The sequence below is a fragment of the Triticum aestivum genome, chromosome 4D, assembly GCF_018294505.1.
Source record: "Triticum aestivum cultivar Chinese Spring chromosome 4D, IWGSC CS RefSeq v2.1, whole genome shotgun sequence".
NCBI classification, from domain to species: Eukaryota; Viridiplantae; Streptophyta; class Magnoliopsida; order Poales; family Poaceae; genus Triticum; species Triticum aestivum.
Window position 1 is genome coordinate 299,570,503 of NC_057805.1, and position 72,089 is coordinate 299,642,591.

General features: G+C 44.4%; 1 protein-coding gene across 1 annotated transcript; it reads right to left on the minus strand.

Moving 5' to 3' along the window:
- Positions 1-29,444: 29,444 nt before the first annotated feature.
- On the minus strand, positions 29,445-36,104 carry LOC123097546 (vacuolar-sorting receptor 1). The gene is made up of 12 exons (XM_044519312.1): positions 35,497-36,104; positions 33,598-34,284; positions 33,368-33,456; positions 33,188-33,257; positions 33,027-33,110; positions 32,860-32,936; positions 32,678-32,759; positions 32,408-32,490; positions 32,251-32,317; positions 30,775-30,906; positions 30,009-30,115; positions 29,445-29,889 (listed from the first exon to the last, which is right to left on the minus strand). Exons 1-12 carry the CDS (start codon positions 35,783-35,785, stop codon positions 29,782-29,784), a joined length of 1,875 nt encoding a protein of 624 aa, XP_044375247.1. The 5' UTR covers positions 35,786-36,104; the 3' UTR covers positions 29,445-29,781.
- Between the last annotated feature and the right edge of the window lie 35,985 nt (positions 36,105-72,089).

The window sequence follows — 72,089 nt, forward strand, 5'->3', positions numbered from 1 at the left end:
CATGACCAAAATTTTGGTAAGGTGCACTTTGGCCACAATCCAAACACACCCCAACACCCGGCACGTTGAGGACGCACGGGGCGCCGGGACGCATCCGCGGAGTGGTGTAGCGCGGCCAACTGCATCCTCAGGACCTGAGACCATGCCGGGTCGTCTTGCTTTTTCAATGACATGCGTCGACCGCATGTGAGCAAAGGGCATCTCCAACGTTGCCACGACCGCAGCTGACTACCCTGGCACACCAAAAACCCTCGTCCCTCGCGCCGTCGCGCGGTGCGTTCCCAGCCGGCGCCAGCTGCCCGCATTCATGCCGTCCGTCCGTATGCCGTCGTTAAGAGGCTCGGTGCCCGAGGAACCAACTCCGGCGACTTAATGACGCACCAGGACGCTTGGCCTCACCGGAATGCGCTACTTAAAGCGGCAACGCCCAGCTAACCTCCACACCATAGCGTATCGTCCTCCTACCTGGCACCACATCCGCCATGACCGCAAGCGCGAACGCTCTGCGGGAGAGCTTGTCTTCGGGGATGGAGCTCGAGGTCACCGCCCTCGCTCAAGTCGCCGCACAAGCGGTGGCCACGCTGGCGGCCGACGACGGGAGCACCGTCAGCCACGCGTCCTACTTGCCGCCGTCCAACGTCCGGCACCGCCGAGGTCGGGGACTCCTCCGAGGATGAGTAGGGCATGGGAGGCGGCAGGGCATGGTGTGCCAACTGGCCGGTCCGTCTCCCGTGTTCTACTTTTCCTCGCCGGAGACCGCACCTTCACTTCACGGGTCTTGAACCCCGTCCTCGTACATGGAGATCGCAGATGGAGGACGTCGGTCGCCGCCGTAGAATAGGTTTAGGGTCGGGTTTCTTTTATTTTTCTGTCCTATAAAAGTTCGAAATGTAATGAAAATCTGCCGTGTTTGCATTAATCTCGGCCGGTGTATATGAACTTTCACAATAATATAGTATATTGTAGGAGTACTAGCAAGATGCCCGTGCGTTGCACGGAAGATCAAGATCTTGTGGGAGAAAAGGATGAACGAGGGAAGGCCTTATCTGCAAATGCACATTCACGCATTTCACATTTTTCTACATCTACGGGAACCTACGAAAGGGTTAACGTAAATTGCCTCTCTCTCTCCTCCCCTGATTTTCATGGTGGTGGGCCCCTCCCTCCCCCAATCTACAATCAACAGCTCACACGTTTCACATTATGTTAATTACGTAACTGGGACTACGTAGGTGTAGCATTACTCGTCCTAAAAAACCCAACTAAGCCAACCTCCCAGCATATCGCGCGGGAAAAGACCCGGCCGCGCCGTTTTAGTCGGGATTACCGGATTACTAGTAGTAGTATCGATGGATTGGGCGAAGCAACAAGTTTTTGTTAGGGGGCGAAGCACCTAGTTTAAAAGGAAAAAAGCGGTACACTCACAGCACCCCTGTCGCAGTCACATTGCACCCCACACATGTTCGGTCCTGCACACGGCTCACACAAATGAAACGCGCTTCGGCTTGCCTCTTCACTGACACGTGGGACTGCACTTGGAGAAACCGACCATGCGCCAAACTCCCCCTGCCCACCGCGCGAAAATCCTACCCCCCACCCAAGAATTCCCCCCAAATCCTAGATTCCACCGCCCTTCGGCTAACTAGCCAATAATATTCCCCAAACCCCCGTCCCCCCTGTCCCCCTCCACTCCATTCGCTCCGCCAAAGCCGCCCTCCCCGCCACGCTGATACGTCAGCGCCGCGGTTCGTCGAGGGGACGCACGGCGATCCTCTCGCTCCCACAGTACGCTCTCGTAGACTGCCGTCCTCTAGCCGCGCCGCCACCGCTGGCGACGTTCTTGTGGAGGCGCACGGCGGTCAGCGCCGCCACCGCTGGCGACGTTCGTGTGGAGACGCACGGCGGTCAGCTTCTCCCACGGTACGCGCATTCTAGACTGAGGCCCCGTGCATGTCGGTGTAGCGCTGAATGTTAGCTGATAGACGCTGTTAATCTCACTGTTTGCCGAAGTAGTTTACAGTCAATATGCTCTGCTTAAGAAGCTTCCTTGCCCTGTTCTGCACTCAATCTGCTTAGCTGAGATGGCATGCCAAGGCCGATTAGTTGCTAAAATATCCTGCCATATATTTATTGTGACGTAGATTGCCATGGTCTAGTAGCCAATCTGTTAGGTGAAATAGCTCTACACCGTTTTATACTCGATCTTTGTTGCTGCGATGGCCTTCGATAGTTCGATGGCTGTGTGCTCGGCCTCATTGACTGCTGAAACAGCCTGCCATAATTTAGCACTCAAATCTGTTTGCTGAATTAGCTTTACATATATTTCGTTACTTAGATCTGCTCGTCCAAATATCTTGCCATAGCTTTAGACATCGACCTAGGTATTTTCTTCTGGACTTCATAAAAAAGCATATATGTTTTTCCTGTAATATCTAGTAGAAGAACTAATTTGTATGTCTAACAGATGGACAGGACTTGGATAACTTCTGCTCGAAGATTCTCCGCTGCATATGTCGAGGGGGTTGAAAACTTCATGAACTTTATCAGAGCTGAGTACGGTGGTCCGAAATCAGATGTGCTCTGCCCGTGTAGCAGTTGTATGAATTCAGTTACAAGACCCCAGTCAACTGTGCAAAATCATCTACACTTGTATGGGATGTCGGTCACATATACTAGGTGGGTTCATCATGGTGAAGCTGTGAACGTCAATGTTATTGACTACGTGGAAGCAGCAGATCACCATCTTGATCTGCCTGATGCTCAGGTGGAAGAGGAGGAGGAGGAGGTGGTGGCGGAGCCAGTGAGTTTGACCAACATTGAAACAATGCTACGAAATGCTCGTGCATTCCGTGAACTTTCACCTGCAGAAGAAAAACGGTGGGCCCGCATGTTGGAACAATGCAACGTGGCTGTCACCCCAGGAAATAAGCTGTCAGTATTCTCAGCTATGGTCACCTTTCTTCAGGTGAAGACATCTGAGCGGATGACCAACAAATCATTCGATGCGATGTTGGCTGCTTTCCGCAAAGCTTTCCCAGATGCGTCTGAGCTGCCACACACCTACAGTAAAATGAAGAATTTCCTTCGTGCAGTTGGAATTGGATATGATATGATCCATGTTTGTAAGAATAATTGTGTTCTGTTCCGGAAGGATTATGCCAACTTAAGTGAATGCCCGAAATGCAAATCATCAAGATGGAAAGATGGCGATGCTGTGAAGAGGATTCCTCATAATGTTCTGAGACATTTTCCAATTACACCAAGATTGCAGAGGTTGTTTCATGATGCTGAAACAAGAGAGGATGTACTGTGGCATTCTAGGAACCAGGATTTCAGAGATCAGAATGTAATGAGCCATCCATCACATGGTAGTGAGTGGAAAAGCTTCAATCAGAAGCACGAAAAGTTTGCTGCTGACCCGAGAAACATTAGACTTGGCTTAGCTTCAGATGGATTTAACCCATTTGGCCACCAGAGCGCCACATATAGCATGTGGCCAGTGCTTGTTATCCCTTACAACATGCCTCCAAATGTCTGCACCAAAGAATCAAACTACATGATGGCCTTGCTCATCCCAGGTCCAAAAAGTCCTGGAAAGGATTTTGATTTGTTCATGGAGCCTCTTGTGGAGGAACTTCAACAGCTATGGAGGGGTGTTCTCACTCGAGACCTATATAGCAGCCCACCAGCTGATTTCTTTCTGCGTGCTGTTATAATTTGGTGCATCCATGATTATCCGGCTTTGGGCACTATGTCAGGGCGAACGACACATGGTTACAATGCATGTGTTCGCTGTGACAGGAATCCGCTGTCATACGCAATACTTAGCAAGATCTGTTACATTGGACACCGCCGTTTCCTTGCCAAGGACAAGCCGCATCCTAGAAAATACCGAAGACATGTGTTCAATGCAAAGCATGAAAACCGTGATGCGCCAAAGAGGCTCACCGCCGATGAGTTGCAAGTGGAATTAGAGAAGGTCAGGCATATTACACCAGGAAACCATCCTGATAATGGTAGCGGGAAAAGGAAGCGTGGCAGGGCAGAAGAGAGATTATTGTTTACCCGCAGGTCCACTTTGTGGGACTTGGAGTATTGGAAAGATTTGGATCTGCGGCATAATCTTGATGTGATGCACATCGAGAAAAATATATGTGACAGCATTATCGGCACACTTCTTAATATTGAAGGCAAGACGAAAGATACCTTAAAATCTAGGATTGATTTGACACACCTGGGTATCAGAAAGGATTTGCAGGTGCAAGATGAAGGTAAACCACGGGATATGGCACCAGCTGTGTACGTCTTGGACAAGGTAAAAAGAAAAGAATTCTGCAAGGTCCTGTCACGTGTGAGATTCCCACATGGATTTGCTTCCAACCCTGAAAGGAGAGTCAGTGCAGATGGAGACAAGGTACAAGGGTTGAAAACTCATGACTGCCACGTCCTACTTCAAAGGGTTTTACCTGTTATCCTTAGAGGATTGGGCCGCCCTGACTTATACAGAGCAGTTGCAGAGTTGGGACAATTCTTCAGGGAACTCTGCAGTAGAAATATCAGGATAGATGCTTTGGAGCGTCTTAGAGACAAGATACCAACTATCCTATGCGACCTTGAGAAGATATATCCTCCAGCCTTCTTTGATGTGATGGTGCATTTGGCTGTTCATCTACCTGATGAGGCACTACTTAGAGGTCCAGTACAGTATGGCTGGATGTACCCTATTGAAAGGCGGCTAGGCACTTTCAAGGGCTATGTTAGGAACAGAGCTAGACCCGAGGGTTCCATTGCAGAGGCCTACATTGCTACAGAAGCGTTGACATTCTGCTCAAAATACATTGAAACAGCTGATCAGCTTAGCAAAGACGTGGATGAAGACAATCCCGGGCTCAATGTTTTCGATTATTCTGTTCGAGTTACAGGGAAGAGTCGACAAGAGGACAAACCTAAAGATTTGGACAAAATGGTTTGGTATGTGTTGAATAACTGTCCTGAGATACTACCTTATATCAAGTAAGTGCTAAGTACTGCAGCTTATACATCGTAATCTACTAAACTTGCAGCACATTCTTATATATTTAGATGTTTGACGCGATCACTATGTTGTGCAGCATCTACAAAAAGGAGTTACTGCCGCAAAATCCAAGAAACATTGACAAACTGGTTATGGCAGGATTTGCGAAATGGTTCAAGAGCCATGTAAGCTTTTGAATTGCACTGTCAGTTTTTTTAATATATTGAGTACATAAGATGATCAGCTTGTCTATTTTCTAACCATAGGTTAAGAAGATGCGGGAGGATGGGCAGGCAGTTGATGATGCCCTTTACTCACTAGCAATGGGTCCTGATACTCGGGTAAGACATTATGAATCTTGCGTTGTTGGAGATGTGCGCTACAACACCCTTGCACGAGACGAAGGCAGGAAGACACAAAACAGTGCCATCATGAGCACGGATACGTATGACAAAGAGACAACTGAAATGTATGCTAACATAACAGACATTGTTCAGTTGCAGTATATCTCCAGTTTCGAGGATCATCGGTGTGTGGTTCTGTTGTGTTGTCGTTGGTATAACCTGTTTTCCAGGATCGCAAAACCCAGAGCTGATGATTATTTCAAATCCATCAATGTCAAGGCGGCGTACCAGACCAACGAGCCTTTTATTTTGGCAAATCAAGCAACACAGATATTTTTCTTGGAAGACACATTTGCACGTAGCGATGACTGGAGAGTAGTGCAAAGGTTTGAGCAGAGGAATTCGTTTAATGAAGTTGCACAACAAGATGATGCTTACACTGCTCCTGATGTACAAGATAACACAGATGTTCCTAATATCTTTGAGAACCATCACGTCAATGACGCCGGCGAAAAGATTGCCTGTCGTGCTGTGGACATACAAGAGTTGATCAAGAAGAAGCCAACGTTCGAGGACGTTGAGGACGAAGAAGAAGATGACACCGTGGGGAATTACGATTCAGACTGATACACATGGCGAAGATGTTGACGCTGCTGCTGCGGATGATGATTACATTGCTTTTGTCGTATTTGCCTGTCAGAAGACGTTTTTTATCTACTATGTGAAATTGTGTTTGCTATGACAACTGAAACCTGATGAACATGTTGTTTAGTATTTTCCTGTGAGAACATCACTTGTTATGTATGCTGATTTGTGTTTGGTGATTGTATGACGACTAAAACATGATGACATTGTTGTTTAGTTGTACTCATATTTGGCTGTGAAACTTGAATTTGATGACATAGTTTGCTGTTGGACTGCAATTTGCTCGACGTCTTCGAATGAGAACAAAGCTGACCCGACAGGTCCTCTGCTAATTTATTTATTTATTACCAAAAGGGCCTCTGCTATTTATTTATTTATGAGCAAAAGGGGATACCCCCTGATTTCCGTTAATAGAAATCATTAGATGTTCACAACACTACGCCCAGCCTGCTACACAGGTTTCATTCATTACTAGTTTCAGCAAAGTGCTCATGTCATAGCCACTGAATACATCACGAGTGCTACATACACTGCAAATAAAGAGACAATCATCCTACAGAGCACATCGATTTTGCCCATTATCTTCACAAGCTCTTTCATCTCCTCATTGCTGTCAAGGCCGTTCAGCAGCTGTTGCTTGGCCATGATCAGAGGAACTGCATCTTTAACCTTCTGCTCTGCATCTTCCTCTTCTGCCGTTCCTTCAGTTACTTGTCCAACACCCCAACCTGCTGGTATTGGGATTCCTCGGCTAACCAAATAATCAGCGTAGTTGCACTCCCCCACATCAGCAACTTCCCAGAAATACAAATCACACGAATCTTCCCTTTTCTGCACGAATCAAATTGGAAGATCATCAACCAAACTATTAAAAAAATCAGCAACTGAAAGCAGCAGAACAACACTTAAACATATTATTACCCCATGATTCGGGCATTTGTAGAAGACTCGGCCAGGGTTGAGGATTGTGGTTGAGACGCGACGGATGACTCTGCGTGATTTGCAGCAGTGGCACCACACCAACGGCAGCGGGTTGCGATGAGCAACCGGCTGCGGTGCGCGTGCCGGCGGGGGTGTGATGAGACCCACAGGCGATGGTACGGGTGGCGACTTGGCGCATATTTGGTTGTTGCCTGCTGAAGAGCAGGTGGACGAGCAGCCAGCGGACATGGTTGCTGCGGCCAGAGCTTCTGATGCTAGGCAGAGTAAGTAGAGAAGAGGAGAAGCGAACGTTGGATATGTCAGTTTCATTACTTGCAGAGTAGCATAGCACCATATATAGTCATAGTCTAGGTTTGGATTCGAACCAGCTACAGGAGCACGTCTCTCTTTTTTCTAAAACTCAGCAACGTCTCTTTACTGGTACACTAGCTTGTTCTGTACGCCTTCTCAAGTCTTTGATTCCTCCACCTGACATCTGGGACCCACCGGAAGGGCCTCTGTATTTCGCGAAAAAAACGTGCCCCCCGCTGACAGGTCGGACCCACCAGCTATCTTCGCACGCAAGGAAGTGCCTCCTTATTACGCACAAAAAAATGAATACTCCCCCTGCCAGCTGGAACCCAGCATCGTGGGAGGCTGACTTGTGGGCCTACCAAGTTGACGGGGACGGAGGGCTTTGTCAACTTAGTCAATATGAACGATTCTAGCTCCAGTTACCGTACGATGTTCATCCAACGGCAGTAGTGCTTCTTCAACCTCTGGTCTTCTTGCTCCAGCCGCCCAAACCAGCGCCGGTCGTGCCGCGTGCTCCTGCCTCCCGTGGCCGGCTGTGATGCCGCGGAGGCCTCACCGCCCCCTACTACTCCCACCGCTCGCCAGGCCATCCCTCTACTCACCCACACCCCCTGTTATTCTGCGGCGACGGCAGCCTCACACCGCAGCCGAACCAGTGAACCCTCGTACTCCTCTCCGCGTGGGCATCCACTGCCGCGTCTTCCCCGGCTCCGCGTCGTCCCCTTCCTAGGCCTCGCCGTCGTCCACCGCCTTGGTGCTCTCGGCGCGGCGTGGTCAATGTGGTCAACGACCGACTTCTATCGGAAGAGTACTGTACGTGGAGAGGCTGACAGCTGGGTCCACGGCCACAGCCCAGTTTTTTTGTGATTTGCCAAGTAAGTCGCTTTGTCAGGCCTGTTGGGCTGCAAATCTTTCAAGACGAGGAGAGCTTCATTCGGCTGGCCGAGAAAATGGCCTATCAGTAATGAGAAATGGGTTGTACATTTTTAAAACACATCAAACCGGCAATTAGTTTCAAATTTCTTTTTTTCATTTCGAGATTTTAAATTGCATTGATTTTTATGCGTGGACAATTTGTTGGATTTTATATTGATATACATTTATTTTTAAAATCAGTTTGAATGTGGCTCAAGATTTCGGAATTAAAAACAGTTCGGACCGCACCGAAATATGCAAAATTTCGTATAATTTTTTAACCGTGGCCACAATATGGGCTGTAATGCTAACAAAAAGAATATGGGCTCCAAAAAAACCTTAAGAATTAGCAAATGGGCTGTAAATTATTAGAAATAATGGCAGATGGGTTGTATGATGTTTTCCACAGATTTGAGGCTTTCCTAAAAAAAGGTTGACGCACAAGCAGTGACTGTTGGATGTCCATCCAACGGCCGTCGTGCTTCTTCAATCTCTGCTCTTCCTGCTCCAGCCGCTCAAACAAGCGCCGGCGGGACTGCCTGCTCTCTCCTCCCCGCGGCCGGCTGTGCTGCCGCGCAGGCCTCACCGCCCCACCGTACTCCCATCGCTGGCCTAGCCATCCCTCTACTCACCCACACCTGCTGTTATTCTCCGGCGACGGCAGACGAACCAGTAAACCCTCGTACAGTCGTACTCCCCTCCGCGTGGGAAACAACTGCCGAGTCTTCCCTGCCTCCGTGTCATTCCCTTCCTAGGCCTCGCCGTCGTCCACCGCCCTGGTGCTCTCGGCACGGCCTGGTCAACGTGGTTAACGACTGACATGCATCTGAAGTGGACTGTACGTGGAGAGGCTGACAGCTGGGTCCACGGCCGCACGCAAGGAAATGCCTCCTTATTACGCGCAAAATAGTGATTCCTCCACCTGACATCTGGGACCCATCGAAAGGGCCTTTGTATTTCGTGAAAAAAACGTTACCGCCGCTGACAGCTTGGACCCACCAGCTATATCTTCGCACGCAAGGAAGTGCCTCCTTATTACGCACAAAAAAATGAATACTCCCCCTGCTAGCTGGGACCCAGTATAGTGGCAGGCTGACTTGTGGGCCTACAAAGTTGACGGGGACGGAGGGCTTTGTCAACTTAGTCAATATGCACGATTCTAGCTCCAGTGACCGTACGATGTCCATCCAACAGCTGTAGTGCTTCTTCAACCTCTGGTCTTCTTGCTCCAGCCGCCCAAACCAGCGCCGGTCGTGCCTCGTGCTCCTGCCTCCCATGGCCGGCTGTGATGCGGCGGAGGCCTCACCGCCCCCTACTACTCCCACCACTGGCCAAGCCATCCCTCTACTCACCCACACCCCCTGTTATTCTGCGGCGACGGCAGCCTCACACCACAGTGAACCAGTGAACCCTCGTACTCCTCTACGCGTGGGCATCCACTGCCGCGTCTTCCCCGGCTCCGCTTCGTCCCCTTCCTAGGCCTCGCCGTCGTCCACCGCCCTGGTGCTCTCGGCGCGGCGTGGTCAACATGGTCAAGGAACGGCTTCCATCGGACGTGGACTGTACGTGGAGAGGTTGATAGCTGGGTCCACGGCGGTAGCAAGGAAGTGCCTCCTTATTACGCGCAAAATAATTATTCCTCCACCTGACAGCGGGGACCCACCGGATGGGCCACCGTATTTCGCGAAAAAATGTTTCCCCCTGACTGCTAGGATCCACCAGCTACATCTTCGCACGCAAGGAAGTGCGTCCAGGCAAAAAAAACGATTCGCCCCCTGACTGCTGGGATCCACAAGCTACATCTTCGCAGGCAAGGAAGTGCCTGACAGTCGGGACCCACCTGGTCGAAGCGTACGTAGCATTGTCATTCTGGTCGCGAACGTGTACGTACATACTGGTCGATGTAGAGGCGCGCACGTGTCTTAGTAGAGGCGCGCACGTAGCATGTACACGTACGTACAAAGGCCAATGTGCAAGAAAGAAAATACGGCCACGTACGTACATACGGGCAGGTTCTCGAACGCCTACTCGCGCATACGTACGGCCAGGGCTGGTGTACATGGCTGGGTCGGAACGGAGAAACAGCGTCGTCGTCGTGTTCATGGGGAGCCAATCGGCTGGGTCAGAACGGAATGCGTCGTCGTGTTCATCTGGAGGGCATGGACGGAACAGCCGATGGAAACGAGGCCTGGCGTAACGCAGAACGGAGGAAACGGCTTGTGTTCGACCGGCCACATTCGAAACGGGATCCTGTTCATCGGGAGGGGTCTGGTGTACCGCAAAACGGAGGAAACGGACCTTCTTCAGTCGAAATGGGGGTCCTGTTGATCGGGAGGGGTGTGGCGTACCGCAAAACGGAGGAAACGGACTTGTGTTGGAGTGCTACGGTCGAAACGGGGGTCGTATTCATCGGGAGGGGTGTGGCGTACCGCAAAACGGGACTCCACGGGATATTGTTCATCTCCATCGTTGACCCCCTCCAGCCTCCACGGGCTACTGTTCATCCACCGTCGACCTCCTCCAGCCTCCACCTGCGACTGTTCATCCACGGGCTCCTGTTCATCCAGCCTCCACCGCGCGCTACTCCACCGGCTACTGTTCAACCAGCCCTCTCCACGGGCTCCTGTTCAACCACCCCTCCATGGGCTACTGTTCATCCAGCCCTCCACTGTCTACTGTTCATCCTGCCCTCCACGGGATGGTCCTGTTCATCCTGCCCTCCTTGGGGTCCTGTTCATCCAGCCCCAACCGGCTCGATCGATCGGGGTCCCGTTCATCCAGAGGCAACACCACGGGGTCCTGTTCATCCACCCCCACCGGGAACTGTTCATCCAAACCCCCCAGCAACGCTCACTGTTCATCTAGAGGCAGCATCGATCGGCTTCAGTTAGCAGCAGTAGCGAAGGAATCGCTCGATCGGGTTCAGTTAACAGCCATCGATCGATCACTCGGGTTCAGTAACGTGTAGCCTGCAGTGCAATCGCTCGGGTTCAGTTAGAGCCCAATGCCTCGCTCGGGTTCAGTTAGATCCCAACGCCTCGCACCCCACGCGCGTGCGTGTACGAGAGAAACGCGCATCACTCGGCCCCGACCACCCACCCTAACCGGGAACACCTCGATATTTTCCTCGCCCTCGCTTCTACCATGGTTTTTCCGTCATGGACGGCCCAAAGAATGTCATGCAGCTGCGTCTCCGGCCCACCCAGGACGAAAAGCCCATTTTCTGTCATGATTTTTTGTCATAGAAGTAGGACCCCACCACATCTATGATGATACCGGGTTTTGTCACAATTATCGTCATAGAAGTGTCATAAGTATGACAGAAAAAAATTCATTCGGCCCAAAATGTCATGGGTGTGTCTTTTTTTTGTAGTGCTAGGCCCCTCCGGTGTGTATATAAACCGGAGGGTTTGGTCCGTAGAGGCTATTAGAATTGACGTAGGCTAGACAGCTAGGGTTTAGCCATTACGACCTCGAGGTAGATCAACTCTTGTAACCCCTATACTCATCAAAGACAATCAAGCAGGAAGTAGGGTTCTACCTCCATTAAGAGGGCCCGAACCTGGGTAAATATCGTGTCCCCTTTGTCTCCTGTTACCTTTGATCCTCAGACGCACAGTTTGGGACCCCTACCCGAGATCGGCCAGTTTTGACACCGACAATCATGTCTTGGTAATTACCCCCTGGTTTGTTTCGGTTGTCTGGACTGCGTATATAATTAAAGTCCCCAATAAGTAATCAATGTTCATTATGAGGTATATTTAGGTTAAATAACCAATCGGTATAGTGTGTCCTCGACTCACCGTGGCAGGGGGCATATATATTCACTAAAGTCCAAGATTGTGCTAACTCGGTCGATTTAAATCGAATGACTAGAGCAAAGTCTTCTTCAATGAGAATTTCACTAGAGAAAATGACACTATTCCAAATAGTGGCAATGAAGTCATTTCAAGCATTGATTTTGTTTGTCTCCTGCAGGCAAATGATAGCACATCCACTAGACAAGATTGCATTAGAAAGCGCCAAAAGTTTCAGATCAACATTTAAGCCACGCATGTTCCAACATAATACGTTCAAATTTAACAAAAGTACCATGGAGAAAAGCAAATAGATATAGTAAATTGTAGTCTAAAGGGACGCTGAGAGGCTAGCATCAGGTGGCGCGAGCAGAGCTTCTTCAGAGACTTATTCATGAGGGGCAGCACACTGCCGCACCGCGATCTGCTGAAGTAATGGGATCGGGGTCGGCCCTGGGACAGTATCAGCCGCTGCACAGGTTTCAGTGTTCACCGTTGAAAAGCAGGCAGAAGGAGTTATTGCAGGCTTCACCTTGGAGGTTTTTGGTTTGGTATTAGAGAGGGGGGTACCTTGAAACCATCGTACTTATTGGTACTGGCACTTCTACAAACACTAACCGTTGTATCTGGGGCCTTTTCCTTGCCCCTTTTCCTTCCTGCAGTGTTAGAAGTGTGCCCGACAATCATCAGAGCAGAGGCGTGAGTAGCATATTCAGAAGAAACCTCAACAGAAGCACTCTCCATGGGAATGTCAGGAGAACCCCAAGTAAATGTTCAAGGAGACCCAAGCGTTTAAGCTCGGGGATGCCCCGGAAGGCATCCCATCTTTCTTCCTCATCACTTATCAGTATGTCTTAGTTTTTGTTTTGTTCACATGATATGCATAAATTCTTGGAGTGTCTTTTGTGTTTGTTTTCCTTTTTCTTTGATGCACCATGTTGGTATGAGATAGTCCTTGGTTGATTTGTAGAATGCTCTTTGCACTTCACTTATATCTTTTGAGTACAACTTTATAGAATGATTGATGTGCTTCACTTATATCTTTGAAGTTTGAATGCTCGTTTCCCTACATTGGAACATCGTTATTTGTAGAATGCTCTTTTGCTTCAATTATATTTGTTAGAGCTTGGCCGAGTCTTTTGTAGAAATTATTAAACTCTCATGCTTCACTTATATTTGTTTACAGAGTTAACAGGAATTGGCCATTCACAGGGTTAGTAATAAAATCCTTAATAAAACTTGTAGACCACTGAATATGATAAGTTTGATTCCCTGCAATAGTTTTGTGGTATTAAGATGGTAATATGTGGGTGTGCTATTTGATAATCTTGGTTTAGTAAAAATATCGATATTAAAGTTTGTGATTCTCGAAGCATGCACGTATAGCCTCTAGTTTTGCGATGAAGTTGGAGCATAATTTATAATTGATTCAAATCCTTTGTGTTGTTCGGATTGGGGGCGCAATGGTTAACTCCTCCCAACCTCCGCCTTAGGGGTATGCAAGTAGTACTTTGCTTCGAGGGCTTGATACGTCTCTGACGTATCTACTTTTCCAAACACTTTTGCTCTTCTTTTCGACTCTAATTTGCATGATTTGAATGAAACTAACCCGGACTGACGTTGTTTTCAGCAGAACTATCATGGTGTTGTTTTTGTACAGAAATAAAAGTTCTCAGAATTGGAAAAAACTTTCTCAAGATTTTTTATAGCATATATAAAAAATACTGGAGCGAAGATCCACATGAGGGGAGCCACCAGTGTCCCACAAGCCACATGGGCGCGGCCACCCCCTGGGCGCACCCATATAGCTTGTGGGGCCTACGTGGCTCCGCTGATCCTAATCTCAAGCCTATAAATTCCTATTTCCCGAGAAAAAAATAAAATAAGAAATTTCATCACGCTTTACATACGGAGCCGTCGCCACCTCCCGTTCTTCATCGGGAGGCCAGGTCTGGAGTCCATTCGGGGCTTCGAAGAGGGGGATTCGTCGCCATCATCATCACCAACCCTTCTTAATCACCAATTTCATGATGCTCACCATCGGGAGTGAGTAATTCCTTCGTAGGCTTGCTGGACGATGATGGGGTTGGATGAGACTTATCACGTAATTGAGTCAATTTGTTAGGGCTTGATCCCTAGTATCCACTATGTTCTGTGATTGTTGTTGCTATGACTTTGCTATGCTTAATGCTTGTCACTAGGGCCCGAGCGCCATGATTTCAAATCTGAACCCTTTATATTTTCATGAATATATTTGAGTTCTTGATCCTATCTTGCAAGTTATACGCACCTATTACGTGTTATGATTCGCACACCCCAAGGTGACAATAATGGTGATTCTTTCCGGTGATTACCGTAGTTTGAGGAGTTCATGTATTCACTATGTGTTAATGCTTAGTTCCAGTTCTCTATTAAAAGGAGGCCTTAATATCCCTTAGTTTCCTTATGGACCCCGCTGCCATGGGAGGGTAGGACAAAAGATGCCATGCAAGTTCTTATCATAAGCATGTATGACTACATACGAAATACATGCCTACATTACATTGATGAATTGGATCTAGTTCTGTGTCACTCGAGGTTGTGACTGTTACATGATGAATGTCATCCAACATAATTATCCATCACTGATCCAATGCCTAAGCTTTTCATATATTCTTTGCTAAGTTACTACTGTTGTTGCTGCTGTCACAATCAATACAAAACTGCTACTGCTACTGTTACTGTTACCGTTACTATTGCTATTGTTACCGCTGCTATCAAACTATCATATTACTATTCTATTGATCACTTTGCTGCAAATATTTAGTTCTCCGGGTGTGGTTGAATTGACAACTCAACTGCTAATACTTGCAAATATTCTTTGGCTCCCCTTGTGTCGAATCAATAAATTTAGATTGAATATCTACCCTCGAAAACTGTTGCGATCCCCTATACTTGTGGGTTATCAGGCCTTTGAAAATTTCTCAATATATATGAGTTCTTCATGACTAATGTGAGTTTGTGGACTTAAGCACTCCCACGTATCCTAATTTCGCTAGCCTCCACGTACTGTGAATTGCCCGTTCTCACCTCGAGACTTGGTGCAAACTTCACCGGTGTATTCAAATCCTGTGATATGATACGCTCTATCACACATAAGCCTCATTATACCCTTCCTCAAAACAGCCACCATACCTACCTATCATGGCATTTCCATAGCCGTTCCGAGATATACTGCCATGCAACTTCCATTGTTACCATTCACATGACTTGTGTGTTCATTGTCATATCGCTTTGCATGATCATATAGAGCTAACATGATATCTGGATCTCTGGGAATACAAGAAATGGTGAAGGGCTAGAAAACAGGAATGCGAAATAGAGAGAGAGATCCAATCACGGAGGTGCTCCTGCCCTCCGGGAGCCATGGCAGCCAAGGACCAGAGGGGAAACCCTCCTCCCATCTAGGGGGTGGCCAAGGAAGAAGAAGGAGGGGGAATCTCCCCCCCTCTCCCCCGGTGGCGTCAGAGTGCCGCCGGGGGAACCATCGTGGCGACGGTCTACACCAACAACTTCGCCGCTGTCATCACTAACTCTCTCCCTCTCCTTAGAGCGGTGTAACCTCTCTTTTCCCGCTATAATCTCTACTTGTACATGGTGCTTTATGCCACATATTATTATCCAATGATGTGTTGCCATCCAATGATGTTTGAGTAGATTGTTTTTGTCCTATGGGTTAATTATGGAACGGTGTGATTGATATGAGTTGTATATTAATATGGTGCCTTCTGTGCCGCGCACACGTGTGGGAATTCTCGTTGTAGGGTGTTGCAATACGTTCATGATTCGCTTATAGTGGGTCACGAGAGTGACAGAAGCTTAAACCCAAGTAAAAGGGTTGCTACGTATGCGAGTAAACAGGAGAGGAGAGGGCCTGCGAGCGGCGCAGCGAAGCAGACCCCGGCACGGGTCTTCAGCGGCAGAAGGCGAGCTGGGCGTCGAGGCGCTGGAGACGAACCCGAAGAGAAGGAGGGGGATCAAGCAGGAGGCGTGGATGTGCGTGTGGCGGCGTGAGGGAACGAGAAGGAGGGGATCGATAGGGATTGGGGGTAGGGTTAGATAGGCGCTAGAGTTGGGCCTGGTTGAGCTAATGGGCCGGTCTGGTTGGTCAGGCCCAAGAGGTCGGCGGCGCAGGCTCTCTTCTCTCTCTCTAATTCTCTAGCAGAAAAGAAATAGAGAGAGGAAAAGAAAGAGAGGGTTAGGGAAAGATTTTGCGCATGGGGATTATTTTCCTGGACTCATAAAAATGCGCTTGATCCAGGAAAAATAGAAGTGGCATGAATGCAAGATCTAAATTCAACCTCATTTGAATTTAATTCAAATGGTTTGAACTAGGACAAGGTTTAGGAGTGGCCAAAAATATTGAGACTTTAGGAGGTGCCTCAATAAAAGAGATAAGAATTGTTGGCAAAGTTGAGGCCAGGAATTGAGATAGAAAATGCATGGAACTTAAACTGTAGGTGTGTTATGGTGATTCCAAAGTTAATGGAATATTTTAATATAGCTCCCTAATAATATTGGGAGACTTTTATATGTTGTAAAGAGAAATCACCATGTGCATTTCCCTCAATTTAAATGGATCCGAGATCCATTGTAACACCCACGATGCGGCTATATCTCCCACGTGTCGAGGCACGACTTAGAGGCATAACCGCATTGTAGGTATTGTCGCAAGAAGGGTCATCTTCACACAATCTCATGTAATGAACAAGAATGGGATAAAGAGAGTTGGCTTACAAACGCCACTTCACACAATACATAAATTAATTCATACATCATCCAAAATCCACACATAGACCGACTACGGTCAAATCCAAATGAAAAGAAGATAACCCCAAATGCTAGATCCCCGATCGTCCCAACTGGGCTCCACTACTGATCATCAGGAAACGAAACATAGTAACGACCACGGTCCTCGTCGAACTCCCACTTGAGCTCGGTTGCGTCGCCTGCACTGGTATCGTCGGCACCTGCAACTGTTTGGTAGAATCTGTGAGTCACGAGGACTCAGCAATCTCACACCCGCGAGATCAAGACTATTTAAGCTTATAGGAAAGGATGGGGTAATGAGGTGGAGCTGCAGCAAGCACTAAGCACATATGGTGGCTAACTTACGCAAATAAGAGCGAGAAGAGGAGCAACGCAATGGTCGCGAAGCTAGAAATGATCAAGAAGTGATCCTGAAACTACTTACGTTCATACATAACCCAAGCCGTGTTCACTTCCCGGACTCCGCCGAAAAGAGACCATCACGGCTACACACACGGTTGATGTATTTTAATTAAGTCAAGTGTCAAGTTCTCTACAACCGGACATTAACAAATTCTCATCTGCCTCATAACCGCGGGCACGGCTTTCGAAAGATAATACCCTGCAGGGGTGTCCCAACTTAGCCCATTATAAGCTCTCACGGTCAACGAAGGATATTCCTTCTCCCGGGAAGACCCGATCAGTCTTGGAATCCCGGTTTACAAGACATTTCGACAATGGTAAAACAAGACCAGCAAAGCCGCCGGATGTGCCGACAAATCCCGATAGGAGCTGCACATATCTCGTTCTCAGGGCACACCGGATTGTCCAAACTTCCGGTAGGCGAGCCCAGAGTTGCCCCTGGTGGCCACCGGCGGTTGACAGGTTGGACCAACACTCAGAGGAGCACTGGCCCGGGGGTTTAAAATAAAGATGACCCTCGGGAGCGCGACTCCCAAGGGAAAAAGGCTTAGGTAGGCAAATGGTAAAACCAAGGTTGGGCCTTGCTGGAGGAGTTTTATTCAAAGCGAACTGTCAAGGGGGTCCCATAAATCACCCAACCGCGTAAGGGACGCAAAATCAAGGAACATAACACCGGTATGACGGAAACTAGGGCGGCAAGAGTGGAACAAAACACCAGGCATAAGGCCGAGCCTTCCACCCTTTACCAAGTATATAGATGCATTAATTAAACAAGAGATATTGTGATATGCCAAAATATCCATGTTCCAACATGGAACCAACTTCAACTTTGCCTGCAACTAGCAACGCTATAAGAAGGGTTGAGGAAAAGCGGTAACTTAGCCAAACAACAGTTTGCTAGGAAAGGATGGTTAGAGACTTGACATGGCAATATGGGAGGCATGATAAACAAGTGGGAGGTAGCGCAAGCATAGCGATAGAGCGAGCAACTAGCAAGCAAAGATAGAAGTGATTTCGAGGGTATGGTCATCTTGCCTGAGTTCCCGCAAGGAAGAAGAACGAGTCCATGAAGACAAACAGACGTAGTCGAACGAACCCTCGCAACTCCGGAACGAAACCGAAGTTAACGAGAGAAGCAAACCGGAAAGAAGCAAACAACATGATAAACACACAATCATAAACATGGCATGATGCACAGCCAAGTATGATGCATGTCCGGTTTAAATGAGGCATGGCATGGGAAAATGCAACAAACAATACTACAAATTAAGTGGAGCTCAATATGCAACGAGTTGCATATTGACAAAACACCACATCAATTATTTAGTTCTCTCCTGTTTATGTACCCAACAATATTAACTGTGGTTAAGCAGGGCAAGAGGTGAAGCATAATAAAACTATCTATTTAGGCAAGTTTAAATGAGGCCGAAAATGACAAATAGCAATTCCGGAAAATCCCCATATGTCATTTAGCAATTTAAAGCAAACAACAATTTTAAACATTTTAAATGTTATTGTCATGATGCGGATGACATATGCAAGTTTTAAGGAATTTTATGGAAATGTTGACATGAGCATGATACGAGGCATTTGTCGCCATGGTGGAAGGAAAAGGGTGCCACTGCGGTGAAACGGAAATGGTGCTACGGCAACATCCCGGTTCCGGTAGCTCATGGAGATACCGGTGCAAAAGGAAGCGTGGCGTGAGCGTGTCATGCAAGATGGTGGGGTGATCCCGGCAACCGGGTTCCCAAGGGTCGATGGCATGGCAACGGGAACATGCAAGAAACACGTCAGGCAAGTTGCAAACGCGAGCATTTCATGCAACATATGCATTCATCCACAGGCGGTCTTCTCGGCGGTATACCTTCAAAGCATGCATATTCGGAACGGAATGACTCCGTGCGATGTAGAGGAAGTAGACGTTCTCGGAACGGTCGTAGTGGAAGTAGTGGTACACGTTTCGGAGAGGGACTTGATGAACCCAACATCTACGGTAGTGGTGCACGGTCGTCGTGGTACTTGGCATCACATCGTGTGGTCGTACACATTTCGTAGATGTTCATGTCGCCAGTGTCGTGGTACTTGGGGCCTTGCTGGACTTGCTGGTCTCGGTTCTTGCGACAGTAGTGGTTCACGTCGCGTTGTGGAAGTAGTGGTTCACGGCGGAGAGGAACTTGGCGTTTCTGCTACCCGGGTCTTTGGCGACGGTAGATGTGCATGTTCCAACATCAAACTTGGAGGGACACCGACGTCGTGGTACTTGGTGAATCCCGGAGACGGTACTTGATGATCCAGGTATGGGTCTTGGCAGTCTTGACGAATCCAAGTGACATGAGGCACACGTCCACGGTAGTCTTCGGACTTGGGCTCCGGGTAGATGACTTGAGGGTCTCAGTCAGGAGCACTTGTGGCAAAGAAGTGCCCGCGAACGAGACGATGCAGCACGAACAGGAGGCGGATGCCACGCTTAGGCGAGCAGCGGGGCTCCCTGGTCGGAGTCGGTAGGGATGGCACGAGGCGGTGATGAAGAGGAGGTCGCAGGGAGAGCTGCTGGAGGTGGATGCAGAAGGTCGCCGGGCGGCGGAGGTACGGCGGCGCGCCGGTAGCAGGAGGCGAAGGCGGAGATGGTCCGGTTGGGCGACGCGGATGGATCTGAAGGCGGAGACGGCACGCGAGGAGGAGGTCGGGGATGGGTCGTCGAGGCTGGAACCAGGGTGGAGGCGCACAGGAGGAGGCTCGAGGCGCGCTGGAGGTGGTGGTGCTCGCGGGTGCAAGGCGGCCGGTGCTCGGGCTCCGGCGAACTCCGACCGAAACGGAGGGGACGAGCGGCGCGGGGCTCCTGCTGGGCGCGGAGGACGACGGATGCAGGCGCAGGTGCTCGAGGAGCTCCTCTCCTCGAGCGCTCGGGCGACGGGGACTTGGCGAGGAGGAGGCGCGGGAACACCGGTTCCATCCGGGAACGAGGCAGGGCGAGCTGGGCGGCCTGGACTCGCCGGCCGGAGGGGCGACGGGGCATGGCTTCAGGTGCCATGGGAGGCAAGGCGTGGGGCGTGTGTGGAGTGGCGGTGCTGGAGGAATCGAGAGGGAGAGGGGATCGATAGGTGCACGCTACGTTAAAACAGGGAGCTGGCTGGGCTTTGGGCCGGCCTGGGCATAGGTTGTAGCTGGGCTGGGCTCTCTCTCTCCCCCTCTAAAGAAAAATAAAACAAAACAGAGATAAAAAAGAAAAGAAAGAGAGGTTAGGGGAAGAAGTTGGACACGCGGATAATTTTCCCGGACTCACAAAAATGTGCTTGTTCCGAGAAAATAGAAAAGGCCATGATTGAAAGATTTAAATTCAAACTCCTTTGATTTAAATTCAAATGATTTGAATAGGAAGTGAGGGTTGGGAAGGTCCAAAAATGTTCGGATTTTTGGTGGAGCTCCGGAATATGATGAAAGAATATATGGCAAGGTTGGAGACCAAGAATTAAGATAACAAAGGCATTGGGATAATTTGCAAGTGTGTTATGGTGATTTCCAAATTAAAGAAATATTTAATATAGCTCCCTAATATTGGGAGGATATGTTATAAAGAGAAGTCACCCTTCCCTCGATTTAAATAGATCAACCATCTATGCAATTTATTAGTTGAGTTGAGATGCAAACATTAATGACATGATGGCATGATGACATGATGCAATGCAAAAATAAAAGAGTAAGCACAAAAGAAACACACGGTGATCATGAAAATATGGAAGTCTTCTGAAGCGTCGGTCTCGGGGCGTCACATCCATGCAATTTATTTGGTTGAGTTTTAAAACAGGTTGCAAGATGACATGATGCAAAGATGAATGCAACGAACAAAACAAATCACACGACGAATCTCGGAATCCATGGAAGGCATCTGTAGCGCCGGTCTTGGGGCGTCACAGGGAAACCCTCCTCCCATCTAGGGGGTGGCCAAGGAAGAAGAAGGAGGGGGAATCTCCCCCCTCTCCCCCGGTGGCGTCGGAGTGCCGCCGGGGGAACCATTGTGGCGACGGTCTACACCAACAACTTCGCCGCTGTCATCACTAACTCTCTCCCTCTCCTTAGAGCGGTGCAACCTCTCTTTTCCCGCTATAATCTCTACTTGTACATGGTGCTTTATGCCACATGTTATTATCCAATGATGTGTTGCCATCCAATGATGTTTAAGTAGATTTCTTTTGTCCTATGGGTTAATTGTGGAATGGTGTGATTGATATGAGTTGTATATTAATATGGTTCCTTCCATGCCGCGCACACGTGTGGGAATTCCCGTTGTAGGGTGTTGCAATGCGTTCATGATTCGCTTATAGTGGGTCACGAGAGTGACAGAAGCTTAAACCCAAGTAAAAGGGTTGCTGCGTATGCGAGTAAACGGGACTTTTTACTTAATGCTATGGTTGCGTTTACCTTAATGAAGTTTAGTAGTTGCAGATGCTTGCTAGAGTTCCAATCATAAGTTCATATGATCAAAGTACGGAAAGTATGTTAGCATATGCCTCTCTCTCATTGCATATGATAAGTATCTATCGTGTTATATTCAATTACCTAGGGACAATCTTTCTCATTGTTCTACAAAAGCTCTCTACTAAACCAATTGTCTTTATTATTCATGCAAAGTACTTCTAGTTTTATTCTTGCAAAGTAGTTTTATTTCTTGTTTCCAGGTAAAGCAAACATTGGTGTGTACAGAGTTGTATCGGTGGTCGACAGAACTTGAAGAGAACATAATCCTACCATTAGCTCCTCGTTGGGTTCGACACTCTTACTTATCAAAAAAGGCTACAAACGACCCCCTATACTTGTGGGCTATCAAAACGTTCTGAGCTTGGAGCACAAAGCATCGAAAGATGAACAAAGGGGGGACCTTCTGGCAACAAGTGCATGAATCGTTTCACGCACGAAAGCACATTGCGTCCTACGACATGTACATCATTTAAGAACAAAATATGGGGTCGTTATCCTATCGCGGGTACGCTATCCACACCAGCGTCACCAAGTTTTGTAATTTCGTCAGCTCGAGGCAAGGTGACCATTGCACGCGGCAGAGAACGAGATTGTAAGTTTTGCTTCCTCTTGCTCAACTTGTTGATTCGTTCACTAAATGTTGGTCTACAGATTATGTAGCCCGCACGCGCTGTCGTGATGTACCGCAAGGCAGAGGGACGGGCATTTACGTACACACGTCGTTGGATGAAGCTGAAGGGGGGTATGCGTGGGAGGGCATGACCCGTTGATGAAAAACTTGTTGGTTATCCGATTAATCTAGTCGAATTTGAGAGATTATTGTACTAGACTTAATCTGCATTCTATGTATGGATGATTTGTGCTATTTTCTATCCGAGCTATGATGAATGTCGGCCGGTTTGCATGAATATCATACGATTAGTTCAAATGTGGGTTTAAATATACACGGACAGCGCTGGATGGCGGCCTCCGCATCCTTGTGTGCGGACTGGCCCCCCTATCCATGGATAGATGCGGGAGAAAATTTACGGGTTGCCGTTGAAGATACCCTTATGATATTATAGTTGAAAGTTGCGTTCTATGTCAATATCTATTGTTATGTTGTTTTTTTCTTGAGAATGCGAATGAAATATTGTCGAAATTTTGAATTTTTGATATTCCATTTTTCATTTCATGCTTTCAAACCGAACACTAGAACGGAACCAACCCATTCTATTTTTTTGCTCCTACTAAACACAGAAATGAAATCGACCAGTTCCTCCAAAACGAAACCATTCCATTCTATGACAGTTGGCTCCTCAACCAAACACATTCTTAAGGTTCCATTCCGAGCAGGTGTACATGTAAATCAACGTTTAAAACAGACTTGGCTGCTGCCATGGAGTCATTCTCAAAAATTAAAAGAAAAAAGAAGCATGACCGTAAGCACATGCTCTGTGTGTCTCGTCCGTGCTGCCCTGCGTTACAGACCACAGAGGCATCAGGCAGCACGGAGTACGTACGTACGTACATGTGTTCCCGCAGTCCCCCGGCCACGGGCGCGCGCGTAGGTCAGGCGCGCCGCTCAAAACTGGAGGCGCTCGGAAGTCGGAAGCGGGAAAGAGAAGAGGAGACGCGAGCGAAGCCAAGCCAAGCCAAGTAGCCAAGGGAGTGAGACGAGGCGGCAGGCAGGCAGGGCGGCGCGAGACGCGGGGAAGGGAGGAGGGTATTGGTGCTGGCTGCTGCGGCCGTTTGTCCCCGTCCGCACTTAATGGCACCTGGGGCATGACAGGAGGCGGCAGCGGGGGAGTCTTGATTGCCACCATCAATACGCATTCATTTGCGCTGCCGCATCACGCTCGGCCACAACAGTTTGCGCGCAGTGGCTGGCTCTGCCGGCATCGACCAAGGAAGGACCAGACGCGATCGCGATCGCGATCGAGGATCGAGAGAGAGCTCCATGCGGCCATGCCCATGGCTGCATTCATGCGCGGGACCCTATCTCCACCTGCCACGATGGTAGGAGTAGAATGCAGTGCAGGCAGGGAAAGGTGTTTGACTGTTCTAGGATGCTGTTGTTGGGGCCACCGGCCTGTGCCTGTGAGGCTATGAAAACTCGCCAGGAACCGCCACCGATTCCAGATGGATCCATCGCCAAAAACCTCACCATATCGTGACTAGACGCTTGCATTACAGACTATACAGTATAGTACTAGCGTGCACATGGACGTATTCGGGTCGACACAGGCCCATCCCATCCTTCTTTCCACGAGAGCCTGCAGCGACCAAACTGCGTCACGGGGCAAATTTAACAATTTTGACCTCCGGACAAAATCATTACACAGAATGAACTGGGTGCGAAACTATTTAACTCCCCTGACCCTTTTGTGTAGCGCCCGTTACGCCGGCGCCACACCCTACTGTGCAGTGCCTAGCGCGACGGTGTTGCACTCCTGTCCACCGTGGCAACCCCTGGGCCCGCATCCAGCAGTGCAGCGCCTCCGAGCTAGGCGCCACACATGTAAAGTGCAGCGCCTAGCCCCTAGGCGCCACACATGTAATGTGCAGCGCCTAGCGCGTAGGTGCTGCACTGTGACTTATTCAGCCACTTGGCTGGCCCCCCTCCCCCACCCACCCCCCCCACCACCACACCACACACTCTCCCACTCTCTCCCCCTCTCAAATCCTCTCCCAAATCTTGCAAATTTGAAGAATTTGTCTGTGGATTTCGAAGTCAAACCCTCCCTCAAGGTAATATTCTCCGATCCCCTTGTTTTGATCCAAGTAAAGTTCTCACATTGCTCATTTGTTGCTAGTTTGGGGAAACCCTAGTTTTGTTTGGATCTAGAGATTTGCATGAAGATGTGAGATGTTTGTTTGCCAATTTCTATGATTAGGCTTTGTTAGTATGCTAGGGTTATTCTTATGGGTGTTCTTATGTTGGTGCTAGGGTTAGATTTAGGGCTAGGGTTATGGTTAGGGTTAGGGTTGTTGTTTGATATATATATTAGGGTTTGTATTCCGTGTTAATCCTTGGATTAGTACTCATGGAAGCAATGTTACCTTGTGTTCTTTGAATGCTTATAGGGATGGGAAGAACATGTGTGTTTGTTCATCATGGGACAAAGACGCCTTTTTGAAAGGCAATATAGAACCGGACCTGGATGAGCTTGACATGGTGTTTGATAGTAGTCCTAGCTATGCGGAGCTCTTGCAACAAGTTAGGAAAGATTTGAATTGGATGGACCCTAGTGATATCATTGAGTTGGAGGGAAGGCATAATGTTGGTTTTGGAATGCACATCCGTTGGAAGACAATGCGTGTCAACTCGGAGCAACGTTGGGTTGCATACAAGGAGACGGTGGCCGAATCACTAGACAAGGCTCTTGAGTTATTTGCAACGAAGAAGGTTGATTCAAGTTTGCATTTGGACTTGAACCGGAACCCCTCCCCTTTGGTTGCTAGTAGCCCCCACCCTTGAAGCGAGATGAAATTGTTGAACCTCTTTTGACCCAAGAAGTGAGGCCAACATTGAGCCCGTTTACAAACAATCAAGATGAAGCTTTGCAAGAGGACAATGATGAGTATGCGGACGATAACAATGAAGTTGATCTCCATGACAACAATGTGGGTGATCTCAACAAATATCATTTGCAAGAGACAATGGACCATTCCATCCCTTTTTCCCGTGCATATGCATCGGACTCGGATGATGATGGTCCCGATGAACAAGTTGATGCGGAGGGGTTCACGGTGAAGGAGGCCGAAGATTTCGAGAAGGTATTTGGTCGGGATCATCGGACTACGTTGTTCAAGGATGTTAGTCTCGCGGATGAAGCCGTGGTAGATGGTGGCCAATGTGTACCTCTTGGGGTTAGGCCAATGTCGGTTCACCTGCTCAGGCGTGATCGCATCCAGCTCGCTCTTGTACAACTTGTACATGACCGAGGGATCATCAGTCGTCTCATTTAACACATCCCACTTGTGAGCCCAAGTGGGGAGCCGTAGTGGGTCGTCTTTGTCGTCCCAATCCTCGTACTTCACGGTCTTTGGTCGTCCAACCGGCAAACACTCCCAGCTCCATACGGAAAGTGCGAGCAGACAACCACCAATACCTCCAGTGTGCCTACAACAGGCTTCGTCCAACTGGACATAAAAGAGAATATGGTCAAATTTGCCGCAAGAGCGCATTGATAATGTATCAATGAAGTGAAAAGAAAACAACTTCATACCTGTCGATACAAGTAAGCCAGTGTCGCCGAACCCCAACTCCATTTACTATCGAAGACGGTCAACGCCTTCAGCCACATCCATGGAGCATTCTTGCCTGTGCCATCAGCAAACATAGTCCTGGATATCACGTACCACATGTAGACACGAGCATATGTCTTCACTGTGTCCTCATTAGCATCCTCAGGGCAAGTACTGAAGTTCGATGATATCCACGTGAAAGTAGCGTCGGCTGCGACTCTTTCCTTCTTCTTGTCTTCTACTTCTGGTTCCCGAGGCTCCGGAGGAACCATACCGATAAGGGCATGCATCTGCGCGCGCCACCCATCAGAATCGGTGTTCATACATAAAGGATTCCCATCGATAGGAAGACCGGTGATCATAGCAATATCCTGGAGCGTCACGGTCATCTCCCCGGTCCAAAGATGGAAAGTGTGTGTCTCCGGCCTCCAATGATCAATAAGCGCGGTGAGTGCTGTAGCATTGTTGGGTGGCGTCGACCGGCTGACCAACTGAATGAAAGGGAGAAGTCCTGCCTCCCTTACATACGGTGTGTACCGCTCATCATAGCGCATCCATCCAAGGGTGACCCCGTGAGACCGAAGCTTCAGAGGTGCAAGCTCCTACAAACAAACAAATCATAACATTACATATGGGGCATTTGTGTTTGAAAAAAATATGAAATTCATAACACCGGCCACTTTCAGTATTACCCGCTGCTCCACCGACATAGCGTACGACCGGTGTTGTTTGTCACAGTGATCATCGAGAAGCCAAACCATCCTAACAATTTCAACAAAGCATTCTTGTCAACACGATTATCTTTTCAATTCAAAAAAACTAAAGTAGGCCTACTAGATGCAACCATATCAATCTATGTATCCAACCATATCAAATCAAACAAAACTAATAAACTAGGGTTCCACAAATAACTAGGCCTAGTTCATACAAATAACTTCATACAAATAACTTTTCCATAAACTAGGCCTACTTCATACAAATAAATTTTTCATAAACTAAACTAGGGTTTCACAAATCAAACAAACAAGGGTTGTAATACATGCAAAGTTCTAATACATGCAAGATTCAAATCTAACCAAATCAAACAAGGATTCCCCAAATCTTCAAAATATCATATTTTCTATGGATAGAAAGAAGGGGATCGGAGGAGAGTACCTTTAGGAGGATTGGTGAAGAAATGCACGGACCAAATCGTCGGATCTGAAGGATTTGGGAGAGGGGATTGAGAGGGGGAGTGGAGAGGGCCGCCGCCCTGTTCTGTTCTGTAACTGGCAAGGGGGTGGGTGGGGGAGGAGAGGGCTGGCGCGGCTGGATCTAAGTCACAGTGCAGCGCCCGAAGGCTAGGCGCTGCACTTTATATGTGTGGCGCCTAGCTCGGAGGCGCTGCACTGCTGGGTGCAGGTCCAGGGGCTGCCACGATGGACAGGAGTGCAACGCCGCTGCGCTAGGCGCTGCACGGTAGGGTGTGGCGCCGGCGTGGCGGGCGCTACACAAAAGGGTCAGGGGAGTGAAATAGTTTCGCACCCAGTTCATTTTGTGAAATGATTTTGTTTCGAGGTTAAAATTGTCAAATTTGCCGCATTATGGTGGAGTTAGCTTAGCTGGGTTCTAGAGCCAGCCACGCTGAGCCCTTACTCATTAAGCACCACTCCCAAAAATGACCAGAAAGGATTGATTGTCTGGGAACTTCACTCGGCCGTGAACAATCATAGCAGGTGTGAGATTCTCTCTCTCTCCCCCCAAAGCAAAGCGCATCGAAAGAGCACAAGAAAAATCCATCGAGCAGCTCCCCCTCCCTCAAAAGAACGAAACTACCAAAGAAATAGTTGCACACCGCACGCTGTCATGCTGCCTACTCTTTCCTATGATGATGATAAGCCTGCGCACGCGCACTCTTTGTTGTCTCCCACTCCCCCGCCCCTTTGGACCAAACTCTACGTTTTGCTCAAACCTCCCATGCTACAATGGCTCTTCATCCTTTTCATGGCTCCTCTTTCTCCTCTGAAACCCCTGTCCTTTTTGGATTTTATTGACTTAAAATAAAGCATTAAGAAAATACAAATACAATAAGCAAACAACCTGCCTCTGCATATCTATGATGCACACAATCAATATAAGGTGCACGCACAAAATAAACACGATGACAAATATCAAGTCATACAGACCAAAATTACATCAAAGTGAGAAAAGGAAAACCTCCGAAGCGATCAAACAAATCAACAAACTATAAAAACAATCATATCCGCATCAATCATCTCTTGACACCATAAAGACAACAAAGTCCTTAAACAACAATGCCTTCAGTAAGGAATGGCGTTCAAGTGTCGTCGTCACCGGATTCAACAACCAAATGCCAGAATCTAGGTTTTCACCCTGGAGAATGAGTCCAGAGCACATCTGCGCAATGCCTTCAACAAGTAAACGGCACAAAAATATCGTCATGACAGTTGTAACCTCAGATCAGTCCTAGCGTTTTCACCCGGGAGCTCAAGACCGGGTGCTCGAGAAGCACCACCAAATCAAAGTCAATTATGTGTTGTCGCCATCATTTTTTGCGATCCCAGTAACTACGTGCACTGGACTAGAAATCCAATGTCCTCGTTACGCAACTATACCCTCTACGTCAAGCCATCCTCTGTTGATTGCATCTCATTGATGAAGACAAACTGGTCGAAGTGAGATTGTCAAAACCTACAAGGAGCCTTTCGATGCATTCCACAATATCCCCGGGACAAGCCGCCGGCAGCAACCACGAGATCTAATGAGACAAATCCTCGCGAAAAACTTTCTTAGGCCTTCACAATCCGCGGCTAAGGAGCCAACCGTAGGACGTATGCCGCCGATCGATCCGTCACATGGCTTCCACAGCCTAACTGCCGCAGTAGCAGCCCAAGGCCACGGACTGGCGAGGCACCAACGTGTAGAAGGATCCACACAAATCGCGTCCATCGTGTCGGATCGAATCAGGGGCAAGCCGTTTGGACATGCCGACCTGTGGCGAGGCCATGAAAGGGCACAACCCTCCATAAGAAGGAGCTACACGAGCCGGCCATACCGAAGTGCCATTGAAGAGCAGCACTTGCACTAGCAGATCACGAACCACATGCCAGAATGAGAGAGGAGGCTTAGGAGAGGGGATGGCGCAAGCGTAGTGAGGTGGCTCGCCGCCGCTGGCCAACCGGCCATGGAGGCCACCTCCAGCAAGGAGGATCGAGAAAGGAGGGAGTCGAGGTTGTTGGCAGCTAGGGTGCCTTCGGAGTCAATACTCTTTCTAGAAGAACCTAAATTTTATTTCCTGGCCTCTGCATCAACTAGAAATGCACACAATCATTTATTACGAGTACCAAAATAATCATGATCCTCTAAAAAAAATTTAATGAGTACCGAGATATTACCTCGACACCCCACACACCAAGATCAGCCATCCCTATCGAGAGGAGCAAGGAAACGTTCCACGATTGCCTAAGCTTGCAGCCCATGTAACGCGAGGTTTTATGCTGCGATTTGACCACTTCAAAAAGCAAACAGCGATTGCTCTACTCACTCACAGATAAACAAAAAAAAGGAAAGAACTGTATACCACCTCTAGGCTCCAGATTTATTCAGATATAACGGGGGCAAGTAGTCTGAACACCAAGTATTTACAGGATGTTGACACGTAGAACGTTCGTAGTATGCAATGAGTCTAGAGCCGACAAAGGGAGTAGGGTAACCGTGACAATATCCGCCTATGCTGTTCATCGTGTCTCACAAAATGAAGGTGCACAACAGTGTAACTCCTAGAATCATACATCAAATCTCCTCGCGTACAAACCGTATCTTTGCTTCGCGCTGTAAAGCCGACGCCACCGATGAGAATACATACGCTGCACGCTTCTGTGTTGCTCAGCAAAAGCAGTGCCATCTGGTCTCAGATATCACCAGCATGCGCGACATGCTGTTGCTGGTTTGCGCCTTCTTGGCTGTCCAAAGGCATGTACTGAGCCATGATGGCGCGGATCTCCGAATCCATGTAACTCTGGCAGCACACACAAATAGGTATTATTATCAACAACCGACTGGTTCAAGTCCAACCAAAGACCACTTGAAAATAAATAAATGTCAAGCGTTACGAGAGGATGAGTAGAGATGTTTTACCCGTAGCCTGTATTTGTACACTGCATATGCTCCGACCCCGGCAAATACAAGTCCGAAGAAAATAACCCACATGAAGCTCCAGCCGACTGAGGAGGCAGCTTGTTTGCCTGCAACGAGTTTATCAACAGCATTAGACTAGCACTAGAGTACAAAAATATAAACAAGCGATCAAATTAAACTGTGACACAATTTTAGTTGCTGACAACATTAGGTTAACAGAACATCTGTATAACTAGGGTATCCATAAAACTGTTTTTTTATGCACATGTATCATTTGTGTTCAGGCAGCATAATGGAGAGCAAGATCTATGTGGTGCGGATTACGGTAAACACATCCTGCAGCTTGCTGCTTCACTTGTCAATACTTTAAACTGTGACTGTACCAACTTTTGTGAATAGAAACTACCCTTACAGTACACAGCAATATAAAGCCCTTGCTGGAGTACATTGATAAGGCTAAACAAAGAACGTGCAATAATTCACCACATACAAACATCAAGGAAAATCATTGTGGCGGTAGCCATCGTTTATTCAGCAACTAACACAATCCCTGATCTTCACAAACTTACTGGTGACTTGGAAACAACTAGTTCCTCATTTAATCTGAAGTATAATATCAAGCATCTCAAATAACAGGAAAGTATAAGTTCAACCATCTCAAACAGAAGAAGCTATTTTGCTCAACTGAACAGGTCAGTTTGCCTCTTATCACGTGAAGGAGAAATAACAAGACAGTTAAGGAGAAATCTCAGGTTAGGCTACTCACTGATGCACGTGTCTTGCTCTCTCATGTATAACATGTTGTTACCACCACAGCTGCATTCATAGCTTCCCCATGTATTCTCGCAACTGCAGCCATTGCACTGACAGGCAGATTTCGCTTTGCATTCATCAATATCTGCACATAGGGTGGATCAAAGGAAGTTTAGAAAAAATAATTCCAGACTTTGGAATCATTACTCTGCTCGTAAGGTGATATCAATAAAACAACCCCAATGACTGAATAATTTCTCAACTAAAAGCAATTTATTAGTTTTCTCTAGAATATGTTGAGAGTTATGCAGACATTCATGGTATCGGGGTGATACCGATATGAGAATACACCATTTTCAGAAAAAGACAATATGTGGTTATGCTTAGCTAGAGTATTAAAAAAACATTATATGCCATAGCTAAGTTGCATTGTATGGCCCCCAGTCACCTCGCATCTGGCTTGTCTGTTCGATTGCCCCCCTTAGTGTAAATTCCTGGCACCGCCATTGCCCGTAGGAGATAAGAAGAGTTGGTGCTAGCGTGTTGGAACACTGAGCAGGAGGAGCTTACAACCGCCTACTAGTCGCCGGCACCACCACCTAGGCGTCAGGGGGCGAAACCGCTAGTCATAGTGGGGGGTGACTTAGACTAGTGTCATGCATATGATACTAGTCTATGTTACTACCTTCATAGTGCAAAGTGTCATAGAAATAGTATCATATATGGTTGCATTTATTATTAGCTTGTAGACTCAACTTTTCTTGGGAAGCGCTATGTGATGGTAACATATAAGTTACTCCAAGCACCTCTCTCCTCATTAACTAGCTGCCACATAAGCAAACTTGTCTTGGGGTGTGTTATATTACTAGCTAAGTTACTCCCACTATGACTAGCCTGAGGCGAAAGGGAGTGAGGTGGCTTGGGGTCAGGACAGAGGAAGGGGCGGGGGAGTCAGGAAAGTGATGCACTAGACAAGATTACAGGAGATGATGGTTAAATTAACCTTGTGAGTTATGGACTATTATTGGTCTGAGTTGTATCCACCACGTATCTAACATGCATCAGCACGTATCCAAGTTAATTTATTTTTATTTTTAAATCGATACCAGGACACAGCATTATAGTATCAAAATCCAGTAAATATCAGTATTGATATGGCATTCAATACGGATTTGCCAGGCTTTTCAAGTGTTGGTGTTCGATAAGAAATAGGGTATGTTTGGATGGTGACCAAACACCATGATACCATTTTTTTGGTCATAGCCAAAAAATTTGCTCTTGTTTGGATGATTACTAGTAATATTTTGGCATGCCATGCCCTCTTAGCCAATTCTAGTTCACTTTTCTTGCCAACATTGGCCAAAACATGTGCAACCAAAACCTTGACCAAAATATTGGTTAGCCAAATTTTGCTAGGGTTAGCTTGGGCTCAAACCAAATTTTGTGTTCAAGTCTTGCAAAAATAAGTTTCTGAATAATGATAAAGTACCTTCACAGCTTTTTACACCATCGCCCTTGAAACCTTGTGGACATTTGCAACCTTCAGATTCTTCATGCTGCAGATTTTCTGAATTTAGTTTTCGCACTTCTAAAGAATCGCAACTAAAACTATTAAGCCTCATAATAACGTCTAGTCATCCACTTACCGAGCAGGCAGATATTGTCTTCCCATTCTTAGTTTCTTTCCAGCATCCTCCATTGTTGATCTCACACCTACCAACACCGGAAGCTGATAATAGGAAATGTTAATACCAAGCTTACAAAGAATTGACGTAACTCTAATAATAGGATGGTGTGCAAAAGTGAACCAATACACTTTATGGCAACCACATTGTTCCAGTAGTAATTAATACGAAAACACCCATTACAGAAATCATTTTAGCAAATTCAATCACATAACTAAATTCTCATGGTACCTTCACAGTTGGTATATCCATCCCCCACGAATTTTACACCTTTGACAATAGGGCACTCACAAACACGCCCGCGGAAGGTATCCTACATTTTGATATCCAGCGAATTAGAGTTATCCTACAAGACAAGAATAAATGAAGGAGAGAAGATGAAATATCAGAGGTATCCTGAGCTCAAACTGTACCTTGCATGCAGTGACGTTATTAGCCTTGTCGACCCAGCAACCTCCGTGGTTCTCCAAACACTCATTTGTTTGAACATCTATAGTGAACAGAAAAGAAGAAAATAGCACTCCATGGTAAGGCGAGATCTAGGAAGAAAATCTACACTTAAACGAAAAGGTGAACATACCTTCACTCAAACAAATAGCGGGCTCAGTTGTCTCCTCAAATCCTGAACAGATTGCTTTTAGCACAGCACCTTTGTCCAACTTACCTGAAAACAGAACTATACTGTAACACAGACAATATCGGGGGAGGGGGGTAACTAGTGGTGGAAAACTGGTAGACAACCTCGGTATTGCCTGTTATTGACGACAAGGGTTGGCAGTATCGTGACATCTCCTCGTTTACCATGACCAATCTATATATCACAGAAACATATAGCTGAATATACCATAATTTGATGAAAAATGTGCATGAATAAGGCACTATTTGACAGAAAAAGGTCATTCTTTCTCAATAAGGTCATACTTGGGCATCTTGTTCCGCCTTTAGAATTGGGTTTTCCTCATCAGCTTCAGGATCTCCAACACACTTGTTTATCTTGTCCAAGTCCAAACCTGCAAGGAGCAAATTTAACAGCAATTATTAACTAAGCAGTTTTTTTTAGAAAAGCTAACTCTGCAGGATTAGCAAAATATTATAAAGAATAATAAAATGAAAATTTCTGAGATATGAACATCAATGCCAATTAGACCTACCAAGTGACTTAATAACATGACTTGCACATTCATGTGTGTATTTCTTCTCCTTCATTGGGCATCTAATGGCAAAGTCATGTACATAATCCCACCACAACCATGGCTTGCCAGTGTCATTGGCAACCTTGAATACACAGACTTGATGTAAATTCTGGACCACGACATCCTTCCCATCATATCCTTTGCTGAAATCCTGCTCTGGGTCCGGTGCACAATATCTCCCATGATTTATGCACTGGGATTTGCATTGCTTGCTCACGGTAAAAGCTTCCGGGCAATACCATGTAATATAATGAGGAGTGAACTGTGTGTAACCCTTCTGCTCAAGAACTTGTGCGGTTCCTCTGAAGCTCTTCACAAAATCCATTTGCATATCACATTTAGGACCGCATTCATCATTACTGTTTGTCCAGAATTCATACTCTACACGCTCATCAGGATGGGGAAGGGATTCCCTCCAATCCAGGAGGACACTAACCATGTCACCATTTTCAGCAGATTTCTTAAGGTCCTCGCCCAATTTCTTTGTTATCAGCACTGATGGAATAGTGATATTTTCTAAGTGCTTCGTGCCAGTATCTTCTGGGTTGTCCATTGTGATCAAAGGCTCGTCCTTGCTATCCACAACGAGAATTGCTGCAGCTCCAGCAAGTTGTGCATTCCATGCCTTTGTTGTGAAAAAGCATTCTGTTCATCACAGAGGAAAGTAAACCAAGAAATTAGAATAATCACTTAAGACTAGGGGAAAATACCAAAGAGAATTAAGCAGTAAGATGCTAAAGTAATTACATGTTTTAACACCACGAGCAATAACATGTATAACTTATTCAAGCATGGGTACAATAGAGCTGTTTTGCCCTGAATCATTTCTATCTTACATGTCAGATGGGGTTCCATGTAAAAAAAAAAGGATTGTGAAACAACACCGTGTACTATTTCATCGCGTCAACTTCCTATTCCAAGTATTATTCCCGAACCATCTAAATGTGCATCATTTTGTATTAGAAGAACACCGAGAAGACTCCAAGCTTACAAGACTCGAAACCAGGACCAAAACCGGAACATAATTAAGCACCGGCGCACATTTTTAGGCATATTCAGGAAAAATAGAAAAAACACGTGCTAAGCCAACCAAAACAAAAGAATAGAAAGGCAAAAAACAGGTGGCGTTAGCACTCCTATCCTGCTGGTGGCTTCCTACTCCAACTTTAACATCAAATTTTATCTTTACTAAAGCTAGAAATTTGACCTGAAACTTCTTTTGCTATTAAAGTTCAGGATCATATTACTTACTAGTTACAAAATTATAAGACGTGTTTCATAAACACGTTTATGCCTGCTCATTCTGGCTCTGCTACCGTAGTCTATTTGTATCTATGTATCATGCTAGATGAAGCAGTAAATGGTTAAAAGAGATGATGATGTTACTAGAGCAGTCAGCAGGACTTGTGTTCTTTTCCTGGGTTGCAACAACTGAACATCAACTGAGTTATTGATATTACCAGTGTCATCAGTTCGAAGTACATCACAATAACCCAAACGAAGTGACTGCTACCCCAAATGTAGCTGAAAAGGAAACCAATCCCCCATGCACGCATGTTGCTACCGCAAAGGCTGTATATACAGATAGAAGAAAAATCTTACTGTATCCAAGGGAAGAGAAGCGTACTGGAAGCTAATGATTGATGCTAGTACAAACTTCCTAATAAATGAGACCAATCGAAGATTGCCCTAATTAATCCCCTTATAACTGAACAAGCTTCCTTTTGAAACTACAGTAATAAATAAATGACCAAACTAAAGCCAGTAGTATTAATCGCCATGAGCAGCATAATAGATAATATAAATAAATAAATGAAGCACAGCAAAGGGAAGCAAGATCCGAAAGAAAAGAATCACCTCCGCGGTCGATGAGGACGAAGTTAGGGCGGGCTCCCGACTTGTGGCCCTTGAAGGAGACGTCGAACTCCTTGCAGGCCTGCCTGTTGTCCTTGGGGTAGACGACCCAGCCTTGCAGGGTGCCCCCGTACTGCGGCAGGCCGAAGTTGCCGATGGCGCACTCGTACTTGCCCTTGAGGCTCTCCGGCGAGGTCACCTGCACGCTGTTCTTCTCCACCACGAACCTCCCCGCCACGGCGTCCGCCATGGCCAGCAGCAGCAGCACAGCCCACCACGCAGGACCCATCATCCTGTGTGTCCCCCGACCGTGCGATCCGGGGAAAGCCTCAGCGAAGAGCAAGAAAAGAATCGAGCCTTTGGACGGAAGCGACGGAGATTCCCAGGAGGCGCAGATCTGCCGAGCGAGCTACTGGGAGAGGCCGAGAAAAGAAATCGGGGCGGGCGGCGAGATCTAGCGCAGCGAAGGCTTTACTGCGGATGGATGGATGGGGGGAGGGAGGGAGGGATGGAGGAGGGGTTGGACTTGCTTGGGAGAAGCGCGCGTCCACGGCGGGCTGCGTGTATGGAGTCGTCTCGTCGTCGGGTTGTTGGTTGTTCCGTCCAAGCTAAACCCAACTCTTGTTAGCTAAACCAGCACTAGTACTGGTAGAAATCCGTTGCTGTCACTGTCAAGAGAGCGGGGCGGGTCGGTTGCCCTGCCCTGCCCTACCCTCGTGACGAAGGCTCGTGCCGTGCGGCGTGGACAACGTGACCCGCTCCTGCTCCTGCTCTGCCCGGAGAGCCGCGTGGGCTGCTTTCATTTATTCTATTCTATCGATTTATCTGCTGCCTTTGAGCTTCGCGCTCTGTCAACGACTCGTGGTTTCCCAGGCGTGGGGAGCATCGGAAACGAGTGGCGACCAACGCGTAGCTCCAACAGTGTAGTAGTATCTCCCTTCTCATCAGTCGGTTGTGAGAGATAAATAATGAATGGATCACGATGATATGGCCATATGGGCATCCTGGTTGTCAGCGTCGGACCCGGGTGGTGAATCTAAAAAAGAGCGCCATACGGTAACTCCTGAAATCGCCAAAGTGCAGAAAATGCCAAAATTAATAAGAGGTCAATTGACGCAGAGACCGGCCGTAATTTAAAAGTTAAGCTAACTATTTAAAATGTACTCCCTCCGTCCGGAAATACTCGCCGGAGGAATGGATGTATCTAGATGTATTTTAGTTTTAGATACATTCAACTTTATGCATTTCTCCGACAAGTATTTCCGAACGGAGGAAGTAAAATAAAAGTTAAGTGCACTACTTAAAGTATATTTCTTGTGAATGGTCTGCAATGGATTATGTTCGTCACAGTCATGCATATTCACCAATGACGGACAACGATGTTCGTTTCTCGTGTTCTTTTTTGCCAGTCAGGGCTCAGGTGGACACGGTCCGGGCCGATCCGGTCCCTGACCGAGCCGCGCTTTGGACCGGACCGGACCGAAGTGCCCAGCGGGCCTGTTTTCCTGAACCGGACCGACGAGGAGAAAGCTCGGTCAGGACCGAGGGACCGAGCGATGGCGGGGCGGGGCGGGGCGTGAGCTGTGCGTGTGCCCCGCGCCTGCATGCATGCCCCGCGCGCGTGCCCAGCGTGCGTGTGTCCGTGTCGTGCCCTGTCCCTGAAGAGCAACTCCTCCGGCTGCTTTCTGTAGACGAAGATGCAGTTCATCTATGGTAGCGTCTCTACCTACATCAATCTCGTCCCGGAGAACTCCGCCGCCGGCCGGCACCGTCACCATCAGCACATACTACGTGCCTACATCGTCGCTTCCAATTTCATATTACTGATGAGCTTGTATTGCAATCATGGTGACTGTATGTGCATCAATTGATTGCAAATTCAGACATCGGTTGTGGGGACGGCCATGACGAGATCGACTCGGGGTTCCTGGGGAACAAGATGGGGCACACCAACGTGTGCGTGTTCACCGACGTGTTTGTCAGCACCCGAGGTGGGCTTGGAACGAACACACGCGAATGAGAGACATCGGTGTTTTACTCTGCACACACTCCAGAGCTTTTCTGTTCTACAGTATTTCTTTGCTATTTATTCAGACTTACAGAACAGGAAACATGGCTTCGTGGCCCCTGACTTTCGCCGTCATGATTCACAGCATTCGTGCCATCCAACGAGCAGACCGACGAGGTACGAGACTCGCTCAAGCAGTTAGACCCGCGAGCTAAACTAGCTAACAGAAAGAAAGCGTTCGACCCTAACCTGACGAAAAACCAAAGTGCTAACTGAACTAACTGAAAACAAACGGGACAGGGGCTTGGGATTTATTCAACTGTCTTCGCCGACATCGCAGGCAAGATGGAGATGCAGTTCGTGCCCTGCGTGCACGGGCGGCACCGCTTCATCGCGTCAGCAAGGCTGGCAGACGGCGGCCAAGGTCGGGCAAGAGAGGATATGTGCATCGTGTAGGCGGCGTTCTAGACCAATTCATTGCGCAGGTCGGAAGATGGCGATGCGGCGGTGCTCCGAGACGCGGTGGTTCACTCGGGGGTTGCCGGTGGCCGCGACGACGAGGAACGGCAGCCCCGGTGACTGCGTTTTGTCGGTCCTGCTCGGGGGCTCGGTCAAAATCCGGACCGGACCGAGAGTTTGTCGGGCCTAATTCCTGAGCTCGGCCCGACCGAATTTTTTACCGGTCCAAGACCGTACGGTCCGGTCCATAACGGGCCGCGAGCCGGGCCAAAAGCCCGCTCGTCACGTCCAGGCTGAGTCAGGGCAACCCAATAGGCGGGACACTAACATGCGGGTCTGTGAGTGGTCTGGCTAGATATCTTTGTTTGCGCATGTTCGAGGTGGCGTGTTGCATGTCGTGAGCCGCGTGAAGCCTTTACCCAGACTTTGCATGTCCGGATCCTTACCATGGCGGATCATGTCTGGCTAGCGCCCCATAGGCGACGTACCCTCAAAAAAAAAACTCTACGAGTCCAGTTCACCTTGATCATCCACTACAGAACGAAGTTAAGGGAGCTCTATAAAAGATCTTTTTCTCAACTATCTGCAAATGATTATGTTCATACCGAACGTGTATTTGCCTTGAGGATGGCCATTACTCATAGCTTTCTTTAGCGAGGCATAAGCTGTTAGCTTTGGCATGTGAATGGACTCTGAGATAATTTTTAATGCACCAATCTTTCCCCATTTCGTAATTCCGGCGGAAAAACATCAACCAGGAAATTAGGTCAACCATCTGAAAGATGCCCCTGGTGAATTGCCTGCAAGTGATTATATTTGTAATGCGTTTGTAATTACCTCACCAATGACAGGCAGCGATGATCCTTGTCCATAGCTTTCTTTGGCGGTTTGTTTTTTATGACATAAGACTATTCGCAATGGAAGTTAAGTGAGCGAACTATTTAAAACATCAAGTGAGCGAACTATTTAAAATATAATATGAAAGTTAAGCGAACAATCTGAAGAAATCAACCCCAACCATTGGCATAGAGACCAGCTTGCAGTTAAAAAGAGAAATAACCAATAGAACCGAAAATGTGCTAAGAATCCATTTTCCAGCCAAACCATATCCCTTAGATTTTCATCCAATGGCCGAAAATCATGTGGTGCGCTGGGTGCATAAATCACCATGTTTCATATGATAGGTTCTCGGCTACTCGGCACCGGCACGGCGTATACATGGACAGAAGACCGCCTGCCTCCTCCACTCAAAGTTCCAACACATGGTCTGATGAGGCACAAACAAGCGAGATGGTCACATGCGTAGATGGCCCGATCTTTCACGGTGATGCTCGATCAACAGTTTATCCCATGTTCCTTCTTGCAACATCCGATAACAATCTCTACCCTGCACGATCAATACACAAATAAAGATAATGACCCCCTAGATCAGCACGTAGACGTCGATGTGTTGATCAACCCTTTATCGCTAATAGATTCCCTTGAAGGAAAATCACATGAAATTCTCAAGATTGGATCGCCCAAAAATTGGACGTTTTCTGACTTATTTTCACAACTGAAACAAAACTAATCCGATCTCCTTTTTATAGGCGACGCACACCTGGACAGACTAAGCCAAAATAAATTGAAACAGACTCTCCTAACGAACTAAGAATTTAACTAATTTTCCTAAAAAAGATTTAACTAACTAATTATCTGGCCACATTGATCGCCTTGCAATTAACCTAGACTCAAAATGTGTACGTAACTAGTACGACTTGACTCTCACGTGTGCCACGTACAAGCAAAATTACAGGTCTTGATGGAAGCCCTACCACCAAAGATAAAATGACTTGGTTAAATAATCCAAATGATAAATGTCATACGTGTGGCACACAACAACATGGTCCAAACACCCTTTTGATCATCCATTTTGTCACATCAAACAGATGACATCGGCAGATTTTTGTTTTGTTTTTAGACTTAAAAATGTTTTATCTCTTAAACAAAAAATTTGATTAAAAACTCATTTTCATCACTAAATCCGTCTCGACGAGATCTTCAAAACTAAATCCTATATTGATATGTTTCGTTGACTTTTTTCTGGGCCAAAAATTGCCATGATGTTTATACTGAAGTTGCCATGATATGTTTCATCTATTTTTTCTTCTAGATTTAAAACTACCATTGTATTTTTGACTACTTTTCACGGCAAATTTTATTAATTGACTAAGGCAATTTTTAGTAATTAACCACGGCAAATTTAATTCATGGATCATGAAAATTCTTAGTAATTCATCATGGCAAATTTATTTTATAGATCATGGCAATTTTAGTATTTTGGCCATGGAAATTCTAGCTTTTGACCATGGAAATTGTTTTTTTATGAACCATGGAAAATTTTAGTGTATATATCATGGCAAATTTAAATAATTCACCATGGCAATTTTAGTTCATGGTTCATGGCAAATTTGAGTCATTGACAATGCATTTTTAAAGTAATTGACGGCGGATTTCTTTTTAATTATGAACCATGTCAAAATTATTTCATGGATCATGGAAAATTTTAGTAATTCACCAAGGCAAGTTTAGTTTATTAATCCACTTTCTATAACATGTCAAAATTCACTTTAAACATAGAAGAAAAAGTAGTTGATACATATTATGGCAATTTCATTGTAAACACCATAGCAATTTATGTGCAATAGACATGTCAACTTTAACCCCAAAAAAAGTAGTCGAAATATATCGATATGAGATCTAGTTTGGAAGATCTCATCGCGACGGATTTAATGTTGAATATGGTTTTCAATCGGATTTTTCATTTAAGAGATAAAACATTTTAAAAACTGAAAACCCAAAAAATTCACGTTGACATCATCTGGTTTGTCTTTCTTTGCATGCATGCGTGGAAGAAACACGTGGATATGAGTTTTCCACTGAATCGCATATTCCAGGATCATAACAAATATAGCATGAATAAACTATTAGTTATGAATATGGGAATATAATAATACAAATATTATTGCCTCTAGGGCATATTTCCATCTCCCACTTACACTAGAGTCAATAATCTAGTTAGCACTTTTAACTTTTATACCAATGGCAGTCCGGTGTCAGTCCATGCTTTGCTTGTGGTATAGACTTTGTCGTATAGAATCTGACAACTTCAGATCCGTGTGTATCATTTGCATTTCAATGCATCTGTCATGCTTTCACATAAAATCATAATTTGTGTGAAACAAGCTAAGTATATATTGAATCATCAGTAAGACCTTTGATTCCTTAGATTGAGTTACAGAACCACTGTCCAAGAACAGTGTTCTTTTTGTACAATCATCTAGAAACCATACCAAGTTCATAAGTGAACCTTTGATTCATCACCCTCTATTGTTGCTTCTAAAGCGACAATATACTCAACTTTCTATTATAGAATTCACCACAGTAACTTTCCTGGACCAATTCCAGTTTACTGTGCCACCATAAATCATTTAATTGAAATTTGCTTGGGGCACCAATTGAAGATTTTTGTCAATGTACTACTTACATCAAGCATGTATTGATGTTACTCCTTACAACAATCTCTCCATTTTCTCCATATGCGAGAAACATGTCGTTAATACTTAACGATATTTTCACTATTGCCTTATGATCAACAATTTTACCATTCTGCTAACTTTACTCACAACTTACTTAGAGTACTTGGACATATCTGGTTATTTACATACCATCGAATTAACACAAGTGTGATTGTAATCATGTATTTCACTCATCAGTATTTCAAGATACAGATTCTTGCTAAGAACTCCTTCCATATGACTTTGACAAGAAAACTCTTCTTAACATTTTCCATACTAAACTGCTTTAGTACTTTTGTCAATATGTATTTTGGCTAAGCCCGATTAGACACCACTATCTCCATAGATTATTATGTCTAATACAAGGACTATATTGCCTAAGTACTTTATTGAAAAACTATTTTCAATAAAGTCTTAATCCGTGTCAAGAAATTTATGTAATTTCCAATCAACAATGTGTCATCCACGCACATTGTTTAGCAGTATTATCATGCTCCCACTTACTTTCTTGTAAATACAATCATCTTTGCTTCTATCAATGAAATCATATTATTTGATCAATTCATCAAAACAAAGGTTCCAACTTCAGTATGCTTGCTTCAAATCATTACTGTATCTCTTGAAGTTTGCACACTTACTAGCATCCTCTCGATCGAGAAAATTACCTTGGACCGTATTAAATATACATCCTTGGTTCTATTTCCATCTCATGGGAATCATTTTGACGTCCATCTGTTACATCTCATAACTGAAATATTTAGTAATTGCTAGTTTAATCCAAACTGACTTTAAGTATTATTATGATGAGACAATCTCATCATAATCAACTCCTTGATCTTGTCATAAACTATCTGCAACAAGTCAAGCATTATAAAATATTTTTATCTTTGTCAATTTATAGATCCATCACTACACTTTAGACTTTAAGTCTTTCATGGGGTCTATCAAGTTCTAAACTTGAATTGTGTGTATGGATACTATCTCGAATTATTTTGGCGTATAGCCAATTCTGAAATCAAGGCCCATCAATGCTTCTCTGTGTATTATAGGTTCATTGTTTGTTTCAACAATATTTCGTCTACATACCCTGAAGGTCTGTACGAATTTTCCAACCTATATAGTTCAGCTGCATGTTCGACCGAAGTCTCTATATCCTATGTTGAGGCTTCTGTATTAGTCGTGATAAGAACTTTTAGAATACTTCTAGTGTTTCTTTTCTTTGACTTGATCACGAAGATTCTATAATCTCGTCGAATTGCACTGTCCTCCCACTCACTCTTTTGCAGAAAACATTTTCTTCAAAATTTCCTCACTTTGTGACAAAACACCTTGCCTCGGTGATGTGCCCCCCAATGCCAAAGGTTTACTTGGGTGCTCTCCAAATGTTGAAACTGTTGAACAAAAGACAAGCACAGATATTTGTTTTGATGCAAATACAAGAGAGTGTTCACGTTATAATCTTCCGATCATGTTACAACTTGGATCTTTCTGCTTTGAGGTTTCACCGATCCAGCTAGAGAAGGATACAGTGAAGCCAAACTTCAGGACCCCTCCGACATGAATTAACATCGGTACAACTTTTCATGTTCGGTGGAGTAGTGCCAAGCATGCAGGCAAATAAATGGTTATTTAAGTCTAAATTAACAATATGTGATCAGCGTGGCCGGATGGATTAATTAGTTTTCTAATTAAAGGGTACTACTTAGAGTTGAGTTCACGTACAAGTTGAGGTTAGCTAGTTTAGTTTTTCTCTCCGAGATGTAAAAGGAGAGTATATCGCCTATTAGTTTAGGTCATTGAGTCGGTTAGGAATTTTAGGCCCTTACGGCCCATGTGAGCTTGATATAAAGAGAGTCCTGAGTCTTGTACGGAGATCAGTTTTTGGAAGTTGAATAAAAAATAGCAGAAAACGCCTCACGGTGAGGGGCACCCAAGATGCGTTCTTGCGATTCCTAGGGTTTCGTTGCTGTTGTGCTTGTGTTGATCTCGTATCAATATTCGGTATAAGTCTACTCCTTTGGCTTCTTGCTGTTCCAGTTGGATCCAAAGGCTTCTTTTCTTCTACGTCTGTCTGTTTTCTCTACGACGGTTGCTGCCGCTGTTCATTGATATTTTGCAAGTACCGTGAAGGATCGGACCAACCAGCGACTCGTCTGCTAGTCGAGTTCTATCAAGTGGTATTCAGAGCTAAGGTTGTTCGCGGTACTGTACTAATCAAGATGTCAACCTCGGTCAGCAAAGATGGCGAGGCTGCTGCTGATTCTGAGGAAGTTGTACATCCAGTGTACGCGGATGATATTCCTCAAAATATCCGAGATGGTTTTGACCACACGTGCAACTACTCAAACAATGTCATGCCGCGCTGATACGTCTCCAACGTATCTATAATTTATAAAGTATTCATGCTATTATATTATCCATCTTGGATGTTTTATATGCATTTATATGCTATTTGATATGATTTTTGGGACTAACCTATTAACCTAGAGCCCAGTGCCAGTTTCTGTTTTTTCCTTGTTTTTGAGTATTGCAGAAAAGGAAAACCAAACGGAGTCCATAGACCTGAAACTTGACGGAGCTTATTTTTGGGCCAGAAGAAGGCCATGGAGTAAAATAGTTGGACCAGAAGAGTTTCGGGCTGCCCACGAGGGTGGGGGGCGCGCCCACCCCCCTGGGCGCGCCTCCCTACCTTGTGGACAGCCCGGAGACCCCCCTGACTTGTTCTCGACGCCAAAACCTCTTATATATACAGAAACCTCCAGAAAATAACCTAGATCGGGAGTTCCGCCGCCGCAAGCCTCTGTAGCCACCGAAAACCAATCTAGACCCGTTCCGGCACCCTGCCGGAGGGGGGAATCCCTCTCCGGTGGCCATCTTCATCATCCCGGCGCTCTCTATGACGAGGAGGGAGTAGTTCACCCTCGGGGTTGAGGGTATGTACCAGTAGCTATGTGTTTGATCTCTCTCTCTCTCGTGTTCTTGAGGTGGTACGATCTTGATGTATCGCGAGCTTTGCTATTATAGTTGGATCTTATGATGTTTCTCCCGCTCTACTCTCTTGTAATGGATTGAGTTTTCCCTTTGAAGTGATCTTATCGGATTGAGTCTTTAAGGATTTGAGAACACTTTTATGTATGTCTTGCATGTGCTTATCTGTGGTAACAATGGGATATTCACGTGATCTACTTGATGTATGTTTTGGTGATCAACTTGTTGGTTCCGTAACATTGTGAACTTATGCATAGGGGTTGGCACACGTTTTCGTCTTGACTCTCCGGTAGAAACTTTGGGGAACTCTTTGAAGTACTTTGTGTTGGTTTGAATAGATGAATCTGAGATTGTGTGATGCATATCGTATAATCATACCCACGGATACTTGAGGTGACATTGGAGTATCTAGGTGACATTAGGGTTTTGGTTGATATGTGTCTTAAGGTGTTATTCTAGTACGAACTCTTGAATAGATCGATCCGAAAGAATAACTTTGAGGTGGTTTCGTACCCTACAATAATCTCTTCGTTTGTTCTCCGCTATTAGTGACTTTGGAGTGACTCTTTGTTGCATGTTGAGGGATATTTATATGATCCAATTATGTTATAATTGTTGAGAGAACTTGCACTAGTGAAAGTATGAACCCTAGGCCTTGTTTCAACGCATTGCAATACCGTTTACGCCCACTTTTATCATTAGTTACCTTGCTGTTTTTATATTTTCAGATTACAAAAACCTATATCTACCATCCATATTGCACTTGTATCACCATCTCTTCGCCGAACTAGTGCACCTATACAATTTACCATTGTATTGGGTGTGTTGGGGACACAAGCGACTCTTTGTTATTTGGTTGCAGGGTTGCTTGAGAGAGACCATCTTCATCCTACGCCTTACACGGATTGATAAACCTTAGGTCATCCACTTGAGGGAAATTTGCTACTGTCCTACAAACCTCTGCACTTGGAGGCCCAACAATGTCTACAAGAAGAAGGTTGTGTAGTAGACATCAAGCTCTTTTCTGGCGCCGTTGCCGGGGAGGTGAGTGCTTGAAGGTATATCTTTAGATCTTGCAATCGAATCTTTTTGTTTCTTGTTTTATCACTAGTTTAGTTTATAAAAGAAAACTACAAAAAATGGAATTGAGGATGCCTGATATGCTTCATCTTTTTAATGTCTTTCATGAAAATAAGAATTCCGATAATTGTGCCAAAATGTTAGAAGAAGAATGCATTAAAATGTTTGGCACTAAATCTTTGAATGATGAGCATGATTGCAATGTTGTTAGTATGAACTCTTTGAATATTCATAGTACTAATGATGATTGCACTAGGCGAGATGAAAATGTCTCTTATAAGCATGTCAATTTTTGTGGAGTGCATAGAGTTTGCAAGTACACACCAAATAGGGAAGATAGATTTTGCAAGAGGCATAAGTACTTAGAAACTAAATGGTTGCAAGAAAGGCTAGATGCTTGTGCTGAAAATTTAAATTTTTTTGCCATCCTTGTGAACTTTGCAATGAACGTGATCATTTAATCCCCAATGCAAATTGTTTCATGATCGTATCGTGTCCAAAAATTGTGATGACGTGATTTCCCTTGCACATCATAATGAACTTAGTTTGCTTTTGGGTTATGAAGAAATGAAACGTATAACCAAGGATATGCCAGAATTTGTCCTTGATAAAGTTCTTGATTTTGATCTAGAGGAAATTTATATGTATTGTGCGGTGAATTGCATTGAAAATACTTATATTGCCAATTACATAAAGACAAGAAAACAAATAGAAGATGAAGAGAATACTAATGAAAGGGAAGGGACTTCCCAATATCATCCTATTATTTCTTATGATGAATCAGGTAACGAGGAGGAGCTTTCTATTCAACCAATCTCGTTAATAAGGAGCTCAAAAAAGAGGGTTAAACCCACACATGATGTGAAGAAGAAAAAGAAAAGATGGAGAAGCAAAGGTAGAAAGGTATCCCTCCCAAATGATGTTGATCCTATTACTCATTGTGATGATGATAATTGCTATACTATTGGTGTTGTCCATACTATTAACGATGAGAGTGGTTATGCTTATGATATAAAAGGCCCAAGCTTGGGGATGCTATGTTTGATGACAATGACATGTTTGAGAATTTATTTGCTGCAATTAATGTTTGTCCCAAGCTTGGGGATGCTATGATTAATGAAGATGATATTTTTAGCCTCCCAAGTTTTGATGAGCAAATTTATTATGATGCTAGCATGCCTTCTATTTATGATGGTTATATTGAATAAATTGGGTTTGGAAGAGTGTCAACTTTAGGAAGTAATGATCCCACTATTTTGGAGGGTGTTGAATCTTATTGTGACAATTATGAAAGTGGATTTGAAGAGGTCATGACTTTATTTAGTAATGATTCCACTATCTTGGAAGAGGTTTCAATTGATTATGATGAGAACAAAGTTGCTACTTATGATGATTATTGTGATGACACTTATGCTATAAAGCGTAGTGATGATTATATTTATAAAACTTGTCATGATTATGATTACGCTTTTTCTGAACATTACTCTTTTAATGTGGAAACAATTTATAGTATTCGAGTTTCTTATAATACTCCCACTATTCCGAATGAGAAGAATTTTGCTTATGTGGAGAGTAATAAAAATTCTATGCTTGTAGATCATGAAAAGAATGCTCTAGGTGATGGTTATATTGTTGAATTCATTCATGATGCTACTGAAAATTATTATGAGGGAGGAATATATGCTTGTAGGAATTGCAATAATATCAAGTTTCCTCTCTATGTGCTTAAGATTTTAAAGTTATGCTTGTTTTGCCTTCTTATGCTAGTTGATTATTGTTCCCATAAGTTGTTTGTCACAAAATTCCTATGCATAGGAAGTGGGTTAGACTTAAATGTGCTAGTCATATTCTTCATGATGCTCTCTTTATGTTTCAATTCTTATCTTTTATGTGAGCATCATTGAAATCATCATGCCTAGCTAGGGGCGTTAAACATTAGCGCTTGTTGGGAGGCAACCCAATTTTATTTATGTTCCTTGCTTTTTGTTCCTGTTTAGTAATAAATAAATCATCTAGCCTCTGGTTAGATGTGGTTTTATGTTTTAATTAGTGTTTGTGCCAAGTAAGACCTATAGGATCTTCTTGAATGATAATTATTTGATCTTGCTGAAAAAGACAGAAACTTTCTGCTCACGAAAACAATTGTTAAAAATCACCAGAAAGTGATAAAATACTGATTCCAATAGCAGTAGATCAATAATCAAATTATATAGTCCATCCTATTTTGGCAGATTTTTCTGAGTTCCAGAAGTTTACGTTTGATGCAGATTAGTACAGATTGTTCTGTTTTCATTGTGTTGTTTGCTTATTTTGATGAATCTATGAGTAGTATCGGAGGGTATGAACCATAGAGAAGTTGGAATACAGTAGATATTACACCAATATGAATTTAGAATGAGTTCACAACAGTACCTAAGTGGTGATTTATTTTCTTATACTAACGGAGCTTACGAGTTTTCTGTTGAGTTTTGTGTTGTGAAGTTTTCAAGTTTTGGGTAAAGATTTGATGGACTATGGAATAAGGAGTGGCAAGAGCCTAAGCTTGGGGATGACCAAGGTACCCCAAGGTAATATTCAAGGAGAACCAAGAGCCTAAGCTTGGGGATGCCCCGGATGACATCCCCTCTTTCGTCTTCATTCATCGGTAACTTTACTTGGAACTATATTTTTAGTCACCACATGATATGTTTTTTACTTGGAGAGTCAATTTATTTTGTTAGGATTTGCTTTATGTTATTTAAAATAATGTTTTGCATCTTTATTTTCAATAAATATGTCAAGGATAGCCTTTACCATACTTATTTTGCAAGTATACATGTTGCTGTTTCAAAACAGAAAGTTTATCGCTCTTGCAAAAATTCCCTAGAAAAGCCAGAATATGATAAAATATTGAAACTTTTTGCATAATAAGCTCTGACTACAGTGCGGTAGAATTTCATAATGTTTGGAGTTAGGGAAATATGATGAATCTTGCATTCTTTACAGTCTATACTGTTTTGGCAGATTGCTGTTATGTTTGTATTGTTTACATATGTTTGCTTGTTTAATGATTCTATTTGAGGATAGGAGTATTAAATATGCAGAGGCATTTAGTATGCAATGTTGAATAATAATTTTAGTGATTTGTTACAGTAGAAAATGATAAGGTTTTTGCATTGGTTTATACTAACTTATCTCACGAGTTCTTGTTGAGTTTGGTGTGGATGAAGCTTTCAAGATTTAGGAAACCGTGATATGAGAGGAATTAAGGAGACACAAAAGCTCAATCTTGGGGATGCCCAAGGCACCCCAAGATAATATTTCAAGAAGTCTCAAGCATCTAAGCTTGGGGATGCCCCGGTAGGCATCCCACCTTTCTTCTTCAACAATTATCGGTTAGTATCGGTTGAGCCTAAGTTTTTGATTCTTCACATGATGAGTGCTATCCTTGAAATGTCATTTTATTTTGTTTGCTTGCTGTTTGAATAATATCCCAAGATCTGAAATTATTAAATGAGAGAGAGTCTTCACATAGCTACATAATTATTTAACTACTCATTGATCTTCACTTATATCTTTTTGGAGTAGTTTGTCATTTACTCGTGTGCTTCACTTATATCCTATGAGTAAATGGTTGAATGATTTGAATGTCATAAATATGAAATTATATATGTTTCATATGCCTTTCCCATGGGGAGTAATGCCTTCACATATAAGAAGTAGAGGTGGTAAATTTTTTGAAGGTTAGCAAACATTGTATTGGACACTTGAACAATTCATGAAAGAATATTGAAGGAAGAGATATTTCACATATAAATATACTATCTTGGACATCTTCTATGATTGTGAGCCCCATTAATTATTTTCAAACTTGATCAAATTAGTTGAAGTTGGACAAGGAAGACAACTTAATGAGTTATGTTTGGGTATATTTGTATAAGTTATATTGTTATGGATCCTCTAACATGTGGTGCTTGCTATTTATAATCCTTTGCTAGCTAAAATATCTGTACTAAGCGGGAATAGTGCTTGTGCATCCAAATTCCTTGAACCAAGTTCCTTCCATGAGTGTCCATCATATCTACCTATATGCGGTATTTACCTGCCGTTCCAAGTAAATTTGCATGTGCCAAACTCTAAACCTTCAAATAATAATCTGTTTTGTATGCCCGAATCGCTCATGTAGCCATTAGGGGCTGTCAGTATCTTCCATGCTAGGTGGGTTATTCTCACGATGAGTGGACTCCGCTCATCATTCACAAGAAAATGGCTGGTAACTGGGATGCCCAATCCTATGATCAAAAGATCAAAAACAAAATCGCAAATAATTTAAACAAAACTCCCCCCAGGATTGTTGATAGTTGGACGGCACCCGTTGTTTCGGACAAGCCGTGGAGTGTGATTGTTGGTGGAGGGGGAGTAAAATCTTTACCTTTCTGTTTGGGAACCACCTATAATGTATCTAGTATGGAAGATATTGGGAACTCTTGGTCGTTATGTTGACAATGAAAGCATACCTCTCAAAACTATTTTCATCTCTGTTTTAGCTTCGAGCTCTGGCACCTCTGCAAATCCCTGCTTCCCTCTGCGAAGGGCCTATCTTTTACTTTTATGCAAGAGTCAGTAGTATTCCTTCTCATTCCAACCTACTCTTTAGTTGGCAAGCATCATGTGATGGAAAGATCTAAGCATATATGGCCATTCAAATATATTTGATCATGAATTATTATTGTTGACATTACCCTTGAGGTAAAAGGTTGGGAGGCGAAACATTAAGCCCCTATCTTTCTCTGTGTTCGATGAATACTATTTGTTTTAAAAATATGCTTCGAGTGGTAGCAATCATGGAAGACTATATGATGGTTGAGTATGTGGGATTTGCTAAACCAAAGCTCTTACATAGAACCTTCCTGAAAATAAGATGAATTGCAATTGTTTGATGACTGAGAACTATTTGTTAGTTTCCAAGAAAGTTTATGATCTATACTTTAACATGTGAATAGCTTGTTACTTGATCATGAAAAGTTTTATGAGTTGAGCTACTGTTATGACATATAATGATGCTAGAAAAAGTGATAGGAACTATCATTGATCAAACTTGTGCACCTGCTAGCATTCACACTTCATAAATTATTTCTTTTATTATTTACCTACTCGACGACGAGCAGGAATTAAGCTTGGGGATGCTGATACGTCTCCGACGTATCTATAATTTATGAAGTATTCATGCTATTATATTATCCATCTTGGATGTTTTATATGCATTTATATGCTATTTTATATGATTTTTGGGACTAACCTATTAACCTAGAGCCGAGTGCCAGTTTCTATTTTTCCTTGTTTTATTGCAAAAAAGGAAAACCAAACGGAGTCCAATTGGCCTGAAACTTGACGGAGCTTATTTTTGGACTAGAAGAAGGCCATGGAGTAAAAGAGTTAGGCCAGAAGAGTCCCGGGCTGCCCACGAGGGTGGGTGGCACGCGCACCCCCCTGGGCGCGCCTCCCTACCTCGTGGACAGCCCCGAGACCCCCCTGACTTGTTCTCGACGCCAAAACCTCTTATATATACAAAAACCTCCAGAAAATAACCTAGACCGGGAGTTCCGCCGCCGCAAGCCTCTGTAGCCACCGAAAACCAATCCAGACCCGTTCCGGCACCCTGCCGGAGGGGGAAATCCCTCTCCGGTGGCCATCTTCATCATCCCGGCGCTCTCTATGACGAGGAGGGAGTAGTTCACCCTCGGGGCTGAGGGTATGTACCAGTAGCTATGTGTTTGATCTCTCTCTCTCTCGTGTTCTTGAGGTGGTATGATCTTGATGTATCGCGAGCTTTGCTATTATAGTTGGATCTTATGATGTTTCTCCCCCTCTACTCTCTTGTAATGGATTGAGTTTTCCCTTTGAAGTGACCTTATCGTATTGAGTCTTTAAGGATTTGAGAACACTTTATGTATGTCTTGCATGTGCTTATCTATGGTGACAATGGGATATTCACGTGATCTACTTGATGTATGTTTTGGTGATCAACTTGTGGGTTCCGTAACATTGTGAACTTATGCATAGGGGCTGGCACACGTTTTCGTCTTGACTCGCCGGTAGAAACTTTGGGGAACTCTTTGAAGTACTTTGTGTTGGTTTGAATAGATGAACCTGAGATTGTGTGATGCATATCGTATAATCATACCCACGGATACTTGAGGTGACATTGGAGTATCTAGGTGACATTAGGGTTTTGGTTGATTTTTGTCTTAAGGTGTTATTCTAGTACGAACTCTTGAATAGATCGATCCGAAAGAATAACTTTGAGGTGGTTTCATACCCTACAATAATCTCTTCGTTTGTTCTCTGCTATTAGTGACTTTGGAGTGACTCTTTGTTGCATGTTGAGGGATAGTTATATGATCCAATTATGTTATTATTGTTGAGAGAACTTGCACTAGTGAAAGTATGAACCCTAGGCCTTGTTTCAACGCATTGCAATACCGTTTACGCCCACTTTTATCATTAGTTACCTTGCTGTTTTTATATTTTTCAGATTACAAAAACCTATATCTACCATCCATATTGCACTTGTATCACCATCTCTTCACCGAACTAGTGCACCTATACAATTTACCATTGTATTGGGTGTGTTGGGGACACAAGAGACTATTTGTTATTTGGTTGCAGGGTTGCTTGAGAGAGACCATCTTCATCCTACGCCTCCCACGGATTGATAAACCTTAGGTCATCCACTTGAGGAAAATTTGCTACTGTCCTACAAACCTCTGCACTTGGAGGCCCAACAACGTCTACAAGAAGAAGGTTGTGTAGTAGACATCACGCGCTCGAGGTGAAGCTTGGCAAAAGGATTGATGTTTTGATCGCCCATTCGATGCTTTGGCGGACACCATCAATACGCCGACAACTAATTCCGCACCACCACCGGCTGCTCCGGTTGCTCCATTGAGTTATGCACCACCTGCTCGCGATGGACATGCTGGCGTGCATGATCGCCGTCTGGCGACACAACCACATGCTGGAGATGATGGCCTCGATGATGGCGTTGACCATGAGGCAGCAGGGTACATGCCACGACCACGACACTATGAGCCCCGTCCTGAAACTTCCATTCATGGCGGAGTGCATGATCGAGTTGGTCAAGCTGTGCGTGTGCCTTTGGATGATGGAATTGGGCGCATAAAAATTTCAATTCCTTCGTTCTCTGGCAAATGCGAACGTAGGCTATTTGGAGTGGGAGATGGGTGTTGATCAAATTTTTGATGCCCATCATTATAGTGAAGAGAAGAAAGTTCAACTTGCTGGAATTGAGTTCACCGGTTACGCGCTGATTTGGTGGAATCAAATTTGTTGTTCAAGATATCGCCCGACGACTTGGAGGGGGATGAAAGAATTTATGAGGCGACGTTTTGTTCCTGAGCACTATAGAAGAGATATGTACAACAAGTTGCGGCGGCTCTCTCAAGGTAATATGAGTGTAGATGAATATTACAAGGAGATGGAATTGCTTATGATACGTACTGGGACGACGGAGGATCCAGAGGCGACCATGGCATGTTTCTTTAACGGGCTAAATATTGAGGTGCAGGATCGTGTTGAGATGGTGCTCTACTACAACATACAAGATCTTGTGCACCAAGCTGTGCGTGCGGAACAACAGATTAAGCGATGCCAAGTTGGCACTATTCCCGGTAACACATGTCGACGCTCACAGCATAAGGTTGATGATGTCAGTCCTAGCTCCAGGACGACAACATCAAATCGCCCTCATGGTTCCGCTAGTGATGAAGAGGCAGTTTTTGACACTTCTAGTGAAAAATTGAAGGATGCTGAAAATGTGGTTGCGAGTTTTGAAGCTGCTGAATCATATCCATCACTGATGGTGCAACGACTGCAAGAGGATCGCATTGAGGATAAGGGACAACGTTGGAATATTTTCACGAATTGTAAACTCAGTGCAAGGTCAACAACACGAATTGTAAGTTGATTATCGATGGTGGAAGCTACACCAATGCAGTCAGCAAGGGGTTGGTGGATTGTTTAGGATTACGTATGTGGAAACATCCACAACCTCATCGTGTCGAGTGGATGTATCATACAGGGAAGCTGAAGGTTACTCATAAGGTCCGTGGGATTTTTTCAGTTGGTGATTATACTGATATGGTGATATGTGATGTTTTGCCAATGGATGTATGTCATTTATTGTTGGGGAGGCCGTGGCAATATGATCATGGAGCCACACACGATGAGAGGTCCAACACTTATTCATTTTGGATAATAGAAAACAACATGTGTTGAGACTGATGTTTGCCAATGCCATCAAGATAGATGCTACTATTTCTTTCGAACAAAAGATCACAAAGGTGGCTTCGAAGCCGAGGATGGCTTTGATTCAAGAGGGAGAGGATGATGTGCCCCCCAATGCGAAAGGTTTACTTGGGTGCTCTCGAACTGTTGAAACTGTTGAACAAAAGACAAGCATAGCTATTTGTTTTGATGCAAATACACGAGAGTGTTTATGTTATAATCTTCCGACCATGTTACAACTTGGATCTTTCTGCTTTGAGGTTTCACCGATCCAGCCAGAGAAGGATACAGTGAAGCCAAACTTCAGGACCCCTCCGACATGAATTAACATCGGTACAACTTTTCATGTCCGGTGGAGTAGTGCCAAGCATGCAAGAAAAAAAATGGTTATTTAAGTCTAAATTAGCAATATGTGATCAGCGTGGCCGGATGGATTAATTAGTTTTCTAATTAAAGGGCACTACTTAGAGTTGAGTTCACGTATAAGTTGAGGTTAGTTTGTTTTGTTTTTCTCTCCGAGATGTAAAAGGAGAGTATATCGCCTATTAGTTTATGTCATTGAGTCGGTTTGGTATTTTAGGCCCTTACGGCCCATGTGAGCTTGATATAAAGAGAGTCCTGAGTCTTGTACAAAGATCAGTTTTTGGAAGTTGAATAAAAAATAGCAGAAAACGCCTCACGGCGAGGGGCACCCAAGATGCATTCTTGGGATTCCTAGGGTTTCGTTGCTGTTGTGCCTGTGTTGATCTCGTATCAATATTCGGTATAAGTCTACTCTTTTGGCTTCTTGCTATTCCGGTTGGATCCAAAGGCTTCTTTTCTTCTACGTCTGTCTGTTTTCTCTGCGATGGTTGCTGCCACTGTTCATTGATATTTTGCAAGTACCGTGAAGGATCGGACCAACCAGCGACTCGTCTGCTAGTCGAGTTCGGTCACTCGGCGTAGTGATAGAGGGATACCAGCCATTTGGGATAACCTACAAAGTAGCACTTATTTCGACAAATTTGATGACGCTCTTTTCAGTGTAAAAGCCATAGTCTCTAAAGCATCATATTAAAAGTATATTGGTGGAACAATCAATGTCATCTCTGATCTCACCATGTCATACATAGCTTGATTACATCTACTCAAAACAGTCTACTCTCAATAGTGTTTCTAGGAGGTGCAAGCTATAAAATTCTTTTATAGCTCATCAGACATTCGCTAAATTTGTAATTCAAACATTCTTTTTTGCAATCCAATTGTAGAAACATAATTTTATTTTTACAATTAATAATTTCTACTTCATTCTGAAAATCTTTTTGAAACATTTCAAAAGATCCAGATTTATGTCTCAATTAGTAAATATCTACTTGAGTCATCTTGAAGATAGATAAATCCATTGCTGGCAACAACACTTATTGGATTTCATATGTATGCATATTTCCAATTATTTTTGTTGTTCGTTCTTTATGGCCTGTGAACGGTATTTTAGTTTACTTCACTATTTGGATGAAAGTTGCAAGTGTTAGATGATTCATAATCATATGATTCCAAAATCCATCACTATGGAATTTCTTCATGCGGGTTTCTCCAATGTGACTAAATGCAGTGCCACACATATGTGGTATTTTTAGTCTTCCGACATTTAGTGTTATTGTTATGGATGCTCAATTCTATCATCAATATTCATAACTTCAATCCTATTCACAATAGGAGTATGTCCCTTTTGTTCACTACATCGAACAACTATTGTTTTCTTATGAACAACCTCGTTGCAACTTCTATGCAATGGAATAGATTGTACGAAACTTTAAAATGAATTATGACAATAAATTCAGAGGTAATATGTTGATGAAAAAGTAGCATAACTATTACAAAATTTTCGACACATATTTTAACCTCATTAATTTGTTGGTCATTAGGCCGTAGTAATTCTTGCATAGATTCGCAACAACATGCAATTGAGTCGGTATTCTTGTGATCAACTTTTAACCACAACTCCCAAAGAATTTAGTGTTTAACAATTTAATCATGATTCTCAAGAATCACACAGATACTTGAACGACTTTCTCTACATCTTATAACTTGTATGACATTCATACCTGAGCTGGACATTCTAGTCTTCTTTTCTTTATGGCTTTTACTTTTATAGTTTTACTTCAATATTTCTCTCGCTTTCAGAAGAAACATCAACTTTAAGAGTGGCGTGAGCCCTGAACTTCCCTAGACGTGTAACTCTCATTACATCCTTCGGTTTTGTCCTTTCTCTATAAGTTCTCACTGTCAACACATGGCTGGTGTTCTTCTGGATCTTATGCATTTCTTTTTTAAACATAGTTGAACACTTCCTCTAGAACTTGAAAACAAAACACTTCTTTAGATATCGCATATCTTTTAGTCTTTGTTTGTTTCTGAAACAATTTTCATTTTCAAGAATATCACATAACTATCCCAAACATTTTGAAGTTCGAGTTTCTCGGAAGCAAGGATAATGTAATGCGATTCTAACTTTTGGATTGACAAATGTGAGTCTTGTCATCCATAGTATTAGCAAGAGAGTATTGTAAGCATGCATTAGGACAAAATCCTTCTTGGCACTTTTAGAGGATGATCCTCTCAATCATAAAGATTCAATCAGATAAATAACAGCTAATCAATTTCAACAACAAAGGTGGAACGGTGAGCCATAATTATTCAACTATAATGCAAGCTACACATATACATTGTTCATAATTAATTTGCACTAGTGATTAAACTAAATTAATACATTATTGTGCTCCCACTAAAATCAATATCTGTCATAATTGGTTTTAAGTGATTCAAGATCGAAATCTACTTCTCAGCCATTGATGTGGACATCACTGATGACGAGAATTTTGACCGGTGGGCTAACTTTTGCCGATCCTATCTCCATATGACTCTTGTTCATCTTTTGATGCTTCATGCTCTGAGCTCAAAATAATTCTGCTAGAACTTCAAGACAACCAATTGTTATCTGCATACATGGTCTAAACATCCCCATCTTACACCTCACGTCTCGTTTGTACTCATGTGGACATGACGCACTCCGGAACGCTACGTGTTATAGACGGTTGCAACACTCGGAAGAGCAGCTTTTAACTTGATATTTATTGTGAGAGACCACCCTAATAATCAGGGGCAGAGCTGCATGTCTGCTCCCTGATGCACATGCATCAGGGTCAAATCGTTTGTCCAGTAGTGATTAGCTTCCACCATATGTTTGTGCATCAGGTTACACTGATTGTTGTGCATCAGGGAGCAGAAAATTTGCGCCAGCGACAGCCTCCGTTCAGATGGCCTTTTTGGCTAGAGCGTGTAGTCTTTTGGGCAGGGAAGTCGTGGGCTTTTTTATAGCAGGCCCTAGAAGCTAATTGATGTAGGAAGACGAGAGCAAGCCATGCGAGCCAGAAATCAATTTATCGCCGCTAGGCGCACATCCATGACTCATATTTTTTGGTCATTTTCTCATGTGTTTTTTTATTCAGGCCTATTTCTATTTAATCAAATGTACGTCATAAGCTCTGAAAAACATGAATTGGGATGAAGAGATTCAATACGATCAAGGCAAGAGGAACTTGCTAGATCACTATGATCTTAATTTAAAAAATGTGATAAGAAGGAAGTACTTGGTTAGTGGACCTTATCAACCAAGAAAAAATATTTTGCATGTTCAGAGTTTGGGACTGAAGAGCGAAGGTTTAATCCTCATTGGTTTGACAGTGTGGGACTGAAAGTCACCAATGATCAATGTGGTTGAGTATTTCATGGCTTTGAAGAAGCAAATGTACTAAAAGGTAACGTGCAAATATTTAGCTACTTAACTACTTTTATTTAGCCATTTTGTGTTCTAGATGAAAATTTCTAGTCAATTTTTTGCCATGTAGATTATCGAACCTTGATGTTTGGTGGTCTATTTTGAGATTTGAAATCCAAAACATTTATTCCCAGTGATTGTATCATTTGTTTCACCATTCTAGTAACATTTTTGTTGTTGATTTTTTATTTTATTTTACATGCATTAACTTGCATTATGTTTGTTAGTCTATGATAGAGGTACGAAACACATTATTACTTGGTACACTCTTGCTAGAAAAATTTACGTCATATTGAACTGGTGTATCAGGTTGACTTTAGGTCTAGCTCCGCCCCTGCTAATAATTGACTACTGCGCAATTATAGGGTGCAAACAACAAAGGGATAAACATCTCAAGCAATTCATAATAGCATGATATGGTATAGCCCTAGGCATCAGGAGTTCTCCATGATCGTCTTCAATCTCTAGTTGAAGCGACGTGACGACCAATATTTCGTTACCGTGGCAACCGTTTCAAAAACGTTGCCATGGCGGCAATCTCAGAAAACGTTGTCGTCGCGGCCATTTCAGAAAATGTTGTCGTGGCACCAAAATCTTAAATTCTGCCGTGGCACGAAATTATAGCTCCTCGTCCCGCGCCCGGTACACCTTCTCCTCGTCGGGGTCCTCCGTGTACGTCTTGCCACCGTCACATGTAACCTATCCCTATGATATTTACATTAAGGTGGCAATCTCATCGCTCCAGCCATCATGTCATGACGCGTAGGTCACTTAACATTACAACATATAACCATCTCATACATAAACTCATTATCATGACGAAGGCTATACCACATCATATGCAAACCCTGCAAAACCAAGTTAGACGTCCTCTAATCGGTTTGGAAAATTTTAATTATGTGGCTTCTAGGGTTTCCAGATAAACCTAGCTACCTACGTGCACACCATAAAGTGATAATCCTTGTTACTAGATTAACTTTTGGGGTGTGTGAAAGAAGAGACTTAATTAAAAATCTCGTTCGCCCACACTAAACTACGTCTAATACACGTGACCCCCTAAAAGATCATCCATCTTCATCGCCTCTTGCGTACGTGGCGGTTCACTATTCTTGACTATGGTGAAGCCCAAGGAACTATTAGTAGATCATCTATGGCAAGGGCCGAGCGATTGACAGAACCTTGTGAAAAGCGACACCATGCCGTGAATGAACTGAACCGCAGCAACACTCGAGGGAAGCATAGCAAGAACATCACCCTCACAATCACATGTGATCTAGATCGAAATCCGCATCTACTCATAGAACCGCTCATGATGCCATCGTTGGGAAACGTAGTAGAAAACAAAAAAAATCGCCCTTCGAACACCTAGGAACAATATGAAGATGCATATCGGGTTTGGATCAACGATTGTTACCGACTCCGGAGTGCAGCAGAAGTAGACAAGTCGGTGTAGATCGTACTTGGAGTCCCTCGAATGTCGATGACGATCCCGAGAACTGCTACTTCTTGAGCTTGCGTTGGTTTTTTCCCTTGAAGAGGAAAGGGCGATGCAACAAAGTACAGATAATTATTTCCCTTAGTTTGAGAACCAAGGTATCAATGTAGTAGGAGGAACACACAAGTCACCAATGGTTGCACCTGCAGAAACAAACAAATACTTGCACCCAACGCAACAAAGGGGTTGTCAATCCCTTCACGGTTACTTGCAAGGATGAGATCTGATAGAGATAGGTATAAAAGATAAATAAAAGTGCAAAATAAAGTAAAGGTAAATAAATTGCAGCAAGGTATTTTTGGGTTTTTGGTTTTATAGATCTGAAAATAATATGATAAAAGATAGACCCGGGGGCCATAGTTTTCACTTGAGGCTTCTCTCTTGAAAGAACGCATATGGTGGGTAAACAAATTACTGTTAAGCAATTGATAGAAAAGTGCAAATTTATGACGATATCTAAGGCAATGATCATGAATATAGGCATCACATCCGTGACAAGTAGACCGACTCCTGCCTGCATCTACTACTATTACTCGACACATCGACCGCTATCCAGCATGCATCTAGTGTATTAAGTTAACAAGTACAGAGTAACGCCTTAAGCAAGATGACATGATGTAGAGGGATAGATCCAATCAATATGAATAAGCCCCACATTTTTATCCTTAATGGCAACAATACAAATACGTGCCTCACTACCCTTTCTGTCACTAGGTGAGGACACCGAAAGATTGAACCCATTACAAAGCACCTCTCCCATTGCAAGAAAAATCAATCTTGTTGGCTAAACCAAATCAATAGACCGAAGAGAAATACAAAGCTATCTTAATCATGCATAAAAGAGTTCAGAGAAGTCTCAAACAATATTTATAGATAATCTGATCATAAATCCATAATTCATCGGATCTCAACAAACGCACCGCAAAAGAAGATTACATCGAATAGATCTCCAAGAACATCGAGGAGAACATTGTATTGAAGATCAAAGAGAGAGAAGAAGCCATCTAGCTACTAGCTATGGACCCGTAGGTCTATGGTAAACTATTCACACATCGTCGGATGGGCAGCAAGGTTGATGTAGAGGCCCTTCGTGATCGAATCCCCCTCCGACGGAGTACCAGAACAGGTCTCCAGATGGGATCTCACGAGGACAGAAACTTGCGTCTGCGGAAAAGTATTTTTGGTGTGCCCCCTGGTATACGGTGAATATTTGAGTTTTTATAGAGCAAAGATTAGGGTTGGAGGAGCATCAGGGGGCCCACAAGCCTGGGGGCACGCCCTCCTAGGGCGCGCCTCCCGAGCTTGCCGCCAACCGCTGGCCCCTCTGACCCCTTCCCGAAGGTTCTTGGGTCTCTTCTAGTCCAAGAAAAATACTCAAATAGTTTCGTTCCGTTTGGACTCCGTTTGGTATTGATTTTCTGGAAAAGACAAAAAGAAGAAAAAAAACATCAACTGGCACTTGGCACTAGGTTAATAGGTTAGTTCCAAAAAATGATATAAAACAACATAATAATGCATATAAAACATCCAAGATTGATAATATAATAGCATCGAACAATAAAAAATTATAGATACGTTGGAGACGTATCAAGAACCGCCCTCGAATGATCCCTTAAATGGAAGACCGAAAGCACAACCACTCTACTTGGTTGCAAGCGTACGGTCTTCACGATCTGGCCGTGCTTCGCCGTCCAGAGCTAACCGTTGCCACAAAATTAGAGGGAAGAGATTAGAATCACACGGGGCTTCTAATTATGAGGATTAGAGGTGTCTAGGGCTAGCTCTAATTAGTCAACTACGAGCAACCAGAACTAGAACTGGATCAACTAGAGGAGATTCCAAAACTTGTATCTTCAAAGGGCCAAAGTCCTTAAGTATATATAGGTCGAAGGGAGGGGGAGCGGGGGTGCCAGAAGGAGGAAAATCCCTCCCTTTGGCTGGCCTAGGAGGGGGAAACCCCTCCATTTCGGCACCCCCTCCCTTCCCTATGTGGAAAGGAGGGCGCCACCTCCACTTGGGCCCAAGTGGCCCAAGTAGCGTTCTACCACTTGGCCTTTTAAGGCCCGTTGATGTTAAATTAAATATAAAAGCCATCTAATGAATATTATATATATATATATATATATATATATATATATATATATATATATATATATATATAGAAAGTCTATTAGTAACCCAGGGTGAAGAATTACTCATTCCTCACCCGGGTCGAACGGCCGCACCCAACCGAGACCCTGGCTCCATCGCAATCGCTCTACATGGCTCAAGCCGCACCGCTGTCCGGTCAAGCTTTTTTTTTCAAGGCGACGGTTAACCCACTCTTCCCGTCGATCAAAAGTAAAAAAAAAGAAAAGAAAAGAAGAATGGATAACCCGACATTTTGGATCTAAGCGGCGAGCGGCGGGAGGTTTTGACGGCGAGCTGCCGGCAGCTGCTGCTGGACACGGATGCGTGTGGCACTGGTGGTGCCCCGTTTGCCGGAGGCAGCACCGAGGCGAGCGGTCGGTGCTGCAAGAGGCTTCACGGCGGGTGGCGGCCTCTTCGGCGGTGACAGTGTGGCGACCCGCCTCCATCCCCCGCTCCCTTCCTTGCCCGTGGCGATGGACGAGGACCATGGCCCGACCTCCTTCTCCATAAACCGCACCCACGCTCCCCTATTTTGGCCGCTGGACTCTCGTCGCCACGGCGGCGGCGGCCCCTGCCTCCACTCCACGCTCCTCTTCTCTTCGTCGCGCACGGCGGCATAAGGAGGGGTTCTGATGGGAGCAAGGCTTGCGACCCCTCCGTCACAACTGCTCCGGAGCCCGGACAAAGCCGAGGCCGTCTCTGTGAACTCTCCAGCGAGCTGACCATTGCCCTCCTCCATCTAAGATGCAAGGTAGCAGCAGCAACACAGGTTCCATGGCCTCTGTCGCATAGCTGCCACCCAAGCCGTCCCCAGGTTCTCTCTCTCTCTCGATGCTTGTCTGTATCTTCTTATTAGTCACTTTGCTACTGCCATTTAGATTAATTAGCATATTATATAGGAAGAGAAGTGTGCACCAAGCCTCATCAGTGAAGTGATAAAGAATTGCAATCATATCTGACTACCTTAGACATTTACTTACTTGCTAGGTTCATGCTTCGGCTGTGCTTTCTTGTATAAGGTTGTTCCTAGTAAGGAAACATCTACTGTATATTCAGGATATAGGAGAATGTTTTCTCACTCAAGTTCAGGTTGGGTTGTTGATTAAATATCAGGCTGCTGAGGCGGGGGTAGACAGACCCAGGGGGGCCTTCTAACTCCCTCCTTTAATCTCCTATTGCTCTCCCAATCATTTGCCAAACATGCCGTATATGAGGTGCTCTGTTTGATGGTAGCCTGAACCCTGAAGCAAAACCAGAACCATTGGTATTCCGAATGTTAGGACTGTTGTTTGAATGCTCTTCGGTTTATTAGTCCCAAATTTTGGTTTGCATCAGCCGCTTCAGGAGATGGCCATGGTGCGCCACAAAATTAGCTTGATCTTAAGATAGTACGAGTAGGCATACTCCCTAGCTCCTAGTGTAGCAGGCTGTACTATGCAGCTATCTGATTGGAATTCGGAACTATTGTCTTTGGTAGTTCCAACAAATCAGGGATTTAGTATAAAGCTTATGGGTGTTTTTCTGTATTCGAGTTTGCTCTCCTTAGTACAGGGATAGCTTTGCCTCCAAAATATATAGTGATAACTTTACAAACCAATGAAAAAAAATTGTTTGCTCAAAGTTCCACCATTGTCCTGTTCAAACTGTAATATTTAGATGACATGAATCGTGATCTAAGAGTTCAGTTCGGATTCAAGGCGTGGAGAAAAATAATAATCAAATAGACTTATGACCATCACCGTGTTCACTTTGTTTTGGTTTCAGCTAGCCTGATGTCTCTGCGTAAATATTGAATTAGCTGCCTGAAACTTTCTTCATAACATGAAAATTTATGAAGGGCTACCAGGTCATCTATAACTGGATTAAGGAAGTGCTGAGTTAGCTCAAACAGTCTCCACATAGATTACTGGATAAATAAGAAATTTTATGAAGTAATAACTTCAAAAAGGAAATCCCAGTGCACTTTTACTTATCACTTGCTATGACCATAGTAATACAATCAGTATCGCCCCCTCTCCATCAAATTATATGAGTATGTGTCTTATTCTCCCATCCAATATATCTGCTCGAATTATGTGTTTATTTGCTGTTTTCATATAGAACTTCTGTTCTTGTATAATATTTTAACATCACTGGCAATCATTGTTAGGGTGCGGTGGTGGTTGGCATTCTGTTTGATGCGGGCTGCATCTACTCCCACGACAACGGTCAGCAACTAGGTGTTCACCATCGGAGTTCTTCAGTATCGCCCCCTCTCCGTCATGTATGTGTAGTTTACTCTCCCATGCCAAGTATCTGCTTGAATTAAGTTAGATTCAGTAAGAAAATTGGTTAGCTAAATTTAGATGGATTGTGTCCCCAAGTGCAGAGCTGAAACATTATGTATTTTATTTTGGTCTCGTCCCCAAATATATTTGTTTTGGGCATAGCTATCCTACAAGCTTAGTACTCGGGCTGTCATAATTTCTTTTGCGTAGTTTGTATGTGCTTAGTCAGATATCTTATTGGTTTTGTTCATAGATAGAGTCATTTATTGAACCATCAAACAGAGCACCTCATCTATGGCCTGTTTGATGGTGGCCTGAAGAAAAACAAGAACCATTGGTATTCGGATTGGTTAGGAGTGTGGCTCGATTCATCTTCATTTTAATAGTCCCAAATTTGATTGCATCAGCCGCTTCAGGAGATGTTCATGTGCGCCACAAAATTAGCTTGATCTGACAATAGTACGAGGCTACCAGCCAGCTACTCTGTAGCTCCCAGTGTAGCTGGCTGGACTATGCAGCTATTTAATTGGCGTTCAGAACTAGTGCCTTTGGTAGTTCCAGCAAATTGGGGATTCAGTAGCGCACTTCCGTTTTTGAGTTTGCTCTCGTTAGTACAGGGATAACATTGCCTCCAAAATATATAGTGATAGCTCTACGACCAAACTGTAATTGTTGGCTGAAGGTTCTACAATTGTCCTGTCCAAACTGTAATATTTAGATAACATGAATTCTGATCCCAGAGTTCAGTTTTGATTTTCAGGAGTGCGAAATAACTGTAATATCTGCTTGAATTAAGTTAGATTCTATAAGAAATATAGTTTCCTGAATTTGGATGGATTACGTCCCCAAATGCAGAGCTGAAGCATTTTGTATACTATTTTGATCTCGTCCCCGGATGTATGGTGTTTTGGGCATAGCTCTCCGACAAGCTTAGTACTCAGACTGTCATATTTTGTTTTCCCCAGTTGTATGTGCTTGGTCAGAGTTTTTTCTTGTTTTTGTTCATAAATAGTGTCATTTCTAATTTAACTTTACTCGACATGTACATGTCAATTCATAGTTTATGACTATGGTTATACATTCATATTACTTTGCGCCCATCTCCTTATAATAAGAAAATGCTATTGTTTCCATCCTCCATTGATTACGGGAGGAAGAGTGTTCAGCGTTGTCATATACCACACACGTGATGTCTTAAAAAGCTTGATACAGTGCATGATCGAGGCGGGGAGGGGGGGGGGGGGGGAGTATTAGTACCATTTCACAGAACCAAACCTACCCTAGGGCCCTTTATAAACTCTTTTGTAAACTCTCTAGTTTAGAGCTCCTTCTCTTTGCGGTTACTCTATAACCTTTTCCTCAGTCATGGGGAGAGAAGGAATAGGGTGATACTCCAGCATTTAATTGTAAATTGTGATTCATGAATTAATACATGTCAGTAGGATTGTACGAATCTTTCCTACTGTCTTTGATGGTTAAAAAAAAAGGTTTGATTTCTCAATACATGAAACTGTAGATTTAGGTGACCAAAAAGAGTAGGTTTTGTCCCCAAAAATCAATCTTCAGTGACTTCTGGCTTCCTGTGATGGTTTATTTTGACTACTAGCTTGTTTTAATCTAGACTAGATAGACTGATGGCATGCATCTCCATTACTGATTGAAATTCCCGGCTACAGACTAGTTTGTATGATTCCTTGAAAAAGAAAATGTGGTGTACAAATTTGGGTATGAGTTTAAATTATCATGACAAGCTTTTAGCTCATAATCTTACAGAATTTTTATTAGTATACGAAGAGGAAATCAGAAGTTTAAGGTTCCCTTTGTTCTTGTATAATCTGCTCATTTTGATCATTTGCATATTTATATTAGTTTTTGCTCTGTTTGGTTTACTGCATCATTCAGATAATCCACGAATGTTATATGTTCTTACGTGTTGGCGCCTTGGCGGCCTCTACCTGTTTGTTGGTATGCTTCTAACAGCGGAGTATGTTTTTCAAGTGTCTATTCAAGTGGATGACTGCTAATATACAAGGGATAGAATGTACAGTATTTTATTTCAAACTGGAGTGGATTTCTGGAACATGTCTTCTTATTTTATTGTTTGGCGGGTGCAAGTAATGTTAGATTCAAATTTTGGGATCTTCCTTTACAGTAGCAAAATTCAGGATTGGCGAGAAGAAAAGTGAACATAAAGGCTTCAGATCTATTAATAGGATACGATGTTGCTTCCAACTCATGGATATGAATGTTCCAGTCGCCGGAGAGATTGTTGGACAGATGAAATTGATGAGAAATCTTTGCCCCCCTGCAAATTAAGCAGCTTGAAGACCAAGCTCAAACCTGTACGATGGCACTGAAGTTGCGCCTCCAAATCTCTTTGCATCTTGATGTAATTAGCCCAGTAGTATTCAGTTCTGTAGTAATGATTTGTGATTTTTCCTGCTGCTGGTTACCGAGTGCCAAGTGGCATTTAGTTTCTCCAAAGGAATTTCATTTGTACTCGTATGGATGATTTTTATTACGTGAGATATTTTGTGGAATCATCAGTTTTTTTTCTACATGGAATATATTTATTTGGCTTTGTTATTCCTGGGCCATGTCCTTGTTATTCCATGCAGTATGATTTAAAGGCCACCAGGTTAGTTCTTGTCTTGGCTCTCAAATTCTGTACATTAATGCCTCTCACGGGCCTGATTATCACCTTTTAGAGAGGTTCCAATAATTTGTATGTTGGCTACAGATTTTTCTTACGTCATGGTTGTCCAAATGCCTCCTGTACAGATTTTTCTCGTGCCATGGACGTCCAAATGCCTCATGTATGCTATTTTATACGGGTCATAAAATTACTTAAGAGAAAATACAATATAGGAATGCAGGCTTCTTATCATATAAAGAAAATTATGAACACCACCCCATTCATTGCCGTAAGATTACAACACTATCTTTCGTTTTTATAGCATGATTTTGGTGCACGTTTCATGGACATGACGTAACTTACAAGCATGCATTCCGTAAGATTACGTGTCTCTCTTTGTGCGATGGGAGACCGGTCTCTTTTCTCTCCACTGTAATCTTACCTCAAGTATTTTCTTTCTTACGCTTTCAAGTCTTGCCGGTGAGATTGGACTGGGGTGAGGAATATTCCTCACCCTGGGTGACAAATAGCGCGACCCTAGAATGCTAATTATGCGGTCCAGACAGATCGCGTGGGTCGCTCGGCCTAATCAACGATTTTCATTCCACCTGATTGTTAACTCTTTTGGTACATATGGTAATAGAATTAAAACGGTTACTATGTGTAGACACAGTCCCTTCTCCGCCAAATCGTGCCACTTTTTCCCCGCCTTGGTAGTAAAACCTTTGGTAAATATAGTAATAGAATTAAATTAATTACTATATGCATGGACGCAGTTCCTGATCCACCAAACCAATCCACCTTTTTGCTTGTACGAAGAGTGACCGCTTCTAGTAACGGTAATGGTGTTACGAGCCAATTGCAAGTAGGTAGTTTGTGATAATTGTATTACTATATCGTAATTAGAACTATTGTGGCAACGTATAGATGGCTATCACCACAATGTGAGTGTTTTCACTGTCTAACTTAGAGATGGTAGTAAATTCCTACTCCCTCCGTTCCTAAATATAAGTCTTTTTAGACATTTTAAATAGACTATAACATACGGATGTATGTAGACATATTTTAGAGTATAAATTCACTCATTTTGCTCCGTATGTAGTCACTTGTTGCAATCTTTAAAAAGACTTATATTTAGGAACGGAGGGAGCAGTGAGCATGTAGTAACCTATTTGTAGCTTTTACCACAACCGGTAGATTTTACTAGTCCAGGAGACATGTGGATAGGATCATACGAGTGGTGTTTTTGCTACCATCACTAATTAGTACGTAGTCAAAGTTTTTTTACGTCCAGCATAGGATCCTGGGCTGGTAATTACTAGAGCAAAGGCACATGTAGTAATTTTTGCGTCTGTTACGATGGTTTCAAGAGTTGGTTACGATTAGACGATTGGACGGATGGCACCGGGCCTAATTTCGTGGGAGTTATGCTCGTTGCTTGACCAGCGCGCGGAATAAAGAGTATGCGCTCAGGCTCAGTTTAGCAAACCTATTCTGATAACACCCACCTTATTCTGCACATCCTTCATCAGATCGCCGCCGCCCTCCCCACCCCGCCGTCTACCACGGCAGCGGCCTGGGAGCACCGCCGCCCCTCCCCTCCCCACCTTCTACCGCGACAGCGGCCTCGGAGCGCCGCCGCCCTCCCCTCCCCGCCTTCTACCGCGGCAGCGGCCTGGAAGCGATGCTGCCCCTCCCCTCCCCGCTTTCTCCCGCGGCGGCGGCCTAGGAGCGCCGCCGCCCCTCCCCTCCTGGCCTTCTTCCGCGGCGGCGGCCAGCAACGACGCCGCCCCTCCCCTCCCGGCCTTCTTCCGCGGCAGCGGCCAAGCACCACCGCCGCCTGTCGCCACTCGGCCTTCTTCCGCGACAGCAACCGAGCAACGCCTCCCCCGCTCGCATATCGGCCTTCTTCTGCGGCAGCGGCTCGGTAGCACCGCCGCCGATCTCCTCCGGGCCTTCAATTACCTGTACTTCATCAGATGTGGATTGGTGCTGCCTCGACATCAAACCAATTCGAGCAAGGAGGACTGTGCGCAAGGTTCCTTCATCCACGACAGCTTCTTGGATTAAGTCTGCAACGACCTTCATAGCAAATCCTCCGTCTCCGCTCACCTTGAGCAACGTCCAGACCGCTCATGAACTACTGAAGGGCAAGTGGACTGCACAGGTGAATGCAAAAGTGATGCAGACGAACGAGAAGGGAACTTCCTCCTGCAAATGCAAGAAATCATTGCAACACGAGGTAAGAAGTACACTTCCTCAACCATCTCAGCCTACTTATTCCAGACAAAGCAGTACACGCAGTCCAGTACGCCTCCAAAAACTATGCAGTGCGGTTACTTCAGTTCGCGGTGGAAAAAAATGCAGTGTAATTGCTCGGTTAGGCAGTACGCTTGCACGGTTATGCAGTACGGTTGTATAGGTTCACTACAGACCACGATGCAGTGCGGTTACTTCAGTTCACCTTGTGGGGTGATGCAGTCAGCGTGCATTAGTTCGCAGTACCCTTTGAAACACATTGCAATTCGTATGGTTCAGTTCATTTTACCTGACAATGCAGCTCGGCCATTTTGTGCAGGAAATGATGTTCAGCAGATACAAAATGCCGCGTATAATTGACAACCCAGGGAACAACAACTTTCAGAAGAGTAAAGCTTCTTCTGAAAGAGACACTGGCTGGGTTACCCCTGAGATTCCTCGAGGATTCTTCACGACAACAAATAGGGTGCAATACTCTCTGAAAGAAGATATTTTCCAGGGAGAAGAGATAGTCGAAGATGATGACAATGTCACCTTCATGTGGGGGGGGGCACTCACCGACAGGATGATGAAGATGACGACGATGAATATGAGCCAATAACAGTTCTCAACCCAGAGTACAAGCACGAGTTCAATACATTTGGACAGCATGTCCGAACAGAAAATGATGGTGCAGCAGACGATGATTATGATGATGTGCCACCGCTCCAAAAATTTCAAACCAATCCAGTGAGACATCGCCACAACACTGGCTTACCACAACGTGCACCTGCTGCACCACAAAATAGAGCTCAGCGTCCACCTGCTGCACCGAAAAACAGAGCTCCAAGTAGACCTACTGCATCAACTTCGACACTGCGACCACCAAGGGTGCCTCGGTTAAAAGTCAACGGCAGATACAAATCATCCTCACTATTGCCACCATGAGATCCTCAACTACACAGTTCTTCTATAACCCCGCCATGTCCAATACAACCCGGTGAGCTGCAAACGCCATCGGATGAACGATTTTACACACATGTAAGTTTATGTCCTGAAAAAAAAATTGCAGTCCATTCAGATAACATTGCAGTGCACACTGATATTTCTTGTGAGGTTTGGCCTAACATATAATACAGTCGATTCTTCTGAAACTTAGAAACATTGCAGTGCTTTATTAAACTCGTATGCACTCCTCGTATTTAAACGGAACAGAACACTTTGTCATAGAGCATTGCACTTGATGCAGGATAAAAACACGCCGCTGAACCTCATACCTGCCGCTGGAATGAAGTTCACCACGTACGACAAAGCATGGGACTTTTACAATACTTATGCAAGATATGCAGGGTTTGGCATACGCAAGAGGGCAAAACACAAGACAAATGCCTACATTGTCTGCTGAAGAGAAGGGACGCACAAGCAGTCTGTGTCAGATTATGACCAAAAATGTGAGAAGACATCAAAAAGGATTGACTGCAAGGCAAAAATTAGAGTCAAAAAGAGGAAGGATGGCAATTTTGTGATAGAAATGGTTGAACTCAACCACAATCACAAGATGCTGGAAAGCCCCGGGATGCTTTTGCACATGCGATCGCACAAAAGAGACGATCCTTTGATTGACCAGTTGGTGAAAGACATGCAGTTGGACAACCACACACACGCTCAGATGATGTCAACGGTGTCGCGTATGTCCGGTGGTCTGCAGCTGCAGTACATGGGGCATACTAGCCGCGACTGGGTAAACAAGTAATCACGTCATAGAGCATATCACTTGAGCCTTCTGTCAGTAATTATTTCCTGTTTGATGAGATGAGTTTGCATTGCATTTGAAATGCAGGAAATGGATGTTTGCCAGAGAAGAGTTCCAAGATGACGTCAAGAAACTTCTGGATTTCTTTGAGAAGATACAGAAGATAAACCCAGAGTTCTTCTATGATTATGACGTTGATGCAGATAACGTGTAAGAAGCGTCTTTCGGGCCAATGCAAGTTGCAAAGGATCCTATGAAGATTTTGGAGACTGCGTTACATTTGACACGACATATAAAACTAACAAATTCCACATGCCGCTGGGAGTCTTCGTGGGAGTGAACCATCATCTACAGAGCACCATATTTGCTGTCACCCTCATGCGATATGAAACAATATCGTGGTTGGAGTGGGTTTTCAAAACATTCCTGAGGTGTATGAACACCAAGCCACCAATCTGCATGCTAAAAAAACACCTGTATACTTACGTTTGTTTGGTACACTTCTATTTCTTCCGTCTCTCTTACACACAAACAATTTAATAAAAAAACACTATTTGTGCCTTCTCAGACCAATGTTCTTTGATGAAGGCAACATTAAAAACTATCCTCCCAGATACATTACATAAGTTGTGTCGGTGGCATATCATGAAGAAGTACAAAGACCACCTCGCCTTGCTGTATAAGGTGCCCGAGAAACTCAAGGATGACCTCAATGCGGTGCTGAACCACCCACTAATGCCGTCAGAATTTGAACGGGCATGGAAGGACCTGATGCAGAAATACAAATTGCAAAATGATGAAGTGATGAATTCGCTGTGGGATGACAGGCACGAGTGGATCTCGGCTTACTACAAGGAAATTTTCTGTGCTCGGATGACTTCCACGCAGAGAAGCGAGAGCATGAACCGCATATGGAAGAAAAACTTCGTCAAAGAGAAGCATGGTCTCCATCTATTTGCTCAGCAGGTGGACAAGTGCATTCAGACCAGGAAGGCCGTTGAGCACACATATATAGTAGCAAATGAGGTAAACAAAATGTCCATCAAAAACTGCTAAATATAACTACAAAAACAAACAAAATTTTCATTTCTCTGATTCGTAACACTGCATTTTCTGATCATCACTACAAAAAAAGACACATCCGTGACATTTTGGGCCGAACGAATTTTTTTCCTGTCATGCTTATGACACTTCTATGACGATAATTGTGACAAAACCCGGTATCATCATAGATGTGGTGGGCTCCTACTTCTATGACAAAAAATCATGACAGAAAATGGGCTTTTCGTCCTGGGCGGGCTGGAGACGCAGCTGCATGACATTCTTTGGGCCGTCCATGACGGAAAAAACCGTGGTAGAAGCGAGGGCGAGGAAACTATCGGGGAGTTCCCGGTTACGGTGGGTGGTCGGGGGCCGAGCGATGCACGTTTCTCTCGTACGTACGCGCGTGTGTGCGAGGTGTTGGGCTCTAACTAAACCCGAGCGATTGCACTGCAGGCTACGCGTTACTGAACCCGAGCGATCGATCGACCCCTTGCTGTTAACTGAACCCGAGTGATTCCTTCGCTACTGCTGCTAACTGAAGCTGATCGAACACTGCTGCCTCCTTCCCTTGATGAACAGTGAGCGTTGTTGAGGGGGTTTGGATGAACAGTTCCCGGTGGGGTGGTTGGATGAACAGGACCCCGTGGTAGTAGAGGCCGTTGCCGCTGGATGAACAGTACCCCGATCGATCGAGCCGGTGGATGAACAGGACCCCGTGGAGGGCTGGATGAACAGGACCCTGTGGAGGGCTGGTTGAATAGTAGCCGGTGGAGGGCTGGATGAACAGTAGCCCACGAAGGGGTGGTTGAACAGGACCCCGTGGAGAGGGCTGGTTGAAC

What these genes read in the sequence shown, in the direction of transcription:
- LOC123097546 (XM_044519312.1), bottom strand. Translation starts at nt 35,785, where the DNA reads ATGATGGGTCCTGCGTGGTGGGCTGTGCTGCTGCTGCTGGCCATGGCG. An exon ending in CGTCCTCATCGACCGCGGAG is followed by an intron (nt 34,285 to 35,496) that starts GTGATTCTTTTC and finishes TGTGATGAACAG; the next exon opens with AATGCTTTTTCACAACAAAG. An exon ending in TGTACAAATACAGGCTACGG is followed by an intron (nt 29,890 to 30,008) that starts GTAAAACATCTC and finishes GTGTGCTGCCAG; the next exon opens with AGTTACATGGATTCGGAGAT.